Below are 58,295 nucleotides of genomic sequence, written 5' to 3' on the forward strand. Positions count from 1 at the left end.
TGTAATGTGACAACTATTTAGCAGCACACCAGTAGTTTAGGCCAGGAATTAAATACCCGATCACCAGAAGCTCAACATTTGCTTTGCAAGACAAAGATCCCTTTTCAGTTAACTACATATCCTCCATCACATTGCTTGTGCTCCTGAAGTTTCATTCCATGGATTAAGAGGAAGGGCTCCACGCACTCCTAATTCCAGAATTTGAGAGTCATTGCCTTAATTCCAGCTCAAACTGCAGGGGCAGTTTGGGTGCAAATATAATTATTCGAATTATCCCCACTCTCCTACACAAAATCTAATACTTCTGAAGACCAACATAAGCTTTTTGGTGACCACACATGACCAGGACATTTGTTTTCATCCTTCACCCAAGTGACTATTGCCAGCAATAGCATGCCCCTAATCGCCACAGAGACTGACTCAGAGGAAAGAATGCACCTGCCAAATCAACCCCACTTCCTGCAGCACCTATGCGCTCTTTGGAGGCCTCCATCCAAGCTCTGACAAGCCAGGACCTGTTTGCTTGTGTGAGCTTGGAAAAACAAGGCACAAAGTGGCACAGGTACAGAAGATGAAAAAATACTGTCTGAGCAGGGCACAAATTTCTGCAGCATTAGAATGAATACAATAACATTTCATCTTTATTTCCTTTTATGGAAGACACCAATGTAATTTGTGTAAAATCAAAGCAATTTAGTATGCATGTGCAACTAGCTGCAGGTTACTGTACTGCTCACTCTGCAGGGATGTTTTTGTTTCAATGTTTTTATTAAAAAAAAAATTAAAGACCTCCATGGCACCACCTCTTCCCAGCATGGTTAAGTTTAGTTATAACAATTACAATACAATTACAACCAATAAATCGAGAAAATAAAGTCTAACTTCAACAAAAAAGGGCCACTTCAAACAAGATAAAAAAGCTTTAAAAAAAAGACCTTGAAGGTTAGTTGCCAACAGGACTAATATATTGGCATTTGATTTCCTGCCATTTAACACAATGCAGAGACAAGTAGTACTGAGAAACAAGTGTTCCAATACAAGGTATACAGATGAGGTAATCTACAACACAGAAGTTGTTACAATCTGTAAACCCTTTGCCCTTCCATCACCACTTGGACACACTATCCCAGTCTATTTAGTGGCATGCTTGTGCAGTGAGTCGGATGTAGCATTTTATATAAAGAGCTTGTGTCACTTCCAGAAGGGAGTCCTTCCATTCTCATCTTGTTTTCTTGCTCTCTTTTGCAAGGCTTGATGGGCATGAGAACCGTCAGCTGTTTGTGGTTTCCTTATTATCCAGCCTTATCTACAATTATGCTCTCTTAGCTAGGAAGGAGCCAACTGTTTTGATTTCCTCATTTACAAAAAATAAATTGGTTAAGTGTCCTGTGTAGCTCCTGACCTAGTGCAAACAAACCACAAGTGATATCTTTGCCATACTTGGTGCTTTTAGCTACTGCACATCAAGAAAACAGTCAACATGGTCCGATTTTCACATCATTCTAGGATATAAAAAGATTAAGTACAATACATTTCCACTGGATGACATCCTGGAGAAGAAAGCTACCCTGGTGTTCATTAAAAATTCATCTCCCATTTAGGTGATCCTAATGTAAAGAGGACTATGGGTTCCATGCTGGGCAGTTTCTCTCAAATCCAGCCCATGCACTCAATTGCCTTACTTTGCAGAATTAATTGAAGCAATAAGGAAATAATGGTTGAAACCCCACCACACAAAATTAAAGTGGTAGGTGCTTATAGAACAAGCAGGGGTGAAATGCCAAGGCTTCAGGACTTGTTGCAAGAGCCAGAAGAGTACTCTAGGCCCAGAACAAGCAGCTGCTGCAATGGCATTAAAATGAGGATCCAGAAGTGATGGGTGCTATTGTGCTTAAAGTCTCTCTAGTGGAGCACCTGACAAGCTTAAGTGGTTTGATTTCAGTGAACAGCAATGCACAAAAAGCTGGGAATTGTTTCCCTACCACAAATCCCAGCATGGCGGCGAAACAAAAGGAGTTCTATGGCAAAAGATCCTTATCCCAGGAGATACTTTGGCTTGTGATGCTTCTATAAGGCTTCTCTGCATTGCTCACTACAACAGATCATTCAAAGGTGCATATGAATAGGAAAGCAGCCTCCCTCAATATATGCAGGCCTGCAGGCCACTCCTGTGTAAAAGTGTGCAACACCAACCCAGTGAGACCTCTACACAGGGAACTTAAATCTAACCTTGATAAATAAAACCAAATGTTTATTTACACCAAAGAATTCCAACACTGGATCTTTCACATATGAAGGACAAAGTATATATACACAGCAAAGGGTAGCAAGGCTGTAACAAGGGTGCTTTGTCATCAATAGTAATATCTGTCCACAATTACAGGTCTACCATTTCAGTTTAAGTTAGTCTACTCGCTTCTTCCTCTCAGTGCATATTTACAAGACTGTGAGGTAACCAGTATTCTCACCACATGGCACATGAGGGTGGGGGTGCTGGGTGATGACTCAATATGTGACTTGGCGCAGTCTGATTTTCCAGCTCTTTAAGTAGCCACCATTTTGAAATCCGTATAAACAATTTAAAAAAAACAATATACCCAGTAACAAATTAATTCCAGAATTCCAAGCCAAGGGACTGGCCGGAAGAACCTTATGTGGAAAAGGTGCTGATTAGAGTACAGTTTACCCTACTGAAGCACCTTCAACAGGAGATGGCAAGAACGTCAACTGGATCAGTAACTTTATGCTTTAAGACTAAAATTACATGCAAGGGAGAGAGTCGCCGCTCTGGTTAGCTCCTAGAGAGACATGATTCATACAGGACAGAATACGGTTTTAGGCCTTATCTGCGCTTATTTCTTATAAGTTTTTACCATCTCTACAAACTGAAGTTGTCTCCTCAATGTACCCCAGTTGAGTCATATGCAGAATATGGTGTTAAAGTGACTGGTACTTTAAGAATCCCCCTCCCACTGCCTTGTGAAGATTTGGTCTGGCAGACTCCAGAGAAAAAGCACAAGACAATCTCCCCACAGTGTGAGCTGGTGGAGGAGTAATGGTGGGACTATGAAGAGAAGAGATTTCCAGCAGGATACAACGGCCTGGAAACATAGTTGGTTCATCTTTGTTCTCAAGTGATGAGGAGTTTGGGAAAAAAATTGTCCGAGAAATATTCCATCTGCAGTATTTTCAGGGATTCCCCTGAGTTATGAAAAGTTCAAGTAAAAAAAAAAGAAAAAAAATCAGCCTATAATAATTTTTTTTATATAATGACTGAACTACTATAAATCCACAAGCAACTGTTCAGACACGGTGCCTCCAAAGTGTTCCATCCCCTCCCTTCCCCTGCCAGCTGCAAGCTGCAGCCTGGGGATAGGTAGAGGGGGAACCTCTTCCCCACCTGACTCAGCTCAGGCATTCGGAGACAAAACCCATCACTACTGCTGTGCTCCTGCAGCAGCCGGAACTGGCATCCCCAGAGTATTGGTGGCAGAAATCACGGGTGAGCCTGCTAGAGGTCCAAGGGGTGAAGGTGTTGGCACTGAAGAGATCCCTGAAACAAGACAGTTCAGCATGAATTAAAGCAGGGATGGCATATCATACCTGAGGCAACCCAATATGCTTCTAAAGGCCAGCTACTTTGGGAGGCCACTTTAGTGTGAGTGTAACAAAATGCCACTATCTTCTAAAGAACAAGAGGTGACTGAAGAGCTTTCATTGGCCTCTAAACAATCACCATTAGTCTCAAATGGTGGGGGGAGAATCACGTTTGTACACGTCTCCTCTTGGGAGCAGACACGCAATGCTGGATAAGTACTATCCTCCCATCTCAACATCTTTCAACCCTGCCCCAAAGGCATTCAAAACAATAGAGCACTTTCTTGTGAATCAAGTAGGGACCATGGCAGGTTAGTGAATCTTTACTCCTGTTTCATCCCCAACTCGTTTGTACCCCATTACATAGGTCATACCCTGGGGCTGATGGCTAGTAGCATTGCCTGCAGAATTCACTAGTCCTGATTGCTTTCCTCACCTCCCATCTCACTGTTGTACAGGAAGTTTTACAGCAATTACCAAGAAGGAACTGACCTGACATCATACTTGCGCTGCTGACAGGAGTGCTGCCACCTGGCATGCTGGATGAACCCATCCGAGCCTGGTCCTTCACAATGGGATCTAAGAACAACATACAAGGGGTTAGGTTTTGTTCTGCCAGACAGCATCTCAGAAGCACAAAGCCTGCATATGCACTGCTAACTGATATATAAGTATGCGCTAGGCATTTTTATATGAAATGTCAAATTGTGCCCTCGGGTGCACAGAAGCAAGTCCCTGACTTCAGCAGGAAATGCACACAGATGTATGAGGGTAGCATTTGATCACTATAAGCTGCAGTAATGCAGCACTCTAGTCTCAGTGGGTGTGCTTGACATAATAATAGGCAGCTGAGGGAACTGCATCCAAAGTTAGTCTGGGAAGGAAAGATTAAGGGACTTGACTAATAATAAATTGATCTCTGAAAGTGAGTTTAGTGGATCAGAGACCAAGATTTATCTCAAATTAACAGATAATTTCCAAATACAACCCTAAGTTGTTCAGTGTATTGAGGGTTTAACATGATACTATAACTTCGGGGGTGACAATTACTTTTTAGGTCTTAATCTTTCATAAAAAGCCTGTTTCATTAGCTGCCCCTTTTCTTCCCAGCTTCAGACTGACAGTGCCCCACCCATGGCTGATGATAAAAAAAAGACCCAGAGCCTGCTTCTGCAGCAGCACAAAGAACCATAAATGTTTCCCTGGTTGCTGCTGAGCTACAGCTGAGCAAATCTTGAAACCATTTTTCTGCAGATATTTGTTCATATTTGGAATAAAATTCTCTTCAGCTCTTTCTAGAAGTCTTTTGCATTCGCTCTTCATGAAAGTTCTAGCACTCAAGCTTTAAAATCAAATTTTTTAGCTCTAACATTTGCCAAAAGCAAACTAAGTTGTGTATTAAGTTGCAAAATTTTCATTGTAGACTGTGTTGCTTAATTGTACGAATCAATCAGGGACCAAGAAAACAACGTGACTAGTGTTACTAAGCAAATAATCAGATTTGACATTTTTGCAACTATTCACAAAAAATCTGCGGACCAAGAATTATTTGTTGAAGAAATCACAAATAAGTTTGAACAAATGTATGAGAATTTTGCCATACTAGCAAACAAAATATAGGCAAAAACTATACATTAAACAACAAAATGGGATGAGATACTATTCATTTGGTTTTATTAAAACACAGGAGATAGGTAAGAAATCAGGCATCTGTGCTGCAGTCATCACCAAAGCAGCACCACTAAGTGTCTTCATTAACAGGCTGATTGACTGGCTTGACAATACATATACCACAACTCATTCTCCATCCTGGGAGTGCCCTTCCTTCCCAGAAGGGCAAGTCCAGGCTGGCTTAGGTGTAATGGACTACCTCATCTAACACAGTCAGAGGCAAACAATCTTTCAGATCCTATGCAAGCATCTGGACAGACAAGGCTCAGTTTACAGCCACTTGCCGCATCTCCATCATTAACCAATAGAACCAGCAGCTCAAACAGTAGCAAAACATGAGAAGGTTTCTACTTACAGAAGTAGGGGTGTTCCATGGCTTCTCTTGCTGTGAGTCGTGACTGGTGATCATACCGCAGCAATTTGTCTAAGAAATCCAGAGCTTCTGGGCTCACCAAGTGTTGGTTCTCACTGTGAACAAAGCGCTCCCATCGCTTACGGGAGTGCCTGTAGAGTGAGGAAAGTCAGATGAGTGGAGTCTGGAACACCACTGTTGAATATGGCTTTTCCTCTTTGGAACAGGGCCTGCTGGCCAGGTGTATGCCACAAGAGATACTGTCACTATTCAGTGAGGCAGCAAATATGATCAGAATTGTACTGGAGATTAGAAAGTTGGAGTACACCATGCCACCTCTTGGTGGCACAGTAGTCAATGTGACTTCAGGTTGTGAAATTAACTCCCAGACCACACTGCGTACTGATCTACACTAAGGGCTTGTTTACATTACGCACTGGATCGATGGGCAGTGATCGATCCAGCCGAGCGCTCTCCCATCGACTTACCACAGGAAGTAGATCTAAGTACGCACTTGAAGTTGCGTAACCTAGATCGATCGATCCCCACCCCCCCAGTGTAGACCAGGCCTGGGTTATGCAACTTTAGCTACGAAGTCAACATATTGAGATCTACTTACTGCAGTGTGTTGCTGGGAGACACTCTCCCATTGATTCCCCTTGCACTTCTCGTTGAGGTGCAGTACCGGAGTTGATGCTAGAGTGATTGGCGGTCGATTTATCGTATCTCATAGACTCATAGACTTTAAGGTCAGAAGGGATATTAGACACTATAAATCGACCCCCACTGGATTGATCACTGCCCATCGATCTGGCTGGTAGTGTAGACAAGCCCTCTCTCTCCCTACTGCACCTCCCCCAAAGTAGTTTTGGTGGATGTCACCACTGAAAACGATCACTGTACTAGAAAAATCTACCTTCTCCTAAGCAGTGATTGATTTGCTGTAACAAAGTCAACAGCCACTGATCAAATTCCCCTGAAGAAGAGTGGTAGCATCTGCCTAGTCACTAACTCCAATTGTACATTTATTGCCTACAAGATCTCCCAGAAACTGTCAGCATCTGTCCTTAGTCACATCTGCAGAGACAGGATTATTTTCAAGGCAGCACTGCTCTACTGGATTGGTATCACACAAGAACCAGGTTAGTTTTAGGAGCCCTACAGCTGCTTTCTTCCTAGACAGTGGTCTGTGTCTAGACACAGCACTGCTGCCAGAGCATTAGTTTACCTGCTCACAGATTTTGGGTTGATCTTAAAGGTTCCTGGCTCACCTGCCCAAGATGTCGTTGAAGCGTGGATCCAGCTCAATGTTGTATTTGTCAATGTAGTCATATAGATCTTCTGTCCCCAGCACCTTGGCTATCCTCACCAACTGGTATCAAACAACAAAAGATAAGCCACTTTGAAGGGGGAAGAAGGATGTGATACAACCATCAAGAAAGTAACACAGTATATCCTCTTATCAGCACTGAAGTGCTATTCCAGAACAATGAATCCATGTTCAGGGGTGGTCTTGTGGCTCCTACTCCCCAGACTGCATAGGATCACAAATACAGCAAACATGCCCTTACCGATATTCAGTTCTTCTGGTCAGTCATGTCAGTCTATTAGAGAAGGGCATGCAGTATTCTAATTCAATTTGTAGAGGAAAAGTCTCAAAATAGCAACTGTGTGGGAGGGCAGGAATAAAACCGGGGAAAAGGCAGAAGCCCCAGAATGAGCCACTGAAGGGCAATACATTATCTTAGAGGGCTCAGGAAAGGTCTCTGAACAAGGCGGCCAACATTCTTTAACTTCACATATCAGTTTAGGCACCTAAATCCATGGGAGCACCTAAATCCATGGGGATTAAGTGCTTAATTTTAGACATGTTCCATTTGAAAGTTTTGGCTCATGGTCCTACAGCCTATGTAATTCTGGTGCATAAGTACCAAAAGGGGATAAATAATGAACCTGGTGTGAAGTCAGTCACTTTACTGAATAAGAAAAACCATGAAGATACTGGGTAAGTCTGAGAGCAAGACTGAAGATTGGTATCAGGAAGGGCTTTTCATATAATGTTACTGGTTCATGCTGTTCTGAAACACACTGTCTACTATGCTAAATAGAACCATTGCTCTTGATGAGAACAAATATCTTCAGATACACCAGCTGAAACACAGCTCAAAAGATGTACTGTTCCTTCTAGCCATACATTTCCATTGAATCAGTAGATAAACGTTACACATTGAACAGAGACTAAAACATGGCTTCAGACTGAGAAAAATAGTGACGATAAATGCTAATTCTTCAGTCCCTTGTGATGGCTGGAAATGCAAACCAGAAACCTGGACCATGGGGATTGCACCTGCTAAACTCACCTGATCATAATTGTCATGGCCATGAAAAAATGGTTCCTTTCGGAAGATCATACTGGCCAACATGCAACCCAAGCTCCACATATCCAAACTATAGTCATACATCTGGAAAAAACAAAGACATGACTCACTCCTTCTGGCAAGATAACTTCTTAAGTGACTCCAATGCTAAAGAGAGCATTGTCCAAATGATATATAGGCCAGATGATGTTAGGAATAACGAATGAAACGTGCTCACACAATACGATCCTAAAAAACCTCGTTTGGCTCTAAAACTCCAGTTGCTCAAACTGGGCTCTGGGAACTTAAGAGAACAGTGGCAGTTGTCATCAGCTCCATCTTTCTATCTTGATGGAACTGTAACAAGGTGTGTGAGGGCTGCGTTCACTGGAAGTAGATAATATGGAATCGATCAATTGCCAGGTTGTGTTGCCAGAGAAGTAATGTGAGGTAGGTAAGAAAGAACAGAAACAGGTTGTTTCTCACCTAGGAAAAATTGGCAGGTGAGAAATTGGCTTGGCCTTGGCCCTGAACCAGAACAGAACCTGGGAGTGCTGGGCCCCTTGGTCAGTTAGTAACATCCTTCCAACCCCAGCACACAGTTTGTAACCCTCCACAATGGAAACAGCCTGTAGCTAAAATGAACTATAGCAATAACCTCTCTTTTTAGGATTTTAATGGCTCTATTTAGTAATTTATGCCATACATTTAGTTACCCTGAGTGTAAACATGGGTCCAGTTCAATTCTTTGTATGCTCTTCCTTAGTACAAGGCTGGTCCCCTTATCTTCCCTTGCTTCTGAAATCAAGGAAGCAGGCCTGTAAGTTTTTTGGCTCTTCTCTAGAGCCTCTTAGAAACATTAATCTCTCCAATACACTGGTGCTGAATACCCTCTGCTGCTTTTTTTTCCTGCATTGGAGGACAGGTCCTCCAAGGTTCTTGAATTCTGCCAAGTCTTCAGATGGTCTAGTTCCTTAGTGTCCTGCTCTGGTATGGTACTGGGCTTCTGTATAAGCCAAAGTTAAGCAGCTTTGGTCTGAACCTCACTTATGATTCTTACCTGATAATCTACAAGGAGTTCAGGTCCTTTGAAGTATCGGGAAGCCACTCTGACATTGTACTCCTGGCCAGGATGATAGAATTCAGCCAGACCCCAGTCTATTAGCCTCAGCTAGAAATGGAAGAGGAAGAAGAGGTAAGAAGGCCTGGTCTGGGCCTTGGCTCTCCAATTACTTTGGACACCATGTCTCAGAAAATTTGAGACTAAATTGGGTCTTTTTAATCCGCTAGAAGTGAGATCATGAACATCTGTGTTGATTCTTGGTAGAGGATTAGTCTAAACTTGACACTGTTACCCCTCTATCTTTGTGCTGGAAATACTTAAACCCTCCCCACCCCCCAACACACATTTGAGATTATTTGAGCAAGTCAGAGCATTGCATTTCAGTTCCAAGATCTAACGTAGTAGAAGGAAATTTCTTAGCACAAGCAGCTTCTGTCTGGGTTAACAGAGTGGGGATGTCTCATACAAGATCAGTTTTTGAGGGACAAAGGAACCACATTATAGTCACTAACATAGCTAGACTTGCAAGTAAAAGCAGTCGCCACATTCCAACCACACACAGGAATCACTTCTGAACGCATGTACACATAATCACCTCTAGCTATACATGTTACAGTATGAACTACAACATGTGAGGAAGATTCGTCACTTAAACAGTTGTAATTCTGTATAAAGTTTAACTGTAGCTATTCAGTTAAAGGCTTTTTACAGATTTTCATTTTAGATTTATTCACATGATGGAAAAGCTACCACTTTGAGCCTTGATCTCTGGCAGCACCACAGCACAGTGATGGCATGATGGAGGTGCTGTAGATCTGAAGGAAAAAGTGAAACCCAACCAGCATTCTGCTCCTTACCTTTCTGTGCTCATGGTCAATCATGACGTTGTGGGGTTTGACATCTCTGTGCATGATCCCCATGCTATGACAGTAATCTAAAGCCTGTGTATAGAACAGAGGAAAGGAAGAAATCATTCAACGCAGAATTCTTTTGCATCCACTCTGACCAAAGCAGGGGTCACAAAGGAACGACACCATTTTGTGTTCTTTGAGATCTACTCCCTTGTCAAGGCTCCCATGCATAGGAAAGGAGGAAGCTGTATGAGGAAGGATTCCAAAAATAGATAGCTGCCCTACTTCAGACAGATTTATGAACTGAGCCAGTTGTAAAGTTAATACTGGTTACAGGAATAAAGTTTGAGAAACAGCTTTCTTCAAACCCAGCAGGTGGGGAAGTGTTTTCATGCATACCCCAATCTCACCACACAGCAGACCTGACTATCATCCGAGGTCTGTTCTACTTACTCATACTAAAAAGAAAACCTATAGAACTTGCTTTTCAATACCTTCTCCCCAGGAATGGGCCCATCCATATGTTTTGGGGAGAGCAATGCTTCTAGCTTCACCTCAGATGCCTCCTAATGTAAGTGGAATGTCAATAACGGCCGTAAAAGCAGAGCTATAAGACACCATGGACCAAACAGGTCTTGCTTCCTTCAAACTCTGATGAAGGGGGGAAAAGGGACACCTCCCATTTGCATAAGAAAGGGGATTTTGTGCTGCAAACACACTCAGTTCACAGATGACATTAAGGCAGGAAGCCAGCACATCACATCTTCCAATCCAAGTTTTCCTCTTTCTCAGGCTGTACACACATATCTGATTTAGTATTTCTGCTTGTCTCAGTGTACCCAAAAATTCAAAGGCAGCAGCCCGTCTATACCCAGCAGGGCTAGAATATGTGGGAACAAGGCAGGCCAGTTCCTGTAAACTTGATATGAGCCCTCTCACTTCTGTCATTCAGAGACCTGATCCATCTGCATCTGTTTTCTATCACTGACTAGTCATGCCAGCCACCGTAGGACTGTACTGGGGGCAAATCCCAGATCCACACAAAACTGATAAAAAAAATCGAACTGGAGAACATCCACTTACCTTCAAAATCTCATACATATAGAACCTAATATCATAGTCTGTTAATGTCTGGTACAATTGCTGTGGGAGAGAAGGACATCTCTTCAGTGTTAAGAACACAGCAGGAAATCACATCCATGCCAATACAGAATAAAACAACTAGGTTCCCTGCATCTATGTTTTTCCAGCTGCATTCATGGCAGTGGCAACATTTCCTCAATCCACCAGCCACTCAGCACTGCCCCCTTCCTCCTATAATTCAGCTGTATCGTTCACCTCTAATTTTGGCCAATGTAAAGCTCACTTCCAAGAAGTACAGTTCTGATTTCATTTCCCACAGACGCCCTCAGCCCTCGAATGCAGTGTCATAAAAAGCAATGGCTTGCAGGCTGGCTCTCAGAGGTTGAAGATTTCCGCAGAATTCAGACAACTATTCAAGATGGTGTTAACAAAAGAGTGGCCATAATGGGTCAGACCAATCATCCATCTAGCCCAGTATCCTGTCTTCTGACAATAGTCAGTTTTAAATGTGTCAGAGGGAATAAACAGACCATGGCAATTATTGACTGATCCATCCAGTCATCCCAGTCCCAGCTTCTGGCAGTCAGAGGTTTAGGGACACCCAGAGCATGAGCTGCTTCACTGATCATCTTGTTGAATATCCATTGATGGACCTGTCCTCCATGAATCCCGTTAACTTTTGGCTTTCACAGTCTCTTGACAACAAGTTCCACAGGATGACTATGCATTGTGTGAAGAAGTACTTCCTTTATGTTTGTTTTAAACAAGCTGCTTTTTAATTTCTGTGAGTGACCCCTGGTTCTTGTGTTATATGAAGGGGTAAATAACTCTAGGGGTATGTCAAAAAGAGGTAAGGGCAAGCAGCACTGAATTCTCTCTCTCCACAGAACTGAAGCCACAGTAACATGCATTTTCACATTTCAAAATTGGGAAGTGACCAGGGCAATGAATGTTGGGGACATTCACCTGCTGCACAAGAAGTGTTTAACAGTATGGGACTTGGGATCAGGATTCCTGGATTCTATTAAGTGTTCTACTACTGAGTCATTAGGAATGAGCACATTACAAACTTCTGTCCCAGGATTAACCATCTTTAATGTCAGGATAACATGTCAAAAGGAAACAGCGATTGCATTACCTGCCCAAGACAACGGTACTAGTCCCACCTCTCCATAAATAAAAGTTAAGGGAGGTGGCTTTCAAATGGAAAAGAACACAATTACAAGCAGATATCTCAAACTGTACCTTAAAGTCTGTGTTGTTTACGTGTTCAAAAACCAAAGCAGGGGTCCGGGACTAGGGAGAGAGAAAGAAATATTTAGCTATGTTAAATCTTTGTACACGTTATGAATCTGGTGATTTTCTATGATCATCACTAAAATCCCTTCCCCCTTGGACAATTTACATGCTCCAGTTGCTTTCTGGGATTCACAAAGAGATGGCAGAGCTGAAGTCATCACTACTTTGCATTGGCCCTGTGTTTGCAGAATGAATTCACCCATTTCAGTTCAGTCCCTTAGTCTAGAAGGGTAAGGGACGGTTTACACTGAAAACTTACATCGGTATAGCTGTGCATCTCGCAGATGTGAAAAATCTATGCTCCTGAGAGATAGAGCTATGTCACCCGCACCCCCAGCATAGATAGCGCTCGGTTGATGGAAGAATTCTTCTGTCAGCATAGTTACCCCTCCTGTTGCTATAGTGAGTGTCTACACTGAAGCACTGCAGCTATGCCGCTGTTAGTGTTTTAAGTGTAGAAAAAGCCTAAGAATTGGTCTCTGGATGGGGTAGGGCCCTCTGAAAGAAGCTAAACTGATTAGAAGGCTGATCTGATTAAGCAATTTAAAGACAGGATTTAAGAGCAGAGGGGAAAGCAGAGTGAGGACAGGTCAACACTGAAGTCAAACCCAGCAATTTGAGCACCATCCCTAAGCCGTTTATACTCACCACAGGGTCTTTTACTATGTCTGCAAGGGTGATTATATTGGGACCACCTCGCAAGTTCTCTAAGATCTTGATTTCACGCTTGATTTTCTTCTTTTTTACTGGCTGAAGGAAAAAACCCAAAGCATTGGTAAAATGAAACATTCCAGTGAGTAAGACAAATGGAAAAGCTGCAGCACAGCATCTGTCTCTCTCTCTTAAAAGTGGCTGTCACAGCCCTTCTGGAATTAGGTTAAAAAGCCAAACTTTCCAGTTTCATTATCTGATTTTGCATGCATTAGAAGGAGGGGAGTCTCAGACCATCTCTCCTTCCACTCTCAGTTGTACACCACTTGGTGAGAGCAACAGCTAAAGCCACTTATTACCTTGAAAGGTAGCCAAAAATACAAAATGATCCTGATACTATCTATATGACCAGACAGCTGGAAATGAGTAGTAGTACCATGTGACCAGCAAGCTCTGAGTGGAACACCAGCAATACAACCAGTTTGAGAAACTCCGGATTACAACAGTTCACCAATTAAGGCTGTAAGATATGTGCGTTCCAGTGCAAGTGATCTTTTATTAGCCAGAGACAAGAAGCCAGAGTCTTTGGCAGTTAGCAATTGAGAGCCTACCTCTTGAGTCTGCATTTTAGATGTAAATCTTAACTATGGTGACATTCTGTAGAACAGAAAAGCAATGCTCTAAGGTTAGTAGTCACTAAAGTTTAGCTCAGGGGTAGGCAACCTGTAGCACGCAAGCTGATTTTCAGTGGCACTCACACTGCCTGGGTCCTGGCCACCAGTCCGGGGGGCTCTGCATTTTCATTTTAAATGAAGCTTCTTACACATTTTAAAACCCTTATTTACTTTACATACAATAGTTTAGTTATATATTATAGACTTCGAGAAAGAGACCTTCTAAAAATGTTACAATGTATTACTGGCACGCAAAACCTTAAACTAGAGTGACTAAATGAAGACTCGGCACAGCACTTCTGAAAGGCTGCCGACCCCAGGTTTAGCTAATCCGTGGTCTTAAAGAGGAACAATTCCAGCTTGACTCTTGGGTGTTTTGCCTCTCTGTTCTTAAGGGGGAAATAGCCAGAGTGCTCATGGGGAGGGAGCTCATGGCTTCACACAGGGCAAGAGAATTTTCTAATCATCCTTTTGGTGTCAACAGATTATGAGCTCAGCTCTAAAAGCTAATGTCTGGTGTAATGGCGTTGATCTCAAAGAAAACCTACTTTCCTAATGCAGTGGGGAGAAAGCCATGGCAGCACACCGTGATACAGAGTAGCTCCTTGGAAGGATGGATAGGCACAGAAGCGGATAGTGCTACAAGCAGAAATTTCCTATAGACAGATTTGACAAGGTAGACAAGCATGGGGCTTGCACGGATGGACTGAGAATAGTGCTGAGTTACAGGAACCTCAAAGGGGTTCCAAGTACCACTCAGTGACATTTTCCATAACAGAATTATTTCAGGAAACTCAGATGTTCTAAGCCAAAGCCTTGCACTTTATATGTACCTAAATACCCCAGGGATAGATTTCCATCTTCCACACAGTCCCTTACTCACCTTGAGGATTTTAACTACTACTTTTTCATTATTTGTGATGTTGATGGCTTCAAACACTTCGCTGTATTTGCCCCGGCCTAATTTCCGAACTAGCTGGTAGTCATCTTGATTTCTGTGAAGAGATAAAGGCACAGAGTCCCCAAAGAGCTCAGTCAGTCCTTTTTCATTCACAAAATTATCCCTCTACAAACATTAGCTCTCTGCCTCGTCTTTTATAAAAGCTAAGTAGTATGGCTGACTGGACTCCTCTTTCTAAAATAAAAGATCAAAGACGGATAGAGAAATGTGGAACCTCACTTTTCCACCTCAATACAAATGCAACCCAGGTGAGTAATGACCAAGAGTAGCTGCCATTTGATAATTGCCTATTTGTAATGATCCTGGTTTCCAAGTAGTTCCTCCTCAGCAGGAGTTCCTCCCCCCCCCGCAAAAAAACCTTAATACCCGGAGACCTTGAAACAGTCTCATCAAGAGAGGTCAAGGACTGAAGGGACCATGTAGACAGCTACCCTCACACAGAGAGGTGACCCCTCCCATTCAGGGCTGAAGAACATTGGGAGAGGAGTGTAGGAAACCTTTCATTGTCATTACCTGTTTTGCATCTTTTCTTGGATAGGGGATTTATTTCCTGGGATGTCACAAGAACCAAGTTCACTTAAACTGATCAGCAAAAGAATGAGGAGTACTTTGTGGCACCTTAGAGACTAACAAATTTATTTGAGCATAAGCTTTCGTGGGCTAAAACTCACTTCATCGGATGCATGCAGTGGAAAATACAGTAGGAAAATATATATTACACAGAGAACATGAAAAAATGGGTGTTGCCATACTAACTATAATGAGAGTAATCAGTTACGGTGTTTCTCCTCCAACAAGTGACAAGATAAACCCAGTACCCAATCTTTTCCTTGAGTGAAGGGCTGGGAAAAATGGTGTGTTTCAGTTGAGACCACCCCAATACGTTTGTTTGGTCCTTCCATCCAGCACAGACTTGACATGTATGACTTCCATGCACATCACAAAATCTAACAGACTGTTAACATCAATTAAAATTATTAAGGGAGACAGCACCAAAAGTGCTATAAAACCTGTTTAAAATGGACTGAGTCTGGGGCACTGCTTATGCTCAGAAGACAACGTGTATTTCAGGTACAAAACTTCTCCAGACCCTTGCAGAGAGCTGACTAATGAGATTGTTACAAAGTGATATACACAGAGACACTGTAAAAAAAAAAAAAAAAAGTCTCTTCTATCATCACCCAATTTACAGAGGTACCTTGCCACCTTTTCAAATTATTCACCCAGAACTAAGATCTTAGTTTCTCCATCACTACTGAAAAGCAACTAGACTAAAGGAAGGAGGGAGCTGCTCAAAGTTTTCTTATACTGCTGTGGTTTTAAAAGTGACAAGAAAATCTTTCAGACACTGAAGGGGCACTGTGCTATTTCTACAATTGATGATAAACCTTACAACCCTAACATACACCATTCATACTAGAATACTGGCAAAATGCAAGAAAAACCTTAAGTATTACAGGTGCTCGAACTGATAGCTTCCCACACACCACTCAGCCAGATCCAACAAGAATCAATCCCTGCCCAGCACAGTCAATACAAAGTGCAGACACTTACCCCCATTCGACAACATGTGACTCATAGTCCCAGTACTCTCGGGGTCTGTGCGTGTTTACATCAGTGTAAACTCTGGCCCTGCTTGGCACGGGTCCTGACATGTCGGACAGGTTGCTGGGTGGGGTTATATTAGGTGTTTAGAGTTCTAGTAGCCTCTGATTCTCAAAACCCGACACAGGGTGAAGACCTTGGATGGGCCTTTGGTTTTTCCCACTATAGAAACAAAACGAACAAAGGTTAAAATCTCAAGGCAATATTAAAATGTTTACGTTAATCATTAAAAGCTGTCCAGCAGAACTGGAAACTGGCCATGGGCCGGAGATCATTCCTCAGGGCTTGAAAAACGTATTTGCTTGCTCACCCTGAGTAAGTGGGAAGGAGCACTACCCCATCCATTTTAGTAGATTCAAAGTTTCACTTTAAAAAACTTTTTTAAACTTTCATGGTTGCAAATGGGAATCAATGCAGCATGGTCTGAATCTGCAGACAAACTCCTAGTTCAGCCATGTTCTGAAAGCAACAACATCCAACTCCTTAATCCTCCAGTAGAGAAACAATGCTCAAGTCACCATGTGTTGAAGAGCCCAATCTACTATATCCACATTACGAGATGACGTATATGACTGGAATACACCACCTATTTGTAATGCAGTGATAAATGATGCTGCATAATATAGGGGGATGATGGGAAGATTGACAAGTTTTCTGGAGCAGACTTTTTATAAAAAACTATCAATATTTTGTATTTAAATATTTCAATCTTTACTTATAATCGTGTGTGTCTAAGAACTATAAATGCATTGGGGCAGAAGTAGCCTATGATTTTGTTCTTTGAAGTGCAAATATGCATGAAAGAAGAGGGTGAAACATTTCTTTTCACTCTCCCGTCCCTATGCTTGTTTTTTTATTAAACTCAAGCCCAAGAGTTTCAACCCGATTCCAGTCTAATCCCAAAGTTATTTTATGTTCAGAAAATTAGTTTTCCATCTACAGCCAAAATACCAGGGAAAACGGTAAAAAAAAGTGATGTTTAGAAATGAAAGACCTTTTGGGTGTCTAGAAACACTTCCTTGCTTTGGCCTCTACCAATCTCTTGGGCCATTGGCATTCAGAACAGAGATCCTCAAAGAGGTCTTCTGTTGATGGGGCATTTCAAAGTGGTGAGAGACTTACCCAGCATATATTTAGTAAACACTGTCTCATCTTATCCCAGCTATTGTGAGTACAACCACTCAACTAAGAGCAGACAACCCTTGCCCAAAGGGATCCCTACCCTAATTTAAAACAGTTTGCTACTGATTTTTCCACATCCAACAAATCCTAAACCTGCAAAAAGCAAAGAAAAAAAGTCACAGAACGTCAAGACTTGTGCATGTTTCACTGATCATTCAGCACAGTTTTATACCATCTAGAGTGAGAACTCCTCATGGCAGAGATTGTGGCTTTTTTACCTCTAAAGCATCTAGAACACTGTGGATGCTACGTTAATGAACAGAAATATTCATGCTTAGTGTCCTAGCCAACGATCCCGCAGTAAACAAATCCTTCTCTACTGCTTCCCAGTGCTTGTCATCTGTAATCTCCTCCATCTCCTCCACTGAGAACAGACATAAATCCAAGCATTTTATCTGGACTAACATGCAGGAGATTGCTTTTATGACCACATATATCCATTTTGTGGAATGGAAAGAATCACTGGCCTTGAGTCACTGCTGTGGCTTCTCCATGCCACTTAAGAAATTAGCTAGGAACTAGATAAACAACTTCTCTCCAATTATGTATTTAGATAAAAGTTAGTCACCTCCATAAGAGCTCCCATACCTTACGTAAAACCCCCCTGAAATCTGCTTCAGAGCAAGGACCCTTCCATATCTAAGCTGGAAAGTTTGTTCTGATCACAAATCTCTTTGAAAAGGCTTGTGTCAAACAGAAATAACCAGACTTCGTAATATAGCTTACTTACTCTCTCAAGAAATAAAAGTATAAGTTAGTAGATTCAAAATAGCCTAGGACCTCAAATGCAACCTAACAGCAACAAAGTTACTGAAGTCAGCCCAACACTCCTTTGAATATTTTTTTCTATTTTGTGGTGTAAAACTTTTCCAACTTCCTCTCGTTCAGAGAAATAGCGGAGAAGGGTCTATGTTCATATTCTTCTGCACAGACATCCCAACACTGACATCCTCTACACACAAAACCCAGCTTTGACACATTAACTTAAGATCAAACAAGATACACCTCTACCTCGATATAACGCTGTCCTTGGGAGCCAAAAAATCTTACCATGTTATAGGTGAAACTGTGTTATATTGAACTTGATTTGATCCACCGGAGTGCGCAGCCCCGCCCTCTCTGGAGCACTGCTTTACCGCCTTATGTCCAAATTTGTGTTATATCGGGTGGTGTTATATCGAGGTAGTGGTGTAGTAACAACAGCTAGTCTCTTGGTCCTCATGCTTTTAAGGGCTCGGCACGTACCTCAGGGCTTGCCTACACACAAAAGTTGTACTGCTTTAACTTTACTTGTATAGTTAAAGCAGGACATCCCCAGTGTTCATGTTATATCACTATAAAGGTGCTTATACCTATGGAGCTATTCCCGTATGGGAAAAGGAATAAACTATACCTGTATAAGACACTTTTACATTGATGTAACTGTGTCCAGACTAAGTGCTGCATCATTAAAAACCTGCACCTGGCTGACAATTATTCCAGTATAAGAAGTGTGTAGACATGGCCTTAGTAAGACTGATCATTGTGAGCTACCCAGAGTTTTAAGCATTGATTTGAAACTATTCCCAATAACTTGTGACTCATCACTGGGGCCTGCTGCATTAACTAGAGGAAATTCGACATGCAGAGGAAAATAATTTTGATCACTTGACAATAAAAAGTTAAGACTTCAAATCTGATTGTCCTACAAGAAAATGTGGCTCTCAAAGTTGTGGTCTCACATTCAAATGATTGACAACACTGCTCTGCATCTTGCTTGTTAGGAGTATTGCAAACAGTTTCTCATGTTCTCGTTTTTTGTACGACTCTCACTGAGCATTCAGTTAAGCTTTGCCCTTGCTTTAATGTCAATTAATGCCACTGCAATAACCAGTCAGAATGAGTCACAACAGACTAACTTCAATTCCAAGGAAAAATTTTAATATTTAAATGTTATGGGTAACTTCCATCTAGTCTGAGATCTAGACCTGAACACACAGCATAACTACTCTTACTCCTCCACAAGAGCCACCTATTGTTGTTAAATGCTCATGCAATGGTCTCAGCCCAGAAAACTTAAAATATCACCTAAAACTGGGCTGAGGATCGTGGCTGATTACTCCGATCCTCAGGCAAAATGGAACTGTCCATTGTAAGGGTAAAGCTCATTTATGCAGAAGATAGCTCTCTCAGGAGCTGGTCCGTATGGTGGAATGAACCTCAGTACCACCTAACCCACCACAAACCTCACCACCTTTGTCTCCAAATGCAAGGCATGCTTTGACCTTGCCTTTGGTAATACAAACACAGCAAAGTGTACATATAATCCATTAAAAAAATCCCACACAATATCTCCTTGGTAGGAGGAAGGGAGAAAGTCATGAGGGGGGGACACTAGTCACATTGCTGAATGCACTTTTGGAAGGCGCACAGATCCTATGGTATTGGGCACAGTACAAGCCTAAAGAGACTAGAGTCATGATTATTCCTAGAACAGGTACCAATGCTCATGATCTTATATTAGTATCCATAAATTAAGAATAGCTCTCACAAGGTTATGAGCAAATTTAGAGACCACAAAGCACCTACAGCTTCTCAGATGGCAGGCTCTATAGAAGTGACTAGAATTTATATTGCACCACAGGTGTGCATTACAGGATACTCACCCTTCAGAGTCATATTAAGTGAATCCTGGGGTTTGCAATCTTACATTTCTTCCCTCCTAAAGAGGGAGGTATTTCCTGTATCCTTGCATATCCTCATCTCTTCAACTCAAGGGGTGAGGCAGAACACTTGCTTAAATCGGGAGGGCGGAGGACATGAGGTTATTACATGGGGGTCGCGAGCTGTCAGTCTCCATCCTGAAACCCTTGCACTCAGAGGCTTGCTGTGTGAAAGTGGTTACCAATACAGAAGTTTGAGAAACATCGGTTTAAATGGCCTCAAATAAAAATCGTTGCTAGCTTCAGAAAACAGTTTTGGAAAAGAAGACAGCTGTATTTCAGAATGGTCCACAACCTCCCCCCCCCCACAAACCCTTAGAAGTGTACTATTTAGATTGTACAGTCAAAGGCAGAGATTCGTCTCTTCCTTTGTGCGGAAGGCACTTAGATCAGAGTGGGCACAATCTAAATAATTCAACCATGTATGTGCTGCAGCTTACACCTTGCCCCTTACAAAAACCACAAGCCTCTATTAATATTTTGTAGTCTAAGTGTCTACTGAAGTAATAGCTCCACTGGTCAATTAGCGACCAATAAAAAGGGAACAAAGAATACCTGGGAAATTACAGGTCTGCCAGCCAAACTTTGATACCTGAAAAGACACTGGAACAAATTATTAAATGATCAATTTGTAAACCCTACAGGATAACGGTGGGAAGAAATAGCCAACATGGGTTTGTCAAGAACAAATCATGCCAAACCAACCTAATTTCCTTCTTTGACTGGGTTACTGGCCTAGTGCAGTGTCCCCTCCACCCCTCCTTGGGGCAAAGGGACAAGCGTGGGTTTAGAGCCGGAGGCGTGGGGCTGGTACTGGAGCCCTGGGCGCAGGGCCAGGAGCTGAGCAGGATGGTGCTTCCTCCCCATCCACCGTGGGGGCTGGCCCAGGTCCCTGCTGTGTCCCCCTGAATGTTCTTCAGCACCCCCCAGGGGACAAGCCCCACAGATTGGGGACCACTGGCCTAGTGGATAGGAAAGAGGAGTAGATGTGACATCTTTATTTTAGTAAGGCTTTTGACACAGTCCCACGTGACAGTCTCAAACAACCTAGGAAATGTACTCTACATGAAGTTACTATAAGTTGGGTGCAAAACTGGTTGAGAGACCATATTTAAAAAGTAGTTATCAATCATTTGCTGTCAAATTGAGAGGCTGTATCTAATGGAGGCCCACAAGGGTCAGTACTAGTCAATATTTTTACAAATAACTCAGATAATGGAATGGACATATCCTTATAAAATATGTGCATAACCAAGAGGGGAGGAGTTGCTATCATTTTGCAGGACAAGACAAGAATCCAAGACAACCTTGACAAATTGGAGAACTTGCCTGAAATCAACAAGGTGAAATTCAATAGAGAAATGCAAAGTACTACAATTAGGAAGGAAGAATCAAATGCGTAACTACAAAGTGTGGAATAACTGGCTAGGTGGTAGTACTGCTGAAGAGGATTGGGAGGTTGCAGTGGATCACAAATTGAATATGAGCCAATAGTATGATGCAGCTGTGAAAAAGGCTAATATTCTGGAATGTATTAACAGGAATGTCATATGTTAGATACCGGAGGTCAGTGTCCCACTCTACTCAGCCCTGGAAAGGCCCCAGTTGGAGAACAGTCCAGTTCTGGGTCAAGTATCAGAGGGTAGCCGTGTTAGTCTGGATCTGTAAAAGCAGCAAAGAATCCTGTGGCACCTTATAGACTAACACGTTTTGGAGCATGAGCTTTCGTGGGTGAATACCCACTTCCTCAGATGCATGAAGTGGGTATTCACCCACGAAAGCTCATGCTCCAAAACGTCTGTTAGTCTATAAGGTGCCACAGGATTATTTCCAGTTCTGGGTGTCACACTTTGGGAAAAAAGTTGACAAATTGGAAAGAGTCCAGAGAAGAGCAACAAAAATGACAGAAGGTTTAGAAAACCTGACCTACAAAGAAAGAGTAAAAAACTGGGCATGTTTAGCCTTGAGAAAAGAAGGCTGAGGGGAGCTCTGATGAGCGTCTTCAAATATCTTAAGGGCTGTTATAAATAGGACAGAGATCAACTGTACTCCATGTCCACTGAAGGTAGGACAAGTAGTAATCAGCTCAATCTGCAGTTAGGGAGATTTAGGTTAGCTATTAGGGAAAACTTTCAAACTATAAGGATAGTTATGCACTAGAACAGGTTACAAAGGAAGGTTGTGGAAGCCCTATCATCACTGAAGGTTTATAAGAGCAGGTTAGACAAACTCCTGTCAGGGATAGTCTAGGTATACTTGGTCCTGCCTCTGCACAGGAGGCTGGACTACATAACCTCTTGAGATCCCTTCCAGCTCTACATTTCTATGGCTTTATCAACAAGCCTTGCACAGCACCCTGAAGCATGCTAAGTTTAGGTTGGGAGACACAACCAGAGAGACAAGTCCCAGATGTATAGACCCGCCACAGAGAGCATTCCATCCCCTGCCCTTAATAGAGGACAAGCCAACTGCAGAAAGCAATTTACTATGTAAGGACAAAGGGAGAGGTAATTTCGTAGGCGACTCTTTCGGACTTTGTCCAATGTAACTAACATTCTGAGCTGTACCCAGAAACAAGCAAGTAGAATCTGTTCTCTGCAATGGTTAGGTGCCCAAAGTGCTCATACCTAGGGCCCCCTACCAAATTCACAGCCATAAACACACATCACTGACTGTGAACTCTGGTCATTTGTGTGCTTTTACCCTACGGATTGGGGGTCCTGACCCAAAGGGAGTTGCAAGGTTATTTTAGGGGGGTTGCGGTATTGCCAACGCAGAGGTAAGGGTAGCAATACCATACCATGCCATCCTTACGTCTGCATTGCTACTGACGGTGGCTTTGCCTTCAGGCTGGGATCCTAGCCAGCAGCCACCGCTCTCCAGCTGCCCAGCTCTGAAGGTGGCGCTACTGCCAGCAGCAGTGCAGAACTAAGGGTAGCAATACTACAACCCACCCCTACAATAATCTTGCGACCCTCCTTCCCCCCAACACACACACCACACTCCTTTTTGGGTCAAGATCCCTATAATTACAACATCATGAATTTTCAGATTTAAATAGCTGAAATCATGAAATTTATGATTTTTAAAATCCTATGACCATGAAATTGACCAAAATGGACCGTGAGTTTGGTAGGACCCTACTCATATCATGGGCTGCAGCATTTTGTGGTAACTGCAACATGCAGGTGCTTTTTAAATGTAGCTCCAAGTAGAAGTCATTGTGATAATGCAGCCTCAAGGTTACAAAGGTGTGCATCATCATCGCACTGTCTGAATCACAGATATGACTGAAGCCTCCAATAAAACGTAGAATAAAGACACATTTACTGGTGCATTTCAGAGCAGCTCAGCTGAGTGGGCCTGGAGCACCAACTGAAAATCTCTAGCAGGAGAGAGTATTATGCCCTTGCAACAAACTAATATTACTGTAGGAAACCATGCAGCAATCATCTAAGGCCATGAGTGTGGCTCTGCATGACCTGCACAACTAGAAATTAGGAGTGCAGATAGATGGAAAAGCCCCTGAAGTGTAATTATACACTGCAAGAATCCACACCTTTACTAAAATGCACTTAGCATACTGCAATCTATTAAGATCGTACATTTCAAGTCAAAACTTTCATTTTTATTCATTTCCTTCCCCTGCTCCCTCCCAGCAGAGTGCCAGTGACTTTTAATTCATGCAATTAAATAGCTAAAGTTAGAAATCTAGCTGGTTGGATGTACAAAGATGCAAGACTAATTAGCAATGTTTCAGCTGGTTAATTTTCTAAATTGAGATTATTTATATTATCGTAGTGCCTAGGAGCCCAGCCACTGACCTGGACCCCATTGTGCTCAGCATTGTACAAACAGAACAAAAAGACAGTCTCCCACAAAGAACTTACAATCCAAGTATAAGACAAGACGGATGGAGACAGAAAGATTTGGGGGATGGAGGGGCGGCGGGGCAAGAGAGAAGGAAACAATGAGAAAATATCAGTCAGCATGATATGCAATGGTCTCTACACACCAGCAATCTAGTCATTGTCAAGTTTTGTAGGCATAATAGCAAAGGAGAGTTTTCTAGTAATACTCTTTGTAGAACTAGCTGATGCTAAGCTAGTCTAAACTGACTTGGCTGTTTTAATTTGAACATGTACAGGGATTTAAATATCAATAAGAATTCTAGAGTGCTCCATCTGGTCTAGCTTTTTCTAGAAGAACGATTTCATCATTTTGTTGAAAAAAAGTGAGTCGTACTAGTCAACGACAGGACAAATTTCACAGTAGATGGCTTCATAGGTCATGTAATAATAGCCTGACACAGGATGTACAGTATGAAGAACTCCTCGGAAAAGGCACCTCAGAAAACCACCCCCCACTGGAGATTCTCCATCAATTCCACACAAACTTCTGGGACTGGAAGGATAAATATGTATTTACCTCCACAGTTCTGTATGAGGAAGAATGAGAGAATTTGACAGTAGTGGTCATTTTTTATTTTAAATGTAACATTACTTGCATATCATCTTCCATTTCCTTTAAAACCAAAAGTGACCAGCACTGTCAAGTCTCTCATCCCTTTCGATAAGAAATGTGTTGTGGGTGGGTTGGGGAGGGTTAATGCATATTTCATCCCCAATCGCAAGAGGGAAAAATAAGATGATTTAAGTTCCTGGCCAAAATGTACTGATACCAAGATGATTAGGCAGTGTGGTAGGCGGGAACATGCAAAATACAGTTCAGCCCATAGCTGTGAGGAAGAAAAGCTGCACTATGGACAATTCAAACAGCTGAGTTGTACCTAGGTCAAATGAGTGTAATGAACTGGTTACAAAACCACAGTTACACTTGTACTGTGGATAGAGCCTATATGTAGCATGTGACTTGTTTATTTCTGCATGAATGCTATCATCTCCACTTCCTCCTGCCATCATTTATGCTCTCAAATCTGGGTGGACACACCTCCCTTCAAACCAAACAGCAATGAAGCCAACAAAAATGAACTAAACATTCAGTATGTCAAACAAAAATGATGGGAAAAAGCACAAGACAGAACAGAGGCACCTGTCCACACTATTTCTGACCTGTGATTGTGTAACAGATTAAAAGGCATTAACAAAGTGGTCACAAGCAATAAAGTAAAGTTTGTTTCCACACAGCAACTTTCTAGCCTTAACAATCTTGTTTGTGCATCTGCACATACCAAATTGTCTGACAATACTGTTCATTTAGGGAAAATTTAGCTATCCATTAGTGAATCTCAGAGACTAGAGTACATGGAGGAAATGCAGTGTGGCACCAAGGGGAGTGCACTGTTCCATGTCCAGGACGTCCTACTGCACACAGAGCTAGGAGAAAGAAAGAACCACCAAACTAGTCACATCAATGTGTTGGTGGTAAGGGGGAGGAAGACTGGGTCGTGTCCACATTGCAAAATACAGTGTTCGCTGAACTGGTTACAGGAAGTCAATCACGTGCCAGAGCCAACCATGACAGTTAACTGATTCAACACAAGATGTAGCATGAACAGGGCCTAAAAGCAACAATGGTCACTGCTCCTGGTTGCGACAGGTATTTGAACTCCCTAATCTTCAGCAGAAGCACATGTAATACTGAAAAGACAGACACATGGAACCAAGTACCAGCAGCTGGATTACTCTAATCTATAGTTCACATTACTATCCTCACCAGATACTAAAACAAAATAAACAACTTGCATCTGACAAGTGGGTATTCACCCACGAAAGTTTATGCTCCAATACATCTGTTAGTCTATAAGGTACCACAGGACTCTTGCCATATGGAATGGAAATCTATCAACCTTGTTGCTTTTTACAGATCCAGACTCACACGGCTACCCCTCTGATACTTAAAACAAAATACAAAATTGTCATCCTGCCCACAGACACAAAAAGCATCCTGGGGCACTAAGCACTGCAAAGCAAGGAAGCCGAGTGTCACCAAAGCAAAGCGTCATAGTCCTTGAGGCCCGAAGTAATGCAGTACAGCCCTGAGGAAATCTCAGCACCTCTTCATAAGTGGTAACCATTGATTTCTAAAGACTTGGAGAAGGTCCACCTCTACCACAAACCTGGTTTAAGTGAGAATCACAGTTTTGGGTTTCTAGGCAATGCTGTACTGGAGATCAGACAAACTGTGGTTAAAAGAGGGGTGAAGGAGGAAGAGTCGGGCTTTAGAAAGATTAACGACTGTTCAATACTAAGGATTTGTCTACATGGGGAAACTGACCAGCATTGCTAAAGCAGCTTAATTCAGAAAGATTCTGCAATAGCTGTAATTCCCAGGTATGAACACTACTGTGGAAACTGGTATAGCAGCGGTCTCAAACTGTGGGTCATGACCCTGTTTTAATGGGGTCGCCAAGGCTAGTGTTAGATTTGCTGGCGCCCAAGGCCGAAGCCCGAGCCCAAGGGCTTTAGCCCTGGGTGGCGGAGCTCAGGTTACAGGCCTCCAGCCTGAGGCTGAAGCCCTTGGGTTTCGGCTTTGGCCCCCCGCCTAGGGCAGCGGGGCTTGGGCGGGCTTAGGTTTTGGTCCCCCCTCCTGGGGTCGTGTAGTAATTCTTGTTGTCAGAAGGAGATCATAGAATATCAGGGTTGGAAGTTCCTCAGGAGGTCATCTAGTCCAGCCCCCTGCTCAAAGCAGGATCAATCCCCAGACAGATCCCTGAATGCCCCCCTCAAGGATTAAACTCACAACCCTGGGTTTAGCAGGCCAAAGCTCAAACCACTGCAATGAAGTTTGAGAGCCCCTGTGCTATAACTATGTTGGTCTATTTCCCCAGGCAAACAAACTCTTAGAGACTATTTGAAATTTTCCTAACAAAACGGAGAATGGACTTATCACTATTTCATATAACATCCTTATTGGAAGTACCCCACAGAACTTAATTTATCCTATGCAGAGTAAAAGCATAAGACCACAGTTAAATGAAATATGAAATGTATAATTAATTGTATTAGAGTAGCAGCTAAAGGCACCAATCAAAGATCAGACAATTGTGCTAGGCACCATGCACATTACAATCCTCTTTTCTATACCTATTAAAAAGGGATTAAATCTGTTCTCTAACATTCAAGTCAGTAACAAGATGCAAACTGTATGCCATCTCGAGAGCTTGACTCTGTAGGTTATGACACAAGAAATGGAGCTCACCTCTAGAATGATGAGAAAGCTGAGACTGGGATGCTTAACATTCTATTTAAAAAAAACATTTTGATTAGTTTAAGCCAAAGTTAAATTAGCCATATTTTTCTTTTTTTAAAAAAAGAAAGATTGATAGCTTTTAAAATCTGCTCTCATTAATTTCAATAGTAAGCCCCTCATATCAGAGAAGTGTTTTCTAACGGGCGGTGTACATTAACACCACAAAAAAGTAATATTAATTAATAAGATGTGTGTCAATTCCTTCACAGTTCTAGAGACTGTTTTGAAAAGGCACTTTGTATATTTTATTGAGAGCATAGCTAAGTTATGGGAATGCATTTTCCTTTTCACTGGAAGTTCTTCTAGCACCAAGCTCTCCTTGCAGAAAATTCCAAGCATAGGATTCTTCAGGGCCCTACACCTAAAACAAGTGTCACACTGAGTCTGAGTGCTTACATTGACACTAATTGAACTGGAAGCCAAGAACTTCCCAGAAGACTGGTGGCCTGAGGAATGTTGCAACAGCTAACTCCTGACCTTTCTGAGTAAGTGTATAAATAAGACATCCCTGGATACAAACATCACTAAACAGTAACAATCCACAGAGTGGGTAGTAGAAGCACTGCTTCACTACTTCCACCAGCAGCAGAATGTTACCAGAAAGCTACGAGTTTATCTTGACAGAGCACCGCTGAACTCTTTTCAATAGTATGTCATATGACCATTACAGAAGATGACCTAGTTATAAGAGCCAGACTAAGCTGGCAGAAAATGTCTCCAGAGAAACACGATGAGCACTGACAAGATTATCCAATTTTTTAAAAATTATTTCTTGTGGCTGCCTGTTGCCCCCAGAGATCCAGGGAAATCTTCCCCTCACTTCATTATCCCTAGAAAGTGCATATACCAAACAGGTTTCTCTAAGAAAAGAACTAGAGCAAAGGCTGATTACTCAGATGGGTCCAAAGGCTTTCCACTCACTCCTACTTTCCCCACATAAGCTTGTTAACAGCTGTAATTGTAGCAGTGTTCATGCAGCTAGGAAAGAAAACAGCCTGCTCATTCTGAAATACCACTTTTCACCAGGTATCGGAGAGGTGCAAAATGAAGATGAATCACCCTCCTCCCCACAAGTGGCCTAAGGAGCAAGAATCCTTTCCAAACCTGCATCTATTTGTCTACCACACCACTGGGGGGGGAAAAATACTATCTTTCAGAATTAAGGTTTAGGTCCATCTCTGAAATACCAATGTTTACAGATGTCCAGTGTAGTTACTGGAAACATTCCAAAAGCAGTTGACTGACATACAAGCTGCCTGTTATCATTGCCTTTCCTCTAACCTCTGCCTCTTTGTCTGGCTAACCTCAGCTGTGGGCTCCCTGGAGTAGAGACTGTCCTTGTGTCTGGAAAGGGCTTAGCGCAAAGTGCATGTTACTCTAAATAAAATAGCTAGACACACTGTAGATGACTTCAGTGAAGCCTATCTGGTCAAAAAGAAGGCAGTCTTTCCTTCACTCGGTACTCAAAAATCCCATTCTTAACCCTAAAATAGAAGAATTAGTGACTGCTGTGTTATACATTACAAATAAATTCACTTTGGCAATAGGGACTTGGTTTGCATATCTACAGGATACAGGAACTCCAGCAATCTGAATTTTTCATAATCCAACTAGAAATGGAAATTGGCTTGGATTTACCAGGACTGGTGTTTTGCATCTTTTTTTCCAGAAATCCATTTGTCTGTTAAAGGGATGTCAATTTAAAAATAAAATCAGTTTTTAAAATCCAGACAAAACATTCTATTGAAATTCAGAGATTAAAAACCCAACCCCGATAGACAAAATGTTTGTTTAGTCCGGGGTGGCCAAACTGTGGCTCACAAGCTGCATGGGGCTCTTTTACAGTTAAAGTGTGGCTTGTGAAGCCCTCCATGCCTCCCTCCCATTCTCCACCTACCAGACCTGTGCCTTGTAATGGGGTGGTGGGGTAGAGGCTTCTGCCCAGCAGGGAGGGAGGTCATAGGGCTTCAGCCCTGCGGAGTGCGCCTGCTGGGGACCAGGGCTTCAGCAGGAGCAGGCGCGCCCCGGCTCTTGAACTTCTGAAGAGTGTCATACGCAGCTCTGACGGTTAGTAAGTTTCGCTACCCCGGTCTTGTTCTCCCACCACTGTTGCCTCTTGAGCTACATTTTGAGCCAAAGCTATCCTTCCAGTTTCCTTTTAAATTATTGGTGATGCTCAGCTGTGGAGAAATGAGGAGTCAGATTTTATAAAGCCTGAAACCCTCTCTGTCAACTGAGGCAACAAGGGAAGAGTTTGCAACTTAAACTCAAAATAAAATGTGATCAAGCCTTTATAACTGGAAATGGCAGGAAAGTTTAGTTCAGAAATTGGCAGTAAGTCTCCCAGAGTAATACAGCATTAGCACACTCTCTAAACTGACACTGAAGGCACTAACGATACACAAACACCCAAACAGGTCAGTGGGCTCTTCTGCTGAGAAGTCAAAGCTGTATCTGGCCATAAAAGAGAGTCATCCCATTAAAATGGAGCAGCACAGTTTAGTGGACAACAGACAGGACTGAGAACCAGGAACATCTGCACTGTAATCCCATACTTGATGCTAGCTTCCTCAACAGTCTAAGGCAACACAAGTTTTCTGCTTTTGTTCTGCCATCTGTAAAATGGAGAAAGTACCACACCTATCTGACAGGAGTGCTCACTGAAGCAATTAATCTGCTGATGTTTACAGACAACTTTATAAGGGCTACACACAGATCCCTCCAATGGTCCCCAATTTATCTGGGCAACTATTGCATGCAAAACTTGTGTGGTAACCAGGAGGTTTCCTTCCACTCTCTCCCACTCCATGCCCAACAAACACTTTATGTAGGCTGTTGACTTTGGGAGGCTCTCCCTCCCACACCCCCAAAAAAGTCTCACTGATCCTCTCTTAAATAATAAGGCTAGTTCTGTGCATTGTAGTGTGCTTACAGAAGTCAGTTACATAAGAGCAGTGATACTCAAACCTCAGTGATTCAGGAACCAAATTAGCAATCAACGTTACCAAGAAGAATCACAGTAGTGTGAATTCATTGTTTCATTTACCGTTTTATTTATATAATTCTCACAGCAAAATGACCACGTATTCTACAATTGGTTAACATCATAAAAGCATCTTGACTGATTAATAATTAAATCGCACTGTGTTTTACTATCAAGTGCTGCAAAGAGCCACAGAAGACACATTAAAGAGCTGCCTGTGGCTCTTGAGCCTCCATCTGAGTCTCACTGCATTAGAGGAAGGAAAACTGTCTCGATTTGTTTCATTGACCCAAAAACTCTAAGACCTGTTCTAGATTAAGTCTACTGAATTATCTCAGGTTCCCAAGTTCTACTGAGGCATCTGTATCACATCTAAAAGTTCAACCCCAAGTATTCTCATAAAGCACAGGCTCTTTCATCCCCACTTCTGAATTGGGCTGAAGGAGCTTTCATCCTATTGTTCCATGTTATCCTCAAAGTATGGCAGGTGTTAGTTCTACATGTTACCTAAGAGACTGGCAGAAGAGAAACTCAATCCAATTTTAAAAGCTTCATTAATGTACCAGAGTAAACTAGTGTTGCCAAACTAATACATCTAGTATAAGACAGTGGTACATATTAGTGTCCTTTTCCCCATACATGCCACATTGTACCAGTTGGTGCTGTGCCACTAGAATATCATAGCATACAGGATAACGGAAGGGTGCAAGTCATGCACCAAAGGCTGAAAGTCACGGAATGCATAAAAAATATATATATACTTCTGCAAATTTGTAACAGACTCCACCCAAAGCAAAAGCGCTTTAAAGAATTCCAATGCAAAGCCAATCTCTCTCTCATCAGTCTGCCAAATATAAACCTTGTTCTGCTAGGGCTTTGGCCAACCATATCCAAACTATAACCCTTTATCAATCTTGTAGCTGCTGGACTTCTCCACCTGGCAACAGTAAATAACTGCTCCTTCAAGTCAGAAAGGGAGATTTTAGCACCACTGTATGCATGCAGATGTGGTTGCCCCATCTCAACAAACACATTGGAATTGGAAAAGGTTCAGAAAAAGGCAACAAAAATGATTGGGGTATGGAATGGCTTCTGCATGAGGAAGGATTAATAAGACTGGGACTTCTCAGCTTGGAAAAGACACAACTGGGGGGTGGGGGAAGATATGACAGAGGTCTATAAAAACTCATGACCGGTGGGGAGAAAGTAAATAAGGAAGTGTTGTTTACTCCTCCTCATAACACAAGAACTAGGGGTTACCAAATGAAATTAATAGGCAGATTTAAAACAAACAAAAGCAAGTATTTCTTCACACAATGCACAGTCAATCTGTGAAAGCAGCAGAGTGTCCTGTGGCACCTTATAGACTAACAGACGTATTGGAGCATGAGCTTTCATGGGTGAAGATGTTGCGTAGGCCAACATTATAACAGGATTAAAAAAAGAACTAGATAAATTCATTGAAAATAGATCCATTAATGGCTGTTAAACAGGATGGGAAGGGATGGTGTCCCTAGCCACTGTTTGCCAGAGGCAGCGAAGAGGTGACAGAGAATGGATCACTTGGTGATTACCTGTTCCGTTCATTCCCTCTGGGGCACCTGGCATTGGCCACTGTTGGAAGACAGGATACTGGGCTAGATGGACTTTTAGTCTAACCCAGTATGGCATTATGTTCTATATTCACTTTGCAACTGATCTCAGACTGGATTAACAATTGCTTCCATCCAGTTGAGTTCTGGAAAAATCATACCCTATCTAGAAACTGGGCTTTTCTTGTCATTAATTAGTAAACAGACTCTAAGAGAGCACTGATATGCAATCTCCTACCTGGCTCCCTCATAGATTATTTAAGGAGAGTGCTTTCTCTGGAGTTCACACAGCAAAGCCACAGCTATTTTAACTATTTTTTTTTTGTTTGTTTTTAAAGTTTTTAACTAGTCCATATATTGGCAGAGTTGGAAAATACCACCACCACCAGAAGGAAAAAGATCTCACTATCTGGATGTTTCTCCTCAGGAAATCCTCATGGCTGTTTGTTCCTGTCAAGTAGGTAACATTTGTAAACTTTGTTCAACAGAAAATTAGTGGTAACCATCAGAACTTGACAGAACTGGCTGCAAGACAAGTGACTGCAAGTCATTTCAACAACATTCAGGCAGCATCAGGAAAGAAACTAAGGCAGGAAAAGTCTGTGCCACTCCCAAATCCTAAAGTAGGAGATGCAATACATAAAAATATTTTCATTCATACAAACCTGATACTTGAACTTCAGAGAAGTTTATATATAAATACTACAAGGGGAGAAAAACAGTCGTGGTCCACATAAATCAGAGTTTGTTAAATGCCAGCTATTGTGTTACTAATACAGTATACGGAAAGGTTGCCCTGTATAAAAATTATTGTTAGATAGGGCAGCTCTCAGACAGAGCGGGCAATTGAAATATATCCACTGAGGAATGCGTCACATGATAATTCTGCATTTCATACCAGCACTTTTGAAGACAAATAAATCCACAAGACTAGCAGTATTCAACAGTCATTACAACTCGGCAGGGATATGAATGCTGAAGTCCATCCTTAGCATACAAAATATTAAAACAAAAATAAAAATCACACAACTGTCAATTGCTGTTCTAAGGAGAATCTGTCCTCCATCTTCGCAACATTCTTCATACCTACTAACTGTAAGTGAATCCAACTGCCTCAGGTTCATTTATTCTGAAAACAGTACCAAAATATGTATATGCCTCTGTCAAGAGGGACATACCTAAATGCCCTAAAAAAGTAGACTATAGTGGAGATCGCACTGCTGTCAGCAGTGACCAACCTCATAAGTCAACTTGTTCTGAACACCTAGGCATCTCACTAAAGTGGAAATTGAACTCCCTTTTGTCAAGGTTCTCATATTCTGCAGCAAACTGAACATAAAATCTGAGAGAAACATGGTGGGTTAGCTAGTATGTTTTATTGGACCAACTTCTGTGGTTGAAAGACAGGCTTCTGAGCTCATACAGTGATCATTTTCAGGACTAAAGAAGAGCTCTGTGTAAGCTAGAAAGCTTGTTTCTTTCAGCCACAGAAGATATTACCTCACCCACCTTGTTTCTCTCACTTCCTGGGACCAAGATGGCTACTACCACTCTAAAATCTGTGGCACTCTTGTGGTAGATTAAAACGAAAGGAAATTTTGGCAAATAAGGTTTTCGTTGAATGAAAGTTAAAATAATCAGTACAGTGGCTCGTTTTTAATATTAAGCTCAATGTGTTCTACAGTATCCTCACTATTAGTTGTCAATATAAGCTAAAGAATTTTGTAACAACCACTCATAACTACACTGTAGAAGTCATCAAGGAAGACGACTCAGGTTTTGGCAACTATGTATGGTGCATTTGGCACCAAGGGAGTTCACAGGAGGCCGTTTCCTTGTAACCAAAACTAGATGATCATTGTGATGAGACTAGATGATCATAATGGTCCTTCCTGGATTTAAAAATCTAGGAGTTCTCACTATAAAGAGCTCAACCCCACCCCAAGAGCCCCATAAGGGGGACAAGTTAACATAAGCAATTCACTATCATTGGATAAAAAGAATAACACATTTGATAACACAGAAACAGATTCCCATGCCTCCCTAGAGATAACATGAAACATGGAAACTAATCACACCTCCACTCTGTCACCTACTCTTACTCCTTTCACATCCTCATTTGGTTAACACACTACTGCTCTCAGTGCACCCCCTCTATCACATCCTTAACACTCAAAGCAATTTCTTCTTCTACCCTGAGAAAGTACCTTTACTACAATTTTTGCCTGCACCCCAGCCCCAGGAGCTCATCTTCATTCTCAATTCACACACCTCCTGACTATGAAGTGGCAACCCTTCCCCATCACTATAGCCCTCATCTCCACTGCCCCAGCTCCATCCTACAATCTAAAGTCTCCACTTTGACCACACAACTGCGGATGGTCTAATCTCTTTTCCACACATCCATATTCCCCCAGGATCTACTCCTCCCCTCATTTTTATTATATAACCTCTACCTTATGTTTCACCCCAACCAAAACGTATTTCCCTGTTTTCTCCATGAAATACTTCCCCTCCATATCAGCCATTTCACTACCCTTTCTCCATCCAGGACCTAGTTTCCTTCAGTTTACTACATCTAATCCTGGCCGTACTAGATCACCTGGTTCTCCACTGATGTCAAATTCCCCTCTCTTTTTACCACAGCCATTGCCAACACACATTCCCACCCCCACTGCAGATTCACTCCCTTGTTTTGGAATTCTCTTTATAACCTCCCTCAAATCATTTTTAGGATTAATACCTTCCCAGAACAAACCACCCACTCCATTATGGGATTATACTTGAAAGAAAGTGATTCCTCTTCAGAGGATACATCCTACTTAGAAAAATACAGCCAGGAGAGGTTTATACTATCAGCATCCCAAAAGATTTGCACCTCCGCATGCCAAGATTTTGGAGGATGTAGTTTCCACTAATGTGTAGAAAATATCAAAACTTGTATCTACCCCTACTTATCTCCCCACCTCTGAGCTGCAAGGGAACAGACCCCCTGACCTCCATCCCTCAAAGGGCTACACCCCCACCTCAGAGCTGGGAAGAAGTCCACCCTCACCCCTTAGGCAATACACCACTCTCTGCTACAGGTGTGAGTAGAGGTTGACACCTAACTGTCCAAGGAACAGGTAGGACCTCCATCACCACAGGAGGATGTAAACCCACCCACCTCACAGATCCATCTATCCCCAAGATAACTATGAAATGAAGTTTGCCCCTCTGTCAGATGTGTCTTTCTCAACAGAAGAGGGATATATATACTGGATAGATGTTTGATACTTACTTATTACAGATGTCCATGGTCTGTGCCAGTGGAGCCAAACACCCAACCCATGGGCTAATTTTGCCTGCCTCAGGTATTACATGGCCCCATGAATATCTGATTCTGCATATTTCAAGTGTTTTGTTTTTTTTTGAAGAGTATATTTCTAGCACCTATGTCTACAAAGACAGTCTTCTAAACATGAACTGAGGGCTTGTCTACACTTGAAATGCTATAGCAGCACAGCTGCAGCTGGGCCACTGTAGTGCTTCAGTGTAGACACTACCTATGGTAAAGGGAAGGGTTCCTCTGCTGGTGCAAGTTATCCACCTCCCTGGGAGGAGAGAGCTAGGCTGACAGAAGAGTTTTTCCATCCACCTAGAACTATGTACACCAGGGTTTGGTCATCTTAACTATGCCACTCAGGAGTGTGGATTTTTCACACCCTTAAGCAATGTAGCTGGGTCAATATAATTTTTTAGTCTAGACCAGGCCTGAGTATAAACACCTGTAAAGCTGATGTGTTGTCTCCAGGTGTCTGCAAGTAGCCTGAAACAGCAACTGTAGGAGAGATGTGAACTATTCCCCAGTCATCTCAATGGGGTGTTGACTCTTAAACTGATTATGACACTTTATGGGCCACTTTTTCCAAATAATTTAGGTCATGTTGTGAACCAAATTTGCACAGTTACCATATTTATGTGAACAAATCTGGTAACTACATGTGAAACAAGCATAACAAAAGAGAACAGGAGTAGTGTGGTCCTAGCAGTGCCCTCCACCACTTACTCCCCACTAAATGATGCAGATTACAACAGTAATTTTCTTGAGCTCCTACATCGTGTTCTAATAGTGCAAAGCCCTGCATCATTGTAGAGTCCACAGCAGTCAATGGGACTCCACATGGGCACAGAGGACTGCACTACTGGACCTTGACACAAGATGAGGGCTTAAAAGTTTAGCTAACATATAAGGAGCATATTCCATCATCAGCCTTTGTATAAATCTCCCATTGTTTCCAGTGAAAAGCTGGCTAGAAAAAAGTATGTGGCCTAAACATTCTTACCCAATCGGTCCTCTTTAAAAAAAAGAACACGTGCTTGAGCAACAGTGATATAACTTGCTATTCCAACAGAAGTATTTTGAACCAATTTTCAGCTGGGGTGAGAAGAGCAGTGATAGGAGCTTTCCTCAGGACACAAACCCCTGCCATCCACAGAGCTGTGAAGAGACTGGCCAACCACAGCTTCAGGGGCAAGAGCACACTCCCAATGAAGCTAAAAGAAGAGAGAGCCTATTTCACATGGGGAGAGGATCTACTCCTCTGATAGCATTAGACAGAGATGGACCCTTCCTCTTCCCGCCCCTCCTCGTGCTGACAGATCCTCTCAGTCAGGGGAAGAGTCCCCTCCCCCACCCCCGAACTGATAAGGGGCGTGGGGAGGATACTACCTCTCCCGGGGGTGTACACCTTGCCAACGGAGCTGGGGTGGGGAGGGGCTCCTCTTCTCCAGGAGAATACAGACCCCACCCACTTCCACCCCCCAGAGAACCGAGAGGCCGCCCTACCCGTCCCCCCCAGGCGGAACGAAGAAGCGGCCCACCCCCACCCATCAGGCGGAGCTGGGAAGGGGCTGGCCCCGCTCCCCGGCACCCCCCATCCCTAGCCGGGCCGGGCAGGGGGTAGCCCCTCCTCTGCAGAGGGAAGGAGGATGAGTCTCCCCTCAGGGCACCCCCCGGCCAGGCCCCCCCTCCCCGCTCAGGGCAATGGGGCCGCGGGGCTTGGCGAGACAACGGGGGCAGCCGCGGCCCCGTTCCCTGTCCCCGCCCGCCGCGCCCCGGGAGGAGGGGTCGGGTCCGCCCGGCCCGCCGGTACCTGAAGCGACCGCCGCTCTGGCCTCCCTCCCCACCGGCCTCACACAGACAATATGGCGGAGGCACAAGGCTCGGCAGCCAGCCGCAGGGACCAGAGCGAGGCTGGCCGGAACCGGAAACCCGGCCTCTCCCCCAGCTCGCTACGTGCTGCGGCGGCAGCGGAAGCTGGGAGCGCGGGGCGGGGCTTGGCGAGACAACGGGGGCAGCCGAGCGCACGCGAGGAAGCCACGCATGCGCAGTATGAGACACTGCGGCACTGCCTTCTGGGAATTGTAGTTCTCTTTCCTTCACGGGCGCCTTAGGGCTCAGCTCCTCTGTTTAGCCAGACTCTGGTGTCACGACTTCATGACACTGAAGTGCCAGCATGTTGCATGGGCATCCTGGCAGGGCAATGGCGGCAAAGCAGTCAGCATCGATGATGTCATTCCGACACATGAACTCGCTGCTCAGAAAGTGATGGCGTCAGAGCAGAATATGATGTCGACACAACAGTCTGATGATGTCAAATCAGAATATGATGTCAGCACCACAAAACATGATGATGTCACGTCGAGCCCACCACAAAGTGATAATTGCCACTTCAGAATGTTCCGATGGCACATGCAATAGTTACAGGGTCACATGCAATGTCTCTTTGAAACTGCTTTGTAAGTTGGAGATGCTGTACTGAAGCAAGGTGGTGCAGTGCTGAAATGGGATTTGAATGGAATGTTGCGTTGTCATGAAAAACATCATGTCACACCGATCATTTCTGCAGCCCAAGTGTTCTGTCAGGATGTGTCAGTGGTGAGCAAGTTAGAAACACAGAACTTGCCCTATAAAACATGACAGTCTGGTTGACAATACTGTTTATAATTTTCTGTTCTTCAAAACTACTTTCGGCTCTGGTCCTGCAAAGACTTATGTATGTGCTTAATTTTATGCACGGTGATTAGGCTCCTAAAACTGCAGGTGCATAAAATTAGGCCCAGGCATAAGTCCTTGCAGGATCAGGGACTTTCCTGGTACATTTTTGTATCATCTTTTGCAAAGTGTGTGGAGGGGAGGGGGGAGACATTTTTTGTCCTGTTTCAACTGTAAAAAAATGCAAGTGTAAAACCTAATGATGTTAGTCACCATGTTTTGATTTTATTCGCCCCCACCCCCACCCCCACCCCTACCCCACCCCACACCACACACATGCATATTTGGATAAACTCAAAAAGCACCTTGGATTTAAACTTCTAATATGGCTTGGTCCTAGATCTCTAGGAGGAAAGTGTCCCAGTGCCAGAAGTTAACTCCCACCCAAGTTCCATCATGATATTGATAATTATTTTAAAGACTTTTTTTCAATTGTTTCAGATTTTTATGTACTTATTTGTAAATTGTAAACAAGCTTTGTCCAATTTGTCACTCTTCCTGGATTTCCAGGGCTATTTGCAGTGTTATTAACAGTCTCAGCAGCCAAGACTCAGAGACTTGTATATTCCACGCTGGTTGATGAAAGCCTTGAAAGGAATTAGGTATCTGTTTCAATGATTGTCCATCTCTTGCCCAAATACGCGTCTGCTGCTGTAAAATAGGAGACAGCCTTTAAATCTCATTAGATCAGCCCAGTCATTCCCTTAGTCTCTGCCCTTGTTGGGAGAACAGGGCTCTGTGTAGAAATGGGATGAGGCATTCCGTAGGCTGTGGGAAGCACAGATGGTTCTTTAAAAGTTTCTTTTTAAAACGGCACATCATCTCATGGGGCCATGGCCATGAGAGAGCAAAATATTCTGTTCATGGAGTCTGCCACCAGGTGGCAAGTTTGAGCTATGGTTCAGAAGCTGTTACTAATCCAAGCTGTACATTCTTCCCAAATATTTTTTCTCTGGATGGATGTTCAGAGAGCTGTCAGATCTCTGCAGATGCTTTTGTTGCAGCAGGGGGACACTCCCAGACATTTGGGGAAAATGTATGGCCCAGCGGAGTCAGCACATACCTGCCTTTCACCTCAAAGGGGGAACTGAGATTTAAAGTGAATATTCCTATAAATACCCAAGTCTTTGCATAATTTACTGATGTGAGCAGACCCATTGAAGTCAAACATGTTTTTTTGTTTGCAGGATCAGGGCCTGAATCTTCTCTCTTCATTGCAAAAACTGTCATAGAGCTGGCATTTTCTGCCCAGCAGGGATCCACTATGGACATAGCAGAAGGGCTGAAGGTCAGGATAAAGGTACATTGACACTGGGGATGGGGGAAGACTTGAAGAGTAGAGGTGCTGTGGGCCTGTTTGATGTAGATTGACAGAGGAGTGAGGAGAGCTGGACTGGAATAGTAGAACTTTTGTCGGCCAGGACTGAGAGATACTGGCGCTAGGTGGAGGCTGTGATGGTTTTCGGGGTATCCTGGACTGTGAGTCGGCTTGTTACCCCATGATTCTAGTGAGACGTAGGCTTGCCCGTGGTTACTGAGTGTCTTCTCCCTACACCCCCAGCCTGTTAGCCACTCAAGCACTCTCCTCTGGGAAATGCAGGTTAACAAGTAAGTGGTGCACCCCAGTCCCCAAGTCCCTTTCTCTTGTGATGTTCAGCCCCTGACATTGATAACTCACAGAAATCCCAGATCCTCTGCCCCACAAGGAGCAGTGTGCCCCAGTTACTAGTTTTACCTTAAATCACTGCTCCTATATAATGCACAGCACTTGTGAGCACTCATAATAAAACAAAAGTAGGTTTATTTAAGAAGGAATAGAGCTTCAACTAGAAACAAGAGACTGGTAAAAACAAATGGTTACAATACAAAAAACCCATAGAATGCGCACTAGGGCCTACAGTTATGAATAGTTACCTTTCCTAGCTAATAAAGTAGGTTGCAGAGCTGGCTGGTGTCTTAGGAACCAGGAACTAAACTTTTGATTAAAACATCCCCATTGTACAAGATGTTTCTTCAGTGAATGCATCCAGGGTGCCTGTCTCCACTCAGGGTTATACTGAAAATTCTTGTCTCTGTTCATAGACAGGGCGAGCGCTCTAATCTGTTGTAATGTTCCCTTTTTACCTCCAACCGGTTTCAACTGTTTGCAGCTGTCTCTGATGGTTTTCCTTTGATAATCTTGGGATTGAACAAGACTGGACAACTAAGGCTTGCATTACATCACCAGCTAAACAGGGAGGGGTGACAACTCCCTCCAGCTTGAATGGCCCATCACTGAGATATGATAGCCCCTGGTGACTAACTTTAATTATAACTAACTGTAAAGCAGACTTTCCATATACTTACATTGTCCTTAAATATCACCTGTACACACACCTCACAATGATTCTGAGTCTTGCCAAGTTATGAACTTTCAGTAGATACCTTACGTGTTACTCTTTATGGATAAATGCCCTGGTTTAGAGAGTTTGTCAGGTCTGAGACCAGAGTTGCTTGCAAACAACTGGGGACCCTTTTCCAAGGTGCCAGTGTGTCCCAGAGCCTGAGTAAGACTGGTGGATTAGCTGAGCTGTGTATGGTATGCTTGTAAAGTGCCTGATCACATTGGGTACAGATGCTCCCTGTGTTACGCAAACCCGACTTATGCAAACCCGCACTTACGGAAAAAGTTCTGTAAGTTCCATAAGCATTTTTTTTGTGTGTAATTGTCGGTTATATGTCCCTGACTTACGCAAAATTAGACTTATGCAAGGTGTTCCGGAACAGAATGCGTGCATAAGTCGGGGAGAGTCTGTATATCTAGACTGCACACTAAGCCTGAGTCTGTTGGAACCGATATTTCCAAGTCCATGCTGAGCATCCACACTGCATTGTAAACCTGCGTTTATAGCTGCTGGGCCAAGGTCTCACAGCCAGGCTAACTCATCATACTGCACTATATTGACCTTCTGACTTGGGTCTGCTGCTTTACCTGTGTCCACACTGCAAAATGACAGGGCTTGGACCCGAATCTCAGCAGGACTCAAGCTCTGACCCACTCCCTAGAAGGGTCCTAGGAGGCTTGCTGACCTGAGTTGGACTGATTTGTATGCAAACAGAAGCGGCCCTTGGACACAAACCCGAGTCAGAGCCTGGGCTTAGTGTGTGGTGTAGACACACCCACTGGGTCTGGCTGCATCCATCGTGACCAGCGCTGCTCAGGAGGAGCCTAGGATAGGGGTGGCAGGGCTGAGCTACAGAGGGAGAGCTGTGTGGGCTTTCACAGAGCCCACCTACTGCCTCCACCCCTTGCAATCAGCCGCCAGTTTGCAGGACCAAGTTCACGAGTGGCAACATTGAAGGAACCAAGTATCAGAGGGGTAGCCGTGTTAGTCTGGATCTATAAAAGCAGCAAAGGATCCTGTGGCACCTTATAAACTGACAGACGTTTTGGAGCATGAGCTTTCATGGGTGAATACCCACTTCGTCAGATGCACGTAGTGGAAATTTCCAGGGGCAGGTATATATATGCAAGCAAGCTAGAGATAACGAGGTTAGTTCAATCAGGGAGGATGAGGCCCTGTTCTAGCGGATGAGGTGTGAAGACCAAGGGAGGAGAAACTGGTTTTGTACTTGGCAAGCCATTCACAGTCTTTGACACCATCAGCTCAGGATTAAACAAATTAAACTGTGAATGGCTTGCCAAGTACAAAATCAGTTTCTCCTCCCTTGGTTTTCACACTTCAACCGCTAGAACACGGCCTCATCCTCCTTGATTGAACTAACCTCATTATCTCTAGCTTGCCTGCATATATATACCTGCCCCTGGATATTTCCACAACATGCATCTGACAAAGTGGGTATTCACCCAAGAAAGCTCATGCTCCAAAACGTCTGTTAGTCTATAAGGTGCCACAGGATCCTTTGCTGCTTTAGCAGCATTGAAGGAGAAGAAGGAAAAGCTGTGACTGATTCTGCAGCTACCCCTGTTCTCTTTTCTCACAAGCCGTAGTTTCCAGACGTGTCTTGTATGAAATGACTCGGTGACAAGGATGTGAGCTCTGGCCTTCTCCTATGGGTGCAGTGCTGCTTCCTCTCAAGGAAAGCCCCTTGATACCTTGTTTCACTCTGTTCCCATTCCCACCCAGCCCCTTCTGGATCCCAGGCCAACCTTCACTGCTTTGCCTCTAAAGCACCATGGGAATGCTGCAAAACTGCGGGTTTCCTGGAGCGCTTCATGTTCATCAGGGACATATAAGGGCCATGAATTCAGGGAACTGGCTCCAGCAGGCAGGGCCGGTGCTTCCATTTAGGCGACCTAGGTGGTCGCCTAGGGCACCAGGATTTGCAGGGGTGGCATTTTGCCGCCCTTGGCGGCAGGGGATCCTTCTGCGCTCCGGGTCTTCGGCGGCAATTCTGCGGGGGGTCCTTCACTCGCTCTGGGACCCACCGCTGAAGTGCCCCGAAGACCGGGAGTGCAGAAGGACCCCCCCGCTGCAGAATTGCCGCCGACTGGGAGCACAGGAAGGACCCCCACCTAGGCAGGGCCGGATCCAACCAGGAGCGCTGGAGGGCTGCAGGCGGCTTTGGTGGACCTCCCGCAGGCGTGCCTGCAGAGGGTCCTCTGGTCCCGTGGCTCTGGTGGAGCATCCGCAGGCATGCCTGTGGCAGGTCCACCAGAGCCGCGGGACCGGTGAGCGGCAGAGCGCCCCCCGTGGCGTGCCGCCGTGCTTGGGGCGGCAAAATGGCTAGAGCCAGCCCTGCGCCTAGGGCGCCAAAAAGCCTGGCGCCGCTCCTGCCAGCAGGAGGTCTGCCCGACGGCAGAAGCAGTATTGGGGCACTGTGGGGATGGGGGAAGTGCAATTGGGAAGCCAGGGAATTATGTGGACAAGGACCCCGGGCTCCGTCCTGGATGTAGCAGCAAAACCAGAGGTGCCGGAGCTACGTACTGCCAGGCCCAGAGGTGCTGGGGCTCTGAACTGCCAGACCCAGAGGTGCTGGGGCTACGAACTGCCAGGCCCAGAGGTGCCGGGGCTACGAACTGCCAGGCCCAGAGGTGCCGGGGCTCTGAACCGCCAGGCCCAGAGGTGCTGGGTGCTCTGAACCGCCAGGCCCAGAGGTGCCGGGACTCTGAACTGCCAATCCCAGAGGTGCCGGGACTCTGAACTGCCAGGGCCAGGGGTGCCGGGACTCTGAACTCCCAGGCCCAGGGGTGCCAGGGCTACGAACTGCCAAGCCCAGAGGCGCTGGGGCTCTAAACTGCCAAGCCCAGAGGTGCTGGGGAGCTAGGAACTGCCAGGCCCAGAGGTGCCGGAAGGGCTCAGCTCTGAGAAGCCCTGGCACAAATTAAGCACTGGGTTTATGTCCGTACACTGGAAATGTCCTGCAAAACCCTGAGCCTGCTTCCGACCGTGGAGCTAAACAAAGCCAGATAAGCCAACCTGGCTGGCTGTGGAAGGGGTTAGAAGGGTTGTCTCAGCAGGGAAGAGGAGCTGTGCTTTCTGCATCAGTCACCAGCTCCAGATTGCCCTGGATGGAACTTAAATGAAGCACATGGGTTAAGGAGGTGGGTAAGGCACGGGTCAATAATGGGATGAGAATCCAGAAACAACACTTCCTTGGTAGTGCAGAGGGTCACTCTGCAGTATGGCCAGACCCTCGTACACAGAGATCTGATGATATTACTGGATAATGTTCACTAACCAAGGCTTATGGCTTTGTCTTTGATCTTCACATGCTGATAGTTTGTAAAACTGCTAAAACTTCCTAAATAAGTAAATAGATAAATACATAATGGGGCAACTCTTTCTCAAAGACGGAGTAAACAGCTTCCTCCCTCTCTCCAAACAAAGTCCAGGCCTTGGATCATTGATTCTTGGCAAAGGGCAGGGGAGATGGGGCAGAGAGAGCCACCTGCATTCCAGTGGAAAAGTTTCATCTGGTTTCTACTGGTTCCAGTTGGCCAATGAGGAACAGAACAATGGGTCTGTTGGTCGGCTGGATACTGGTTCTTCAGTCGGAACCAACAGAAACCAGTAGAAACCAAGTAGATTAACTTCAGGATTCTTGTGGTGTCTACTGGAATTTGAACTAGGCGGGGAGGGGACCAAAGGAGGAAGGGAAAGAGACCACATCCCTGTTGATGGGCGGATGGTAGTTGTGTGTGAGTGATTTTCTGGTAATGCTTCCAGACAGCATCTGATTTCCCAGAATATTCCCAGGGGGAATCCGGGGCCCCCTCGCTCACCTGACCAGATTTCAGACCCAGCCCGCCCGCTACCAGTAAACTCAACCTTCGTCCTTTTTTCCCTTCTCTCCCTACTCCTACGCTGTGGGTTAAACCTGAATCAGCTTCAGTATCATGCCCTGCAGAGACAGCTTTGTCCCTGGACCTCAGTGGCTGTGAAGAAGATTGAATCTCATGTCTTTTTCCGAAGGCTCTTGCAAACCCACGCCTCCTTGCATGTGGACCTGGGACTTTGCCCTGTGCTATCTCCTCAGAATCCCTGTTGAGGCTTAATTTTGGAGTTAAATTACTCTCTGAGCTTTGGCATGTTAAAGTCATCGTGATGGAAACACAAGAGCAATGCCTCTTTTTGTAGGGTCAGACTGGGGTGCAATCTCAGCACAGGGTGTAGGAGATCCCAAGTGTTAGACCCAATACTGTTCAGGCTCATCTGATTCCCCCAGGGCCCTGGGATTGAATTATCCTTGGCATTGCCCAGCGTCTGCGTTCTCTTTGCCTCCAGCCGCAGGCTCTTGGTCCCCCAGTAATACCTATTACCACAACTGCCCTCATGCAGCAAGCCCTTTTGTGACCTTTGCAAACTATTTTTCGAGTTTGTTAACCTTTATTTCCTGTAGACTCCTAGGCTTTAAGGCCAGAAAAAACCATTTTGATCATCTAGTCTGACTTCTGGCGCAGTGCAGGCCACATTTACAACTTCTGTAATAGACCCCTAACCTCTGGCTGAGTCACTGAAGGCCTCAAATCATGGTTTAAAGACTTCAGGTTACAGAGAACCCACCATTTCCACTAGTTTAAACCTGCAAGTGACCTGTGCCCCATGCTGCAGAGGAAGACAACCCCAAGGGTCTCTGCCAATCTGACCTGGGGAAAATTCCTTCCCAACCCAAAATATGGCCATCAGTTGGACCCTGAGCACGTGGGCAAGACCCTCCCGGCAGACATCTGGGGAAGAATTCTCTGTCGTAACTCAGAGCCCTCTCCACCTAGTGTCCCACCATCGGCTGTTGGCAATATTTGCTGCTAGCTGTCGCAGAGTGGTTATATGCCATGGTAGGCAATCTCATCACACCATCCCCTCCATAAATGTATCAATTTAAACCCCATCGTCCCCCCTGCCAACGCTGATTCAGCTTAGGAAAGAACTTTATCAACCAACTGGCTGTCAGGTCCAGCCATGAGGGTTCCTAGAGAAATTCAAGTGGAACTGGATTTGGGCACCTCTGGGTACAGTACAAGGTGGGTCGTGCTGTGTGGCAGGTTTCTTAGGCAAGGGCGAGGACACAGCACGGTTAGCAGTCAACGCGAGCTTGCCCTTCTGAAATAGGGTACTGTCTGTCCATAGCAAACTGATCCATGCACACCCCTGGGCTCGGCAGCCACGAGGAGCATGGGGCGGGTTTTCAAATGCACTCACTGCTCGGCTAACTCTGCTCCCATTGACGTCCATGGGAGAGGCACCACCAGCATGCGTGGGAGTGTCCAGTGGATGGAGGCTCTACCAGGAAAAGGCAGCGCTGTTTGCCCAGTCATGCTCTCCCTGCAATACCAGCCAGAAAAGGCCCCTGGAGCTGCACAGCAGATGGGACCCTGCTGGCTCAGATGCTGGGTGGAGGCACGCTGGGTTTATTTAGCACACTGTTCCTCTCTGCAAGGCAGATTGGTTCATGGAGAGTGAGGGCACAAGGCCCTGGCATGGAGATACAAGCCTTCCACTGCTAGGCCACTGGTTTCAATCTGGCTCAAAATGCCGGTAACCAAAAGCCGTTGCCATCCGGAGGCTGTTCAGCAGCCTGTGTGCAATGAGCTGGTGTCTGCCTGGCCAGTCCCAAGGAGGCACATGTGCCCATAACACCTACCATTCTGGGTCCTCAGTGGGAATTGACCCCAAGCCGTCCAGTGGGGAGAACGAGAGCCTCTGCCCCTTGAGCTGAAGAGACAATACCTTTGGCTAGGAGCTGGAGTAGACTCTTATCCTCTGTGGACCAGCCAAGAACTGATGTGTAACACGCTGCAAGTGGTTCACATCCACCCCAGCTGGCTTTGGCTGGCTCCTTGTTGGCAGCCTCTGCAGAGAGGCCAAAAAGCGAACAGGCCATGGCGACTGAACTCCCCTCTCCCCTTCCCAGGGTTGAGTCACTCTGACCGGGCAGGGTGGCCGACAGCCCCACTACTCTTCCACTCCTGCACACGTCCAGGAGTGGGTGACCCACTCCTTCAGCTTCCTAGGTGGGCCCTGCTCACTGAGCCATGCCCCTCACCTTTGCACATGGCGCCCCCCATTCCCCACACAATTGAGGTTATGTTGCTGGGTCTCTGCAGAATTCTGCACGGTCTAGCAGACAGGCAGGAGCCAGGCCGGTGAGGCTCCACCAAACCTTGGCCCAGCCCTGGACCTACCTAATGGAAACCCTGCTGCACTTCACCCTGTTTTCCCACTTCTGTGGGAGCCTCACCCATGGGAAGAGCTGCAAGAGCTCCTGCTTTCCCTGCTTGCCTGGACTCTCCCAGCCCCTCACCCGGGGTCATTCCCATTAGGTAAAGGAGCAGATCGTCTTGGCTTGGGTATGTCCCTGTTTTGCTTTCCTTGTATTGTATGGACCTGGGTCATCGAGGAAACCTTACAGGTCCTTCTGCTGCCCAGTGGTCACTGGGGAAGCCCAGCCCCCTTCCCCCCATTGTCAGAGTGCTGGCCGAAGCCTCGCTCCTGGCTCCGGCAGCTAAAAATAGCTCTTTGTCAGGCAATTGTTCCAACACCTAAGCTGCAGCATTGACGTGGGGGCTAGGGTGGGACAGAGATAGAGACGGGGTAGGTGGAGATGGAAGGGGCTGAGGAGCCTCCTGGGAATTGCTACAAAACATTCAGCACCGATAACAGCTCGGCGGCTTCTCAGCATCGGCCCCTCAGATGGTTAAATAGAATATCCATAAGCGAGGAGGGCATGGCAGAGCCCCCACCACTCTGTCTCTCCTCCCGCCACTCCCCGCTTTCAGCTCTCTCTTGCTCCCCTTCCCTTGTCCTCCTCCCCCACGTCTGTCTGCCTCTGCCCCAAGTCTGCCCCCTTGCACGTAGTCCCGTGGCCGCACGGCCGACATGAGGGAGAAGGGGGATGAATCTTTGTCTCTCTGCTTCGCCTGTTAAAGTGGCTGCAAAGCTCTAGCCCCTTTGTTTCCTCCCCGTGTGGCTGGCACGCTGCTCTGTGAGCTGGGTCAGAACCAAGCCCCTGGATCTGAATCACACCAAACTTCATCTGAGAGCTGGAGAGTGTTGGATTCCAAACCTGGACCCAGATCCAGATTTCACCACTGGTCCTCACCCAACCCCTGAACTTAGTCCTGGGTCCAAGCTTAGCAGGTCAGGCCCCTCTGTGATGGAGCGCAGAACTTGGGGGTTTCTTGCCATGCCCTGCGTCTCTGCCGATCCTTGTTGACTGTTGACTGCAGATGGCTCCCGGGAGCTGGAGGGGGTTAGGCTTTCTTAAGGAAGTCCAGACCTGATTACCACAGCTGAGTTTTGGACCGATTTAATCCAGAGAGGCATTACTGATCTCCACGACACACTCAGTCAAGCTGCCTTCCGCTTCCACTCACACACATGCAGAAATAAATTGGGGAGCGGTAGCTCTTTCATCAGCCAGCCTGTCGCTCCTGCTGGGAGGGCTTGAGCCTTCACTGGCATGGTCCCCAGGGTGGGTCCAGTGTCTAATCCACTCTTTTAAACTCGATCTGTGGGACTCAGTGGGCTCTGCAGGGAGGCTGGGGAGAATCCAGCTCAGATTGTGCAGGAGCAGAGTTCTAAGTCTAGTCTGCCAGGTGCCCAGAGCTATCTAGGGGCCATCTTCTAAAATATACAAACCCTGGCTTGAGACCCCACCCCAAGCTGGGCTCCCACTTCTGGCTCCAGGAAATTCAAATAAATAAATAAACCCTCCCTGGTCCCCTTTGCAGCAGGTGCTTCCCCTCCTGCCAGCACCCCGAGTCCTTGGGAACACAGGACCTTGTTATTTGGGGAAGAGAGAAAATATAAAAAGACATGAAAACCCTCTCTGATGAAATGAGGATCGCAAACCCAGTCATCTAGACTTTGGTCAACTCCACCATTCTGAACAGTAACTTTCTGATTTAGTGAGGCCCAGAATGCTTAATCCTGCCACAAAACCCACAAGCTTAAAACCCCCACTCAGGGGTCCAGCAGGAATCATTGGTAGTCAAGGGGCAGGTCTTCTCCACCTGTCTGCTCCAGTCCAGAGAGAACACTCTGCCAGGTCCTGCTCCCATATGCAGCTTCCCAGTCCAGTTCTGATATCAGCTCTGCTGCCAGTAGCCTGGAAGGTTGGAGCGTGGTGTAATCAGCTCCAAACTGCTGCCAGATCCAGTCCAGTCCAGTCAATGCTACTTGCTCCACATCGGGTGCAAAACAGACATTGCCCACCATCCCTACCCCTTGGGTAGCATCCCGGATCTCTAAGGGAAAGCCCTTCTCCTTCCTGGCTTGAGTTTTGTTACCAAACCAAAGTTCACTCCCATAACTCAGGGTGACCCACTGAGCCACTCAGGATATTTTTGCACAATTCCTGTTCCCGTTCATGAGTCCAGCCATCATCATCATCATCATCATCATCATCATCTAGGATTACTTATACAATCAGAACTTAAACAGATTCCAACTAAAGCTACAAAACTCAGTAGATGAAATTATGGGCTCTACCAAATTCACAGCTGTGAAAAACATGTCATGGACCATGAAATCTGGTCTCCCCCATGAAATCTTGTCTTTTGTGTACTTTTATGCTGGACTATATAGATTTCATGGAGGAGACCGGTTTTTCTCAACCTGGGGGTCCTGACCCAAAATGGTGGCTCAGGGGGAGGGATCACAAGGTTATTGTAGAGGGGCCATGGCATTGCCACCCTTACTTCTGTGCTGCTGCCTTTAGACCTGGGTGGCCAGAGAGTGACAGCTGCTAGCCGGGTGACCAGTTCTGAAGGCGGCAGCACAGAACTAAATGTGACAGTAACCGACCATGCCATCCTTTGACCATGAAATTGACCAAAATGGAGTGTGAATTTGGTAGGCCCTAATTATAATTCATGTAAATGAAGATGGCCAGACTTGCCTTTTCTCCAGAATTCCATCCCTGAAAGTCTTCTGGCCCCAGGACTTACACAAGAGACACACCTATTCCCAGACCGCGATGGCTGGGAAAGGAATCCATTTGCAGGGGCTGGAGCTCTGGGTCTGCACCATGGCTGGCCTGTTCGTTTGCTGGGTATTGTGAGAGCCCCCTGCAAGTTCTTGCATCACAAGTCTTCTTTCCGGTGTCCCAAACCCTGCCACACCACACTGTGTCAGCTGTGAGCTCTACTGGCAGTTCTGGTCTGGGAATGCACCAGAAGTGTCCTGCCCTCATCAGCTCGGGGGCATTGCAGCCTGGTGTCAGCAACTGTGATGTGGTGGTCATGCCTAGTAGTTACAGCAGGAGTCAGTCACCAGGGTCAGAGCTGGAGGCCAGGGGCCAGAGCCAAGACTCAGAGACAAAGTGAGGAATTGGAGCCGCAGGTCAGGCCCAGATTATCTGGAGTGAGGCAAGGCAGGAGCAGGGCTGGGCCAAGGGCAGGAGTAAGGGAGAAGCAGAATTAGAACATGGCAGGAGCAAGGCTGGGGACAGCAGGCACAGGAACCATCACACTCATGGGCAAATGCTTTGAGCAGCTGCCAAACTGCTGCTGCTGCTGGGCTTAAAAGCTGTTCCCTTGGACTCGTCCCACCAGCCAGGCAGTGCAGCTGGTCAGGGAGCCCACCGTCAGCCAGCCGTGCTCATTGGGGGCTTGGCCACAGGCTCTGCTGCAGGCCCTGATTCCTAACACCTGGTGTGGGAATGCACCGGACGTGCCCTGCCCTTGCACGCTTGGCGGCACTGCAGCCCTGGTGTGGGTATGCACCAGATGTGCCCTGCCCTTGCATGCTTGGAAGCACTGCAGCCCTGGTGTGGGAATGCACCGGACGTGCCCTGCCCTTGCACGCTTGGCAGCACTGCAGCTCTGGTGTGGGTATGCACCAGATGTGCCCTGCCCTTGCACGCTTGGCAGCACTGCAGCCCTGGTGTGGGAATGCGCCGGACTTGCCCTGCCCTTGCATGCTTGGCAGCACTGCAGCCCTGGTGTGGGAATGCACCGGACGTGCCCTGCCCTTTGCATGCTCAGGGAGGTTGTATTGCTCTGGCTTAAGGCTGGGGTGGGTCAGACGCCCTTTCTGTGAATCATCCACTAATGTCTGTTTCCCTCCCAGCTGTGTATGCATTCCACAGCCATTCCAGGCATTCTGGACAGGTTCTTTGGAAATGCTGAGTCTTTCTCAGTGGACTCTCTGGGCTGCACCCCAGCAGAAAAAAAATGGACTGGAATTCCTGAAGCATTCAGACCAGGAGGCTGAGCTCCAAAGAGGCAGGTCAGAGACTGCAGAGAGAGGGCCATAGGGAAGTCCAAGTCCAGGCCTTGTGAACCCCACCAGCAAAGTACAGAGGGAACTAGAAGCCCATGGTGGTGTGGGTGAGAAAGGCAGCCCTGCACCCTTCACCCACCCTGCCGCACCCCACGGGAACAGCTGGAGATCCCTGCAGTTCTCCAGCCTAAAGCACAAGCGTGACAACCAGCTCCCTAGTGCAATCGAGAAGGGAATCAGATGGGGCAAATGAATGAAAAGCTGCAGAGCAGAGGGGGCTGCCTATGGGGCCTGGGCCAGGCTGACGTGGCAATCTCTACAGATGGGTTGACATCAGCTCCAGTAAACAAGGGAAGGCAATTCCCTACACCGCTCCACACGTTTCTTTAAGCTCAGGGGAGCGCCACCATAAGCGCTTCGCTGCACAAGGACGTTTGAGGGCAACAGGCCCCTCCAGTCAAGATGGGCCCATCTTCTACCCCCTGTACTCTTGTGTGCAGAGCTGCTGCCAGCCAGCATGGCAGCCGGCATGTAAAACTGGGGCTGGCTATGGAGCAGCAATAACAACATCTGGGAATTGCTTCAGGCCATCAGCTGGTCACCATAGGGGTCAGGAAGGAACCTTTCCTTCACACCCCCACGTGGCAGCATTGCTTGCTGGCTATGGCCCCGGGGGAGTCTATTTTCTTACACCATCCCCTGCAGCATCATGTATCGGCCAGTGCTGGAGGCAAGACACCAGAGCTGATGAGCCACCTGTCCGATCCAGTATAACTATCTCCAGTTTACTCTCCTGGGGTCAGCCTCCTTCACATTGATGTACGCCAGCTGGGGCTGGGGCCTGAAGGAGCATGGAAAATTTGCTACCTGCATATCACAGCTTGCTGTATGTCTCTGGCTGCCAGAGAATGATCACACAGGCAGGGAAAGGGTTAAGGTGCAGGACCCCTCCCCCCATTTCCCTCCCACCTCCACTTTCACATGAGCTTTCCCCAAGCAAGGGCTATTGTCTCTAGCAGGACTTGTTCATAACCACTGATCAGGGCTTGTCTACATCAGAAAGTTGCAGCGCTGGTGAGGGAGTTACAGCGCTGCAACTTTGAGAGTGTCCACATCTGCAGGGCATCACCAGCGCTGCAACTCCCTGTTTGCAGCGCTGGCCGTACTCCCGTTTTGTCTCGGGTGTAGAGGATCCAGCGCTGGTGATCCAGCGCTGGTAATGCAATGTAGACACTCACCAGCGCTTTTCTTGACATCCGTGGAAGGAGGAAGCCTCTGGTAATCAAGCTGGTTTCCTTTCCCGGTTTGCTCTCTCGGTCCCGGAGCCAGCCAGCAAACCGCAGGGAAGGAGACCTGCTTGCTCGGGGTTCCGGGACCGAGAGAGCAAACCGGGAACGCCGCGGTTTGCTCTCTCGGTCCCGGAGCCAGCCAGCAAACCGCGGGGAAGGAGACCTGCTTGCTCGGGGTTCCGGGACCGAGAGAGCAAACCGGGAACGCCGCGGTTTGCTCTCTCGGTCCCGGAACCAGCCAGCAAACCGCGGGGAAGGAGACCTGCTTGCTCGGGGTTCCGGGACCGAGAGAGCAAACCGGGAAAGGAAACCAGCTTCGCCGCGGTTTGCTCTCTCGGTCCCGGAACCCCGAGCAAGCAGGTCTCCTTCCCCGCGGTTTGCTGGCTGGCTCCGGGACCGAGAGAGCAAACCGCGGCGTTCCCGGTTTGCTCTCTCGGTCCCGGAACCCCGAGCAAGCAGGTCTCCTTCCCCGCGGTTTGCTGGCTGGCTCCGGGACCGAGAGAGCAAACCGCGGCGTTCCCGGTTTGCTCTCTCGGTCCCGGAACCCCGAGCAAGCAGGTCTCCTTCCCTGCGGTTTGCTGGCTGGCTCCGGGACCGGGACCGAGAGAGCAAACCGCGGCGAAGCTGGTTTCCTTTCCCGGTTTGCTCTCTCGGTCCCGGAACCCCCCTTGAAGCCGCCCAACAGCGCTGCAGTGTGGCCACATCTAACACCACTTGCAGCGCTGGTTGCTGTAAGTGTGGCCACTCTGCAGCGCTGGCCCTATACAGCTGTACTAATACAGCTGTAACAACCAGCGCTGCAAAATTTTAGATGTAGACATGGCCTGAGCCTGGGGCCCAGACCCTGGTCAGGTCTGGAGCTGACTCTGGAATCCCCTTTCTAGGCTGACACTCCAGGGAGAGAGCCTGGGTTGTGGAGGGCTTCAGCCCAAGGCAGCTCGGGGAAGGATTGCAGCCTCCTCTCCTTGTTTTCTTTGTTCTGCACTGAGATTTGTTGCTGTTTGGAATAAGTGCAGCTCAGGTGACCTTCAGGCAGGGCTTGAGTGGCCCCAGGGGTCCCTCCTGGACAGCCCTGGAAGGAACAGGGCCAGGAATGGCTCTAATTGCCTTGAGGGTTTTTTTTTTTCTTCAATTTACTGACTGCTAAATACAAATATTACAACTTCCCCTCCTCGGGGCTGGTTTACGCAGGCAGCCCCCGGCCGGGCATTGTCTTATTGTTTTCAGAGGGAAGCTCCATTTGGAAATTAACCTGCTTTTCACCCCGCACAGTAAGTTTCACACCCTGTCCCTACTGGGGATTAGGAGAGCGAGAGATGAAGGAAATAAGAGGGAAGCAAACATCAGGAGGGAAAGAGGGGCCAGTGAGAAGGAGTGAGAGATAAAGGGCTCCGGGAAGCAGAGTGGCTGTGAGGGTGGGATGCAGAATATGTATCTACTATAAATATACACAGTCATTCATAGAGACAATATAGACACGTAGTCAGTGCATTGTGCACTCACCCACAAGGAGACAGAAAAACAAACTTTATTTTCCCCATCTTTAAAACAATAATAATAATTAACACCTACACCCCGATGCAAAGCATTTTAGGATCCATAGGTGAAAAGCTCTTTCTCAGGGCAGAAAAATGTAGAGTGACAAAGAAATATAGGAGCAGGCTGGCCAGGAACTGTGCGTGTGAATGGGATAGATCAAACCTCCCATGTGCCAGTGCCTAAGTGTAGGACATGATATGAGATAAATACTCACAGTGAAGGAAACCAGGCCAAGAACCCCACTTCAGGGAGTTTGTCTTGTTAAGAGAATTTATTCCAGAGGTTCTATAGATTCAGTTTCAGGATTATTTTTTCTGCGGTAAACTACAGAGTAATGTGATTGCATCCCAGCTTTTGGGGCTAAAATTACATTTGGGCAATAGAGGAGGTACAGTGCTGGGAAGGGCAAAGAGGGCATAAAAGAAGGAGGAGAAGATGGGGTGATGCCAGAGAGGGAACGAGATGATAGAGCACATTGTGAGAAGTGCATGAGTTGCCAGGGTGAATGCACCAGAAATCTTAACACCGGTCTTATTGTCACTGCAGCATTCCATCATCTGTCCCAAACCTGCTGGGGAAGAGACAGCACAGGGTTGTTTTCCTTTGAGGGGAGCCGGTCGCAGGACACATGAAGTGGGGATCAGGGAGGATGATGCTGTGGGCCAGAATGGAGCCTGCCCTGGGGCAGTGAAGATAGGGCACATGACAGTGAGAGACAAGGGAGAGTGCGAGGTCATTGATCTACCTAGAGGTCTCAATCGCCATTTAAAAACACCCATCCAAGGCTCCAGGCACTTATGACGTTGATCGGCGCCACCAATCACCTTAATGACCAAAGGTGCCACAGCCAGACTGCTGCCAGCCCACACAGACCCACCTCGGAGGCCAGGGGCACGAGGGGAGCACTGGCAAAGGGGACTTCATTGAGGGTAAAGGGATGGCACTGACTGCCCTGGTAGGAGACTGGCAAGGAATGGAGATCAGGGCCCAGCAGAGCCGCACTCAGGGCAGGAGCAGGGAAGGCAGGGCCCTTCTAACCTGGAGAACAGAGAGCTGTAATGCCCTCTGCCTGGGGCTGCAGCTTAAATCTGCAGAGAGGGCAGCTAGTGCAAATGGCAGCAGGTCCCTCCCACTCCGATTGAGTCTCCTGCTGTGGGCACTAGGCTGGGGCTCCCTGGTTTGCACTGGCTGCCTGTGGGCTTTTTGCAGAGGCTAGTTGTCCCAGGCCAGAGCAGGAGTTAAGGTTAAAGACTAACCCCATGAGGCATGTTCAGCTGGTGTGATGAATGAGGTCCCCTTATGATTTAAACCTACCTGAAGAAGAGACTGGCTGTGGCTGATCTCCTGCTATATGGATGCTTGGCATGCTGCCTAGGAAAATGTAAAATTGCAACCCCTCTGGCTTTTATTTCTGGATGACTCCCAGACAATACACTGCACTTATCAGCTGCTTTGGTGGGGGTTCTTGCAGTGTCACTCTGCCTTCAGCTTGTTAACTGGGCTTTTGAACCTCTGCACTCTGGGATGCGCTGTGACTCCGGGATGGACTGTGACTCTGGGGTGATCTGGGATGGGTTGCGACTCCGGGATAGGCTGTTACTCTGGGGTGATCTGGGGCAGATTGTGACTCCAGGACAGGCTGTGACTCTGGGGCGGGTTGTGACTCCGGGATAGGCTGTGACTCTGGGGTGATCTGGGGTGGGTTGTGACTCTGGGATGGGCTGAACTCTGGGATGGGTTGTGACTCCAGGATGAGCTGTGACTGGGGTGATCTGTGACAGGTTTTGACTCTGGGGTGATCTGAGACTGTCTGTGACTCAGGATGGGTTGTGACTCTGGGGTCATCTGGGGTGGGTTGTGACTCTGGGATGGGCTGTGACTTGGGTGGGTTGTGACTCCAGGACGGGCTGTTACTGGGGTGATCTAGGGCGAGTTGTGACTCCAGAATAGGCTGTGACTCTGGGGTGATCTGGGACGGGTTGTGATTCTGGGATAGGCTGTGACTCAGGGGTGATCTGAGGCTGGTTGTGACTCGGGATGAGCTGTGACTCTTGGCTAATCTGCACTTTGCAGAATTAGTAAACCAAGGAATAGGGTGTTCACACAAGAAGAAGGACATTTCTGGATACATTTTCCATACCCCTAGCGATGCAGAGTCGCTGCTCTGATAAGCGACCTCATGGTATGTTCTGTGTGTTCAGTATCACAGACCCATGCTCTGCCGAGGAGCCAAGGGACAATAGGGGCTGGGAAACAGCAGCCAGATGTTTTAACAAAGGGCACCTTGTAAATCAGTCTAGTGCCATAGGCCTGAACCTCCTCTCACTTGCCCTGATTGTATCCCAGGGTAATGACTAGCTCCTGATTTGCACCCCTGTAAGAGCACGGAGTCAGGCCCAGTGTCTTCAGTTCACAGACGGAGGCGGCACAAACTCCAGGGTGAGGGTCTGGTTCAACACCCACAGCCCTGGGTTTTGTCTGTTTGCAGAGTTGCTCATCCAGCTCAGATTTAGTCACTTCCTCCTGCTCTGTAGCCCTGTCCCTCCCCGCCGCACATAACAGCGAGTTTCACTTTGACTCCTGTCCCCATGTTCCAGGCACTCTCCCCCTCCGAGCCATCACGCCAATCTGGGGCTCGGTTTGTGCCCTGCCTCCCCACATGGCACCAGACTGAACTCGTGCCGGGAGTTCCGGCCCCCACGACGATGACGTGGCGCTAGGATGAGTCCCGTCCAAAGGGACTGCACGGGGTGCATGTCAGTGGAGAGCCCAGCCCACGCCAGGTTTGTTGGGTCAACGCTGAGTCCAGCATCAAATGCTGCATCTTTGCCACATTGTGCCACCCTCCTTAGGGGCAGCCAAGTAACCTCCCGCCAAGCCCAGTAGGTTGAGCAGACCTCTGTTGTGCTGCTGGGCCCTGCCACCTGCTTGGCTACCATCCCCCTTCTGTTCATGCAGCACTTACCCACCGCTCTTCCTGCTGGAACAAACCCCTTTGCACATCACCCATGGCACACACAGTGTGACGGGGGCTTGACAGAGCCCTGGCTCCTGAGGGAGAAGACGGCTCCCCAGCCCCTCTGCATTCCAGAGCCTTTGGCCCTTCAGGGTTAAAATCTCAGAAAGCCTGAAGTATTTGGGAGGGAAGAGAGAAGTTCTATAAAAAGAATGCTTAAAAACACAAGTTACAGGGGAAAAAAAAAACCAGAGGAGCAAAGTGCAGCTGCAGTTCGGGTTCCAGTTCCCAGGTGATGTCAGGCTTGGAGCCCATCCAGCCTCAGCCCCTCAGAGACGGTCTTTGTGGGTTCAGCTCTGAGTGTTTTTCCTTCCTGAGACTCGGGGACACCTTCCTGTCTCAGAGAAAGCGGCCAGGAGCCGTTCCAAGGGTGTCCGAGATCAGGAAGAGGGCGAGGGCAAGAGAGGCAGGCAGAGAAAGCGGCATCTCTGGGCAGCTCCAAGCTGGGATGAAAAGAACACGCCTTGGTTTGGGAGGAAGAGACTATTACAGGCCTCCACAGAAAGCATGCTGGGCCAGATCCCCCTTCCACTGCAAACCAGCGTGGGCCTGGTTTAACCCCTTCCATGCTGGACTCCCCTGCACCAGAGGAATGTGGCTGCGGTCTCTGCACTAGCGGAGTTAGCCGTCCCTAGCACGGACACAGCGCTTGCCATGTTGGCAGCACTGGGAGGGGGGTGTGCCTTGGAGTGCCCCAGGAGCTGTGCACTAGCAATACTGGTGCTGTTGGGATCCCCGCTCCGAGCGCCGGCGCCAGCGAGCAGCCAAGCGGCAATGCCCCTAGCCGGGGTGCGTAGTAGCAAACCCAGCAGCGTCGCTGGGACACGAACTCCCAAGCCACAGTCAGTAGCAGGGACTCCTCTAGGAAGCTGCAATACCGGCTCTGGGCTTGGCCGCGAGCTGCAAGCCTTGGTCCTTCTGAGGAAAACGATATCTTCCTTTAACTGTCTAGCTGTGGCTGTTTAGAGAACACAAGCCCCCCGCCTCCCTGGCCCCCCAATAAACCCAAGGCTGGGGATTCTGTGTCCCAGAAATGTTTAGAGAATCTCACGGCTGTTTATTGGGGTCTGGTACAGATTAGATACGCTGAGAACAAGCCTCTCCCCACCCACCCTGTCCCCAACGGGGACTTGCTCTCACAGCTGTGCTGGGCTGTCACTACATAAATCAAATCCTGGGGGAAGGAAGCTGGGAGGGAGATGTCTCTGGAGAGCAGGCAGCCAGGAGGGTGCTGCCTCTAGACCAGCCCAAGGCCCCCCCTTCTCTGGCTCTAGGAGATGGAGGTAGGGAAGGGGATGCTGCCGTTTTGCCTGTTCTCCCTGGCATTGCCCCTCAGGTGGGCTTCGAGGGGGCAAAGTTGCAGCTGCAGTGGCAGAGTTTATCAGGGAGGGAAAAATGCATGAGCCAGAGTGAGTGAGATATCGGCATAGCAGGACTATGTGTATGAACTGGGGGGGTCTCCCCTGCCCCCTGGGGCGTGTACAGGGAGGAAATGCCTTCCTCATCCCAGTGGTGAGAGAAAAGGATCTGGCCATTTTAAGGTGGATGGGCTCAGTGCCTGGGGCCTTCCTCACACTGCTTTGCCTGTGGACCTGAGGAACCGCTGTCTCCTGGCATCCCTTTAGCTCCAGCTCTCTTCGATCATCCCCAGTGACTCTGAGCCAGCTGACCAGCTCCTGCATGTGTCCGACTGGAGAGACCTTGCATCTCTCGGGCTGGGGACTGAGCTGGGCTGGAGGATCCCAGCTCAGAGCTGTCCCTGGTGAGGGAACCCTTGCAGTGCCTGTTCTATAAAAGGGAATCCTGCGTGCTTGGGAAGCGACTCCCAGGCTGCCCAACTCCACAGCTGTGTCCGACAGCAAATGAATCATCAGCTCACTGGACTCAGTGAGTTACCCCCGTTTCTTCATA

The 58,295-nt window shown here is 46.5% G+C and overlaps 1 protein-coding gene across 2 annotated transcripts; it reads right to left on the reverse strand.

The window, feature by feature from the left end:
• Positions 1-623: 623 nt before the first annotated feature.
• CSNK2A1 (casein kinase 2 alpha 1) lies at positions 624-37,055 on the reverse strand. Of its 2 annotated transcripts, XM_030533741.1 has the most exons (14): positions 36,971-37,054; positions 36,161-36,371; positions 16,114-16,326; positions 14,482-14,593; positions 12,922-13,023; positions 12,220-12,270; positions 10,975-11,034; positions 9,898-9,981; positions 9,038-9,148; positions 7,981-8,082; positions 6,892-6,992; positions 5,624-5,772; positions 4,090-4,176; positions 624-3,553 (listed from the first exon to the last, which is right to left on the reverse strand). In XM_030533741.1, the coding sequence occupies exons 3-14, from the start codon at positions 16,212-16,214 to the stop codon at positions 3,438-3,440; spliced, it is 1,176 nt and encodes a 391-aa protein (XP_030389601.1). In that variant the 5' UTR covers positions 16,215-16,326; positions 36,161-36,371; positions 36,971-37,054; the 3' UTR covers positions 624-3,437. The 2 variants fall into 2 exon arrangements, with proteins under 2 accessions (XP_030389601.1, XP_030389600.1); XM_030533740.1 differs by lacking the exon at positions 36,161-36,371 and having other exon boundaries at positions 36,971-37,055.
• Between the last annotated feature and the right edge of the window lie 21,240 nt (positions 37,056-58,295).

This window comes from Gopherus evgoodei, chromosome 14, assembly GCF_007399415.2.
Source record: "Gopherus evgoodei ecotype Sinaloan lineage chromosome 14, rGopEvg1_v1.p, whole genome shotgun sequence".
Lineage (NCBI taxonomy): Eukaryota > Metazoa > Chordata > Testudines > Testudinidae > Gopherus > Gopherus evgoodei.

Bases quoted from the DNA above. Each gene is read 5' to 3' on its own strand.
- CSNK2A1 (XM_030533740.1), bottom strand. From the start codon at position 16,214: ATGTCAGGACCCGTGCCAAGCAGGGCCAGAGTTTACACTGATGTAAAC. The intron at 14,594-16,113 runs GTAAGTGTCTGC...ATCTCTTCACAG, and splicing joins TCACATGTTGTCGAATGGGG to AAATCAAGATGACTACCAGC. The intron at 6,993-7,980 runs GTGAGTTTAGCA...GTTTGATACCAG, and splicing joins GCCATGACAATTATGATCAG to TTGGTGAGGATAGCCAAGGT.